Below are 71,582 nucleotides of genomic sequence, written 5' to 3' on the forward strand. Positions count from 1 at the left end.
TACTAGAAAAATATACAAAACAGCGTCCTGAGTAAGTTAATAGTAACTTACAGAAACGTTGTGTGCAATAGTCTACCTTCCACCTTCTCTTCCCCTCTCTCTGTCATTCTTTTTCACACAGACACAGACACACACATACACACATGCCACGGCTCACCTACCCTCATGCTATGTAGACACAAGTGGTTTAATCTGCTGAGGCTTTCAGATATCAGTCTCTGAGACTTCTGCCTCCAAATATTCATTCATGTTAACACTCATTAATATCCTGATACTGATGGGATCAGTTCTGTAGCTGCAAATAACGCTTGGAGATGACATCACACATCACTGAGATGAATCCATGTGAAGCCTTTGGTGATGTGAAGCTCAGCAGTCTGGTGAAACACCTCACATTTAACTTTCTTAATCCATTTCAAACAGACCTTGTACAAATGTTCTCTACTGTGTTCACCCACTGCCCCCACGCCTGCCCCCTCGGGTCCCTGCTAATGAAGTGGCCAAAGGTTTTGAACTGATGTTTGCTATATTTATGCCACATTGTACGAGGCACTGTCCCTTTGTCTGCCTGCTGTTCAGAGGCTCCAACAGCTAATTGGTGCAGTGACACATATGATATCTGGAGGCAACACACACACACACACACACACACACACACACATTAGCACCACCAACAATGTTGCTGCTAAATATTGCATTGAGTAGATAACATATTAGTGGTGATGGAGTGTAGAGTTTAAATACAACTGTAAGATACTTGTACTTTTCTTGACTATTTCCAGTTTATGCTACAACAGAACGAATGGTATTTAAACTGTAATGCATCAGTAATAATTTAATGCAATAATATATTATGTAACATAACATTAGGGCCCAAATTACAAGTACTTTCTTTTTTCCCATTTTCACAGACTGAGAATCATCCTGATGAGTAAACTACACTGAACTGATGTGTTTAAAATCTGTTGAGTGTCTCTATAAGATTTTAATACTCTTCCTCCACTGTACAATATAGTCTATCTGGGATGGGGTAAACAAAGTAATGCCACCTTAGAAATATTAAAAACATTTTAGTTCAGTTCACTTTTCCTTCACTGGTCATACATAGGTTAATACAGCGTCAACGATACTATGTAATATATTGGACAAGAGAGGGTCTAATGGCAAAAGCATGGTCACCCCCAGATTTAAGCCTCAGCGCTGGAATGGCAGGAAAGACCCCAGCTGAGGACCTAAGGTTCATATGGGATCAACATTTCTGTCATTTAGCCTGGGGTCAGGCCCAGATGAGCTTTAAGAGTAATCAGTTATATCTTAAAATCAATTCTGAAATGCACAGGGAGCCAATAGAGAGAAGTGAGGATATGGGTGATGTAATGTCTGTTAAAACAAACGAGAAGCCATAGGTGCTGTAGTCTGAATTAGTTGGAGTTGAAAGAGTGGATTTTGGTTGATGCCAGAAAGGAGGGAGTTGCAGTAGTCAAGTCTGGAGAAGATACAGTACATGTGTGAATAACTTTTTCCAGGTCTGAGTGAGAGAGTATTGGTTTAATTCCAAAGATGGTTCTTATTTGGAGGAAGCAGGGCTGAAATCTGAATCTGAATCTTCTGGCAGTGGGCTTCAGATTAGCAGACAGGGAACCAAAAGAATTCACAATGTGACTGCAGGGTTTGAGGGTGAGAACAGTATGACTTCTGATCTGGAGTTATTTTGTTTAAGAATATTTTGTGACACCCAACAGTTGACATCACAGAGACAATCTAAAGTCTCAGGTCATGAGGTATATCTGTCTGTCGTCTGGGTAGTGGATGCATGATTAGGCTGTGTGCGAGCATGTAGATAGAAATTAAAAGTGGACCTAAAACTGAACCTTGTGGCACACCACAGGTAATGTGAGTAGAGGAGGACAAGTGATTACCTACAGTATGGTGACTCAGTAGATTCTTTATAAAAGGTCAGAATTAAACCAACTCAGTGAAGGCCAACCCAGGTTTTGAAACAGCTGATTATAATAGCATGACCTAGCCTACTGTATGAGAAAAATAAATGAGATACGGGATACGAGAGAATAGAGTAAGCACTATATATATGCATAAGGATGGGGATTTTTGTATGGTTGACGGGTGTACAGCAGTATTGGATTTGTAGCAGCCCAGGTTCAACAGCAGCAGTTATGTTAATAGTTAATTCTTATGTAAAAGAGTAAAGTAAAAAAACTGAGAGCATGATGTTTATCGGCATGTGTTGTTTGTATTGACATTGAAACATCCTCTTTATTAAATCTCTCTCTTTGCATGTGGAGGACAAACAATAGACCCTGTAGCTACTGTGAATAAGCCGCTTTAGTTGCCATGGCAACAATAGCGTCAGTCATCTTCTTCTATTCTCACTCAGCCTCTGTCCTTGAAGCCAGATTTATTTATTTATTTTACAATTTGAGAGAATAATATAAGAAAAAATAATAGGCAAGTCTGGCAGCTAAGCAGCAACAAGCATCAGTAATTGAGTTATTGACTTATTGTGTACAAATTATATCATGTGCATTGAATAAGTCCACAGTGAGAGACACAAGAAGCCAGTATATGTAGGGTTTTTTTGGTGGTTATTGTTTTAGTTTTCATGTTGAGTGTGAGGTGTTAATCATAGGAAGCACACAAAGACAGATATTGTATGGAAAATAAACATTTATTGTGTTTATAGAGTTGTTTCTCTCTACTGACAAAATAGATGGATGATCTGTTTCACTGAAGAGTTGAGGGAATTATAGACTTTCCCAAAAAATATAATTTGACCTAATACACAACATAGACATCTGTGCCTTCAGCAGCCTTGAGAAGATGAGGTTGAAGGAGAGGAGAGTAGAGCATTAAAACATAACCATGACACCACAGTAACAAATATAAAACCCTCTTTCATATTTACAAAATATGAACTCCATTTCCTTTTTTTTTGTCTCTGTGGAAAGTGCAAGCTCAGGTCCAGAGCTGCTGACACCACTTGTCATGAAGACAATGGAGAATCGTTGGGAAGGCAGGGGGAGATAAAGTGCATGAGACAAGAGAGAGAACTGGATTTCTTTTTTTCCAGGTCAAACCTCTAAATAATCCAAAGCTGCCTCCTCTCTAGAGCACGCACACAAGGACAGGATCTTCAGCTGTTCAGCCAACAGTTGGAATACACGAGGGACAATAGTGGCAGTGGGGGTAAAGGCAGAGGGAAGACGGCTAAATAATTCCATATTTTGCCAGGTCACTGAGCTCCATGTCACCAAAGGCTTCCCATGGGCAAATCACTGTGATGTCAGTGCCAAGACCCTCCATGCCGGGGATGTCGTCTCCGAATCTGAGCACATAAGACAAAAAACATCTGATGAGTACAAACTGAGAGATACAAGTATTTGGTTTTGCTGTTCTTAAATGGCAAATAAAGAGAAGAAGTGTATATTTTGTGTGTTTGTGTGTGTGATCATAAGTCCATCTCACCCCTTCTGGCCTGGTTTAGGCGCCTTGCTCTTAAAGGTGCGTACAGTCCTCTGCTTAAATTTGGGAGGTGCTTTCTTGTCAGCAGGAGCTGCAACGGCGACGTCAGCCATTTTGATTGGTTGCTGAAAAAGAAGAATTAGATAATTAATTATATGAGATCATCCCACCTCTTTTAAACTTTTCTGCTTTTTATGAAAATGAACGTAGGACAATTTATTCATATCTTGCACTGTACCGTAACTTTGATTCAATTTCTTTTCTCTGAAATCCTATTTACATGTGTCTTTTTATATTGTCTTGTGTAATCTTAACTTGATACCTTTTTTGTCTAATGCACAACACTTTGAGTGGCCTTGCTGCTGGAAGGGACCATACAAATAAATTTCTCTGCAGATTCCTCTGCTACCAACCAATAATCTCCCCTACAGTGAAACAAAATACATTTAAAAAAACGTATAACCAGTGAACTCCTCTGGGTTCATGCAAATCCATCCAGTAAAAAGAGAACATTTTAAAGAAACAGAGACGAGGCCTCAGGCAGTACCACCAAGAAGGCCAGCACAGAGAGTTACTCTGTATGAAGTCTTCTCAGTAAAATCCTCAGATCTCATTTCAGCTCTGTTTCAGCCATGATATTCAAGAAAAACACCATAAAGCCATCACTCTGTCTGTCTTTCTCTCCTCTGGACCATTACGTGTTATCAGTGCAGTAGAAGCCTCCCTGTGCCAGAGCTGAGAAAATTGCAGTTACCTTTTTGCTGAAGTCTCAGTCTGTGTTTTTCTGATGCTGTCTGATGAGCCTCTCGTTTGTTGATTGTGGTATTCCTCTCTCTCTGTCTGAGTCTCCCCTTTTAAAGTCCTCCGAGTTGCTAATCCCCTCAGATGTCCTGCCATTGTTTAATGTGCCAACTGTGTTCTGTGCTCTTCTATGCCAGCTTAGCCACGAATAGACGAGATAAAGGAAAGCGAGATATAAATACAAGGTGTTTTTCAAGTAAGTGTAGACATATCTGTCACGCGTGAATTGAAGTGAATTATGGAGGTGTCATTTATTGGCAGGAGTGAGTGACAGTAATTACAATGGCTATCAAGCTGGAACCAAAAAATCTGATGAAAGATAGTCATTGTCTGTCTGTCTATCCGTCACAGCCCACAGGATTTTACCCACACATACTGAACCCCTCTGCATCAAATTCTACAAATTACAGTAAAAGGAACTGTTCATTTTGAATATAGTTTATTTACAGTATGTGTCATGAATTACGTGGGTCACCCCTGTATTTATTGTATATCCACAAAAACAGTGGGGAAAGGCTTCCCAAACAGGTCAGAGATAAGAAAAGCAAAACAAGAAGGAGATCAACTGTATTAACATGCTGAATGTGAAGAAATACAGACAATCAATAACTTGAAGAACTGAAAAAGATTAGAATCAGCAGCTGCTTTGAAGCCTTTTATAAATAATAAATTAATAAGACATTTTCTTGTTTTTCTGCATTTGACAGCTCCCATCCTTTTTCCTTTGTTTTTCCTGTGTAGCATCCCACTCCCAGGATGAAGTACATTTACGCATGTACTGTACTTAGGTACAGCTTTGACATACTTGTACTTTACTTAAGCGGTTTCTACCACTTTGTACTCCATTACAACTCAGAGGGTAATACTGGACTTTTGACTCCAATACATTTATTTAACTTGATATGATATGATGTGTGATATGTTGCTGTACTCAGACCCCTTAAAGACATGTCTAATTTTATGTCTATCCTACGGCTCTGGCTGTACTATACTGCCTCAACATCCAGTAGTATACAAAGTATCTAAAGTTGTCTCCACATTGACAAACTACAACAATAAAAATACACTTAAATTAGGGTTTCACAATGAACTGAAATATTATTAAAATCGCAACATGGCCACGTGCAATGTCCAAATTACAGGAGCTGCAATTTTTTTGATAAAGGTAAAATGTGTCACAGCACACCATTATAAATGAAGCACATTCCAGACGTAAATGGAACATGATTGTTTGGTAGACACTGCAGCACAATTACATCATTATCATTTTTATTTTTTTTCGGTGAAAATGAAATGCAAAAAGTATAATTTCCACAAATATCTAACTCATATCACAATCACAATTTCTGTCAGAATAATTGCAATATGATTTTTTTAGATTTATTTATTTTGCATATCATGCAGCCTTATGTTATATGCATTCATTAGGGGGGAAAATAGAATGGAGGCATCCTACATAATGAGTACTTTTACTTCAACACTTTATGTACATCTTGCTGTTGATACTTCTCTACTTTTACTTTCTTAATATTTTACAGTCAGGACTTTAACCTGCCCAGTTGCCAGAAGAACATTTTGGCACAGTATGTTTCTGCAAACCACAGACAAGTTACATTTGTACCTTTTATACATACAGTACAGGCCAAAAGTTTGGACACACCTTCTCATTCAATGCGTTTTCTTTATTTTCATGACTATTTACATTGTAGATTCTCACTGAAGGCATCAAAACTATGAATGAACACATGTGGAGTTATGTACTTAACAAAAAAAGGTGAAATAACTGAAAACATGTTTTATATTCTAGTTTCTTCAAAATAGCCACCCTTTGCTCTGATTACTGCTTTGCACACTCTTGGCATTCTCTCCATGAGCTTCAAGAGGTAGTCACTTGAAATGGTTTTCCAACAGTCTTGAAGGAGTTCCCAGAGGTGTTTAGCACTTGTTGGCCCCTTTGCCTTCACTCTGCGGTCCAGCTCACCCCAAACCATCTCGACTGGGCTCAGGTCCAGTGACTGTGGAGGCCAGGTCATCTGCCGCAGCACTCCATCACTCTCCTTCTTGGTCAAATAGCCCTTACACAGCCTGGAGGTGTGTTTGGGGTCATTGTCCTGTTGAAAAATAAATGATCGTCCAACTAAACGCAAACCGGATGGGATGGCATGTCGCTGCAGGATGCTGTGGTAGCCATGCTGGTTCAGTGTGCCTTCAATTTTGAATAAATCCCCAACAGTGTCACCAGCAAAACACCCCCACACCATCACACCTCCTCCTCCATGCTTCACAGTGGGAACCAGGCATGTGGAATCCATCCGTTCACCTTTTCTGCGTCTCACAAAGACACGGCGGTTGGAACCAAAGATCTCAAATTTGGACTCATCAGAACAAAGCACAGATTTCCACTGGTCTAATGTCCATTCCTTGTGTTTCTTGGCCCAAACAAATCTCTTCTGCTTGTTGCCTCTCCTTAGCAGTGGTTTCCTAGCAGCTATTTGACCATGAAGGCCTGATTGGCGCAGTCTCCTCTTAACAGTTGTTCTAGAGATGGGTCTGCTGCTAGAACTCTGTGTGGCATTCATCTGGTCTCTGATCTGAGCTGCTGTTAACTTGCGATTTCTGAGGCTGGTGACTCGGATGAACTTATCCTCAGAAGCAGAGGTGACTCTTGGTCTTCCTTTCCTGGGTCGGTCCTCATGTGTGCCAGTTTCGTTGTAGCGCTTGATGGTTTTTGCGACTCCACTTGGGGACACATTTAACGTTTTTGCAATTTTCCAGACTGACTGACCTTCATTTCTTAAAGTAATGATGGCCACTCGTTTTTCTTTAGTTAGCTGATTGGTTCTTGCCATAATATGAATTTTAACAGTTGTCCAATAGGGCTGTCGGCTGTGTATTAATCTGACTTCTGCACAACACAACTGATGGTCCCAACCCCATTGATAAAGCAAGAAATTCCACTAATTAACCCTGATAAGGCACACCTGTGAAGTGGAAACCATTTCAGGTGACTACCTCTTGAAGCTCATGGAGAGAATGCCAAGAGTGTGCAAAGCAGTAATCAGAGCAAAGGGTGGCTATTTTGAAGAAACTAGAATATAAAACATGTTTTCAGTTATTTCACCTTTTTTTGTTAAGTACATAACTCCACATGTGTTCATTCATAGTTTTGATGCCTTCAGTGAGAATCTACAATGTAAATAGTCATGAAAATAAAGAAAACGCATTGAATGAGAAGGTGTGTCCAAACTTTTGGCCTGTACTGTATATCATATCAACATTTCTAAGGTGACGTAGTGCAGATTACATGTATATGAGATGAGATTCTCATCAGGAGGAGAAGGGGATGGTGTGACACCTAAGTGAGAGCAGCAGACAGTGGCAGACCACTGTTAGAGACCAACAAACACCAAATCAGAGTAATTTTTAATGACAGGTTGGGACATTTCCAGTTTTATTTGTAGCAACCAAACCAGGCATTTTGAGCCAAAACACAATGTTTCCTAATAAAAATCGAGTTGTAGTTGTGCCTAAACCTAACCAGACATTATCCACAGCATTGTCACAAAATAAAACAAAATAAAATAAAACAAAATAAACATATCTGCTACATGTATAAATGTATTAATGTAACATATCCGGGATTTGCAGAAAGATATAATGCCAACATTTATTCTGGCAACTGGGTTGGTTTTACACATACTACTTTACTTACCTTTAGACTATAGTATTTACAATTACTTGAATAAAGGATCCAAGAACTTTTCCCCCTATTGAATTCTACATTTATTAAAAACGTATATGTCTGATGGTGTGGAATATCAGAAGAAGGATTAGGGCCATATGTGAAGTTATCTGAGTTCTGAGTTTAAAATCAGAATTCTGACTTTATTCTCAGAACTCAAATAAGATTTTCACATGTGGCCCCAGTCCTGCTTCGTAGAATCCTCCTGGAAAGAATGTAAAGGTTTGAGTTCCCAGTTTTATATGTGCAGTTTAATTACGCAGCAGTTTCCAAATATTGCATGAAGCCTCACAGTAGCTCCACTCATAATATGACAGTGCCCTGCAACACAGAAAACAGTGCAATTGTTTAATACTGAAGACTGGGATGTACTTTCACGTTTTTGTAAACAAACGTGTTGACAGAAGCAGCACGAGGATCTGGAACATGTGATGTAAGAGCACTGAGCCCAAGTGATCAATCACTTAGTGACAAATAAAGAACACTTCAGCTGTTAATCCCTTGCCTCATGGCATAGACTCAGGTCAAAGGGGGCCAATATTAAGACAATGTCTCCCACTTAACTGAACAATTATTTATGTGACATGAAAAGAAATTACTGAGAGTGGTAAAATATTAAGATACACTCAATTATTTTGTTATAGCCCCCACTTTAGCCCCCATATCTTCACTTTATGTTATTTAACTCAAAACGTCTACTGAAAGTCCCCTCTCTAGATTTGTCTCATTTTTTAATCAGCTGATCAAGACGTGGGACTTGATCAGCTGATTAAGGATGTGGGTGAAAGCTCTGGAGTAGTAAGTGGACCTTGAGTTCAGATTTTTCTTTCAAATTATCATTTTCAAGATCAAGAATGAGCTTAAAAATCCCCTCTTTATGTTTTAAAACCCAACTTGGAGCTGAATGTATTATTGTTGTAGAATAGAATTTTACAATTACATTAAATTATTTTTTTAAATGCACCAATACAGAAAAGATTATTCATACATCAGATCCCAAAACAACTCATATTGTCCAGTAAATCCTGTCAAGTTTTTTCAGAGATGCTTCATTATGTAATCCTGCAGACATCTTCACATGGTGCGACACACATTTTTGAGCCCCCTCCTAATCTAATAGAGCAGAGAGGTCAGAAAATTATAGAGGAGCATGTCAGGGGGATTAGGAGAGTGCAGTATATAAGAAGACCACAGGGCAGAGACGAGAAAGGCACAAACTGACCTGAGACATCAGCCAGAAGTCAACTGTGACTACGAACAACAAGGTAAGATCAAACTCTCATCCTTTCTTAGCTGCCAGTTTTGATTAACTTTCAAATCTGCCATAAGGACTAAGGTAAGTATGGAGAGCCCAATGGGTGACTGTGAGATTTTTGTTTCTCTCTGCCTTTCCTTGCAATACTTATACATTCTCTCGCAACAAATTTTGCATTAGTCACAATTTGCATTACCTAGCAAACCCTTTCTTTTTCCATTCCTTCTGAGCAACATGCCTATATTCACTCAGCTGCTCCCAGCACAACATCCCAGGATAGATCAGACCATTTGATTTTACTTTGAGTGGGGTATAAGTATTCTGAAATAATACTACTGCTCAGTAGGATGGTAAAGTATAGAAACAGGGCCACCTGTTCACAGCTTATATGAGTAACTTCATGCTAGAGCATGTAAGATGATATGACAATGCTGCATTGGAATGCAAAACTTTTGTGAGGTTACGCAAAAGTATTGCGAGAGAATGCAGAACCTACTGTGAGGAAACGCAGAAAAAAACCTCGCCGTGACACTCGTGGGACTCCGTAGCTTCGAGCTTAAACGAGAGTGCAGGAAAGTGCTGAGAAAGCAAGATCTCAGATAGATGCTGTGAGATACATGTCATGGATTTCTTTCGGTTGTCGAAGCAAAGTCTTTTTGTAGACACAAGTATCTGTGCTTTGGATGTGCTGTTGCTGCTGATCAGTTTAGAAAAAAAGTCTCCTAGGAGCCAAAAACATTGTTACTTTTTATTGCTGACATTTTTAGCTGAACATGTTTGAATATCAACACAGGACTTCTTGTACACATTTCTGTTAGTGTCTTTTAAAGAGCATTTATTATGTGTAAAAGACTGAGGATATTTTCTACAGCTCTCACTTTCAGTTTAGTTCAGTTCAGTCTTTGGTGTCCTGGAAGGGAAATTAGCTTGCAGCAACGTAAAAAGATCAGGTAAAAATTATGCAGTGTTTTCATGCCTTGTTGTTGTTCGCCTCTTTACCTCACTGTTCTTTAAATCAGTAAGTGTTGTAGCTCTGTTGGTTTATGCTAAAGAATTGGGCAGTCATTTTGGCAACAAAAGAGGTTTAGATTGCAAGAGTAATGAAGGAATCAACAATTAAACAGAGTTGTCTTTTGGTACTTTCATTGGTGTGTGCTGGAGATAACACAGATTCTACTGCATTAGCTGTGTTGACTAGAAGAACATTACACACACACACACATTATACACACTGTATATCTGCACACAGGGACTGTTTATATTGTGCTCTTCAAAAACAGTAGCCTACTGCAGCAGAACTAGGAAGTACAAGAGAAACTCTGTCGGAGTCTGAAGTTTAAGAACTTGCTGGTTAACTGAGACTTCATGACAGATTCCACAAAAGTTCCACAACTTGTTTGCGTGTTCAAAAAATTCTATCAGAGAGGTCAAAGTACACTTCTGGTAAATTCCACAGCCCTGCTGAGCTTTCCAGTAAGATAAGGCTTATAACTGCGGTCAGAGAAAGTTTAAAGATTAAAGCAGATTGAAAATAAACTGTTAGGAGAAAATCTCCTTAGACTCAAGGTTTATTATTCACAACATACAGTGTGTGTGTGCTGACTTCAGACCAATTATGGAATTAGGTGAACTTAGTATTGATCTGGTCTCACCATGTACAGTCTGTAACTTGGCCAAATGTAGTAATCTTTAAAGCCAAGGTGTAAAAATAGACAAAGCTGTTTGTGTAACAGGGTCTGAAGGAGCTTTATGACAGCAGCTTTAGCTTATATTTGACCTAACCTGGGGATGTTATATCATCCAAGCACGGAGCAGTGGGGATTAGAGGAGGAGGAAGAGTCTTGCAGATGAAGACTAGCAAACTAAATGTTAATGTTGTTTTTTCTCAGAGCATAAAGGATGGCAGACGCAGCCGTTGCAGCTCCCGCCGACAAGAAGGCACCTCCCAAGTTCAAGCAGAGGGCTGCTCGTACCTTCAAGAGCAAGGCCCCTAAACCAGGCCAGAAGGGGTAAGATGGACTTTTAAATCACCAGTGGTTAAGAGAACATTTATTCAAGCACAATGATTAAGTACAATGTTGAGGTACTTGTACTTGAATATTTCCATCTAGTACTGCTGTTTTATTATTCTACTCTACTACTACACTTTTCTGACAGCATACCTTACCAGTTGTTTTCTTTCACGAGTGAACATCACATATAAAAAACCCAGTGAAACAGGAAATTAAGACACATTTTTGTTTCTTCTTCAGATTCGGAGATGACATCCCCGGCATGGAGGGTCTTGGCACAGACATCACAGTGGTTTGCCCATGGGAAGCCTTTGGTGACATGGAGCTCAGCGACCTGGCGAAATATGGAATTGTCTAGAAACCCATTTGAACCCAAAATATTTCACCTCCCTGCACTGATTTTCCATCACCCAGTCCTCCCCTCTCGCCCTGTTCTCCCTCGCCCACCTAAATACCTGACCTGATGTCTGTTGTTGTGTTAGGGCCCACATGGCTTTTGGCAAAAGTTGCACAAAAAAATCAAAACCCAATGCTGATCTCAAAAAGTTGAAAAATTGGCAAATATAATTTATATATTATATTATTTATTTATATAGGCTTCACTGAGGCGCCCATGCTTTGAGCAATGACTCCAAACGCCCTGCCCCATACTTTGCACTTGGCTTGTGAAATTTCTGAGATACAGTGAGCTAAATCTGTTGTAAGCAGGTTTGATCACTGTTTTGCAGTATATCACCACCAAACCATCACTCCTATCTCCTGCCTTTTCTACTCCTCCTCCTCTTTGGAGCTAATCCTTTTTAATGTACAGATGTTTATGTTATAAATATATATATGAATATTTCTATTTTTATGAATTATGAATGTACATTTGTGCACACTATCAAGGGATAGTGAGTAGAGCTGTCAATAAATATTTTCCCCAGAGAAATGTTGTCTTCTTTACACACATATGATTTACTATGAGTTTCTACTTGATCCTGAATTTAATAATGGAGGACAAAACCTATAACGAATAATGTAATAATACCTGCATCATTAAAGTTGCTGTTACTGATATTTGTTTGTATCAATTGGTCCACCACTTTGGTCCAGGCTGAAATATCTCAACAACTACAGGATGGACTGCCATGAAATGTTGTACAGGGATTCATTGCTCCCAGATAATGACAATATCCTAATAACATTGGAGGTCTGTCACTTACAGTAGCGCCATCGTTGCCATGGTTAAAGAGACTCCGAAGCTCAGGACCACTGTTAGTGTGCTCACTGACCCACTGACTGACTGCTGCTTGATAAAGCTATGATATGAGATTTTCGCCTGTGTGTTTAAGTACTGAGCTTATGGATTTATAAAGCCCCACGTGCACTTGATTCTGTTTTACATGTCTCAGTCATTGTGGAGCTGGGCGCACATGGACAAGCTTTGTTTACTCTCCCACAATGAGACATAAATTGATGCAGAAACACCCTTTAATCAGTTTGCATATCGATATTTGCGCCCGCTACAACTCATTAAACCTGCCATTTAAAAATACGGCAGAGAAGAACTACAGTTTTACAGAGTGTCTGGCACCGGAGTCGTTCTCCAAAAGAACAGCTGACATTATGTGCCACCATCACACACGGCTGTGGCTATTAATAGCACCCGTACCACTAATTCATCCCATGTACCTGCAAACCATCACACGATGATGTATCAATCATCATTATAAACGTCAGACATATTATTGATGATTAAATTTATAGCTCTCATATTAAAACAGATCAAATCAAAAGATTAAAAACATGGAAATAATGTAAGCTAAGAGGTCTTAGAATGTAGGCTATGAGAAGTTTCTTGAAAAAGTTCTTATAAGGTTTAACTTCAGAATTCCTACATAAAGCCTCCCCTTTCTTGCTTCCTCCAAATTTACCAGTTTATCTTGACAGACCAAACATTTAGCCCATCTCTGTTATCTGATGTTTTCATCCTTAATGTAACTGTTTACTATAATTTACTCTTTTTTCCCCCTTTACATTCATATTGAGAGAAGCAAGGACTTTGAAAAGATACATAACAAACCACAAATTGGCGCATAAAACTAGCCAGAATGCAGGAAATGGAGTGTCTGAGACTCAATACCTCCTGGGGAAGTAGCCCCAGAATCCCGTCTTGGTTTCCTTTCCCTAGGCATGGGGCCACTACGAAGGTGTCCTTAATTTTTTACACATTGAAGGTTGCAACCCTACTTTTAAGATCAACATTGGAGTTTTCCTGTAGCACCACTACAAGGCTGCCATTTGTAGTTGGGATTAAGATCTCTCAACAACTATGGGATGGCTTGCTTTGAAATTTGTTGTCAAAAATTTTAGGACCTTGTTGTCTAGTACGATGGTTTATGACCATATACCTGCTAAACAAAGGGCATTCACTGCTTTGGCTTTAGCTTGCCTTTAGTGCTTATTAGCAAATGTGTTTGTGAACATTAAACCTATTGAACATTAGGATGTTCGTGTTGACATTCTGAGCATGTTAGGATGTAGTTCTGCTGTGCTTAAGTGCACCTTACCCAGCCATAATGCATAAAGAGAAGGATACAGGAACAGTGACAGTCTTTGAGGCCACTTTCACCTCATGGCCAAACCGTGGATTTACAACTTCCAGGTCCATACAGTGATGCCATTAGGTCCAGCTAAGACCTTTCCCCATAGACTTCAGTTGTGAAAGAGAAATTTTTTTTAGCGTCACAATGCCTGCAAAATGACTCGTTTCAATATCATATTTTGATCCATTAGGTAGGATAACATTTACAAGTCCAGAAGAGCCACATGCTAAAATCATCTCCATTCAGGTTAGTGGAGAACTGGACAGGAAGTTAGCCGCTCGGCCAAAAGTCCCTAGTGCAGTTACTGTGGGCCCATGGAATGCGAAAAATTCAAGTAATTTTTGATCCCATAAATCAAACTCTTTTGGCTTTGTGCACAATTGAGCAATGCTCATAGGAATGAACAGGGCCCCACCTCCAACTCTGTATCCAGTGCTCTTTATACATCTATACACACAGCTGCTAGCATATAACCTCTTACTCATGACTGTGTAATACGAAAGGGGGTCGGCTGTTTAACGTCTTGGTGATCATTGGAGTTCAATTGTCTGTGTGAACAATAATGTAAGAAAAAAAGCACTTATCCATTGAATTCAATAAATAGAAAAGAAAACAACCCGAAAGCTTGATCACAACAAAACATTTTTATATAAAACATTTTATATGGACATTCAATAACAAAAATAAAACCAAAACATAATGGCAGTCAAGGGGGATATAGACATGACAGAGGGAGAAGACTGTTCATTGAGAAACCATAGCAACTATGAAGAATGGCCACATAGTTTACTATAATACAGTGGCAAGAAAACCATGACAGGAAAATGAAGCTGCCACGTGTGATTTTTGTGCGGCAGCCATTTTGTTTGTCAGCCGGCGTTTTTGCCAAACAGCACTGTGCTCTTTGTTGTGTTAGCTAGCTTCAAACTGCTAGCTGCCTCATTCTTTATAGAGTTTAGTGGTAAAGAAGAACGCAACTGGGCTCGGCTGCTCAGGAGTCAAATATGAAAGACACAAGATTCATGCAAAACACTTTTTTTTTTCATCTTTTTTGTTTAACTTGACAAGTATCGCTCATGCTGGTTTGTCCATGCCTTCAGTGGCTTCGTAAGTCCATCTTTGTGTATTTTGTGTAGCACTTCTCAAGTTGAGAACCAGAACGTGCTGGGGACTGTTAGTTAGCATCTTTGGCTAGGTTTCTTTTTTTGTTTGTTTTTTGTTTTATGTTTTTTTTGTCCAGAGCACATTCTGCAGTAATTTGGAGATATTACAAAAGAAATGTTAAATGTCATGAGAAAATCCAACAGCAGCACATTTAATAGAAAAAAAACCCAAAACATCTTATTGACCTGTTTTCCCAAATTTGAGAGATGGAAAACACAATGGTAGTTTTGAAATTAGTTAATAGGAAAAAAAAATAAACAACAAACATAACAGCCCCATTTAACACACACAAATAAGATCATATCCCACAATGACATCTTGCTTTTTTTTTTTTAACATGTTGGAATATAAACCTGCTTTTGTATGAGAAATAACACTTTCAGACGTTTTACTGGATAGCTTCAAACAAACCTGGAGCGACCACATTGGCCGAGCTGACAGATTTAACCACTGAAATGTAAGGAGTTTATTAAAAAAAAGAAAAAAAAAAAACGAATATTAAAATAAATCAAAAACTCAAAAAGAACACAGTTGGTTTTAACCAAAGTGCTACACGCCTATGTTCATTCATTCCAAATGTCTCAGTCACCTGCAAAATATGGACACAAAAGGAAAGAAAAATGAAGCTGTTCCTGTAGATTTTGAAAATATAACCAAATATCACTTTAACGGATCCTATAATTAACCCAAAACAAAACAAAAGCAATCAGCAACCTGGACTGGCTGCACATTTAACCAAGAGGACAAAAGTTTGGTAGTGTTACGCGCATACCTTTAGTGCCACTTCTCGGGTACGCTTTCTGCTCAAGAACTTTACTCCAAAGAAAGAAAAAAAATTGAAATTAAACTTGCTCCTTACTGGAGAAGGAACAACACTTACAGATATTACAAAAAAGACAAACAAAAAGTGAAAAAAGTAAATAAAGACAGCCATAGGATTATCAAGGATTATGATAATAACAGTAACAAAGATAATATATTTATACATACGGCAGAAAAATGTGCTTTCTACAAATCTTTGGAACAAAAACAAAAGCCAAAAAAAGCCACGTTTTGGAAATATAGAATACAATGGTATAGAAATATGCACAATAGTAAGGTGTTTTGCATTTAAATATTTTCTATTAAATCACCCACAGAATCTCTCTCTTGCTCAGTAATCGCTGCTGGCAGCGTCTCGAACACATATGCCAACTAAAGTGTGTTTCAGGAAGACTCATTCAATGTTGGACTTTGCTCTATAAAAGATGGAGCATGAGGGGAAAATCCAAATAATAATTCTCTACATTAAAGGATCAACAAATACTTGAACCTCAGGGTCGTGGGTGGATGGTTTTGTTTTTTGGATCTAAAGCTAAAATCAATTGAAGACGACAATGTTTTAGTGTTAATTTTTTTTGTAGTGTTTCAGTGGTGGTTGCACACAGAGTGTAGTGAAATCCTGTGCATGAGAAGCATGATGTGAGACTATAGTTGTGTCATATAGTCGACAAGGTGGAATATTTGTATTATAGATGCTCATTTTCTGAATTTAACCCCAAGGTTCACTGTTGGATCTACATGTCCCATAACAGCAGCAGCTGCAGAGTCAAACAAAATAATGGTTTTATAAGAATAATAATGAGAATCATTACAATAATAATAATAATAATAATAATAATAATAATAATTTGGTAACTTTTTTCTCTAAACTAATTTCTTTGCATATCATAACAATTTTAAGTTTAAAGGTTCACCATTTCCACATACTAAGAAAACTTGAGGTAAGGAACAGCTCTAATAACCCTCCCTCCCTTCAGCTTTCGGACGTGATTTCTGTAGCGTTAAAAACTGTCACGCATCACCTCTCCAAGCCGCCATGTTCAGTCTCCCTCTACCAGAACACAGCAAGAATGGAAATCCTCTCTTATGACTATCCGCCCACGTTAAGGAGGAATTATAAAAATCCATCAGTGGGGGTTTATATCATTTTAGTGACTCGTCTTTCTGGTTCAAAAGGTTTTTTAGGTGCTCTTTCGATGCACCTTCCTGCCTCCTACCGCTCCGCCGTTTAGTGGACACTTTGATTCCCTCTCTTTTTTCCTTAAATGTTGAGTGTATGCAGGCCACACAGCACTCAGCTCTTTCTCACACATGGTTGACAGCTGTTTAAATGTCAGTTATCCACATACAGCCTTTTGGAAGAACATCTGGGCTCCATCACGAGTCTTGTGCTGCTGAGTGCCGAGGGATTAAGAAGGGGGGGGGGGGACTAAAATACAGCCGTGCAATAGGGAAGGTGGCCATTTAAAGTCTATTTTTTTTCTTCTTTTTCTTTCTTTTTTTTTTTAATGTAAAGGCCATCCGTCAGTCTTTAATTCAGCATTCCTCTATTTCTGTAGTAGCGTATATAAGAAAACGTGGGACTGCTCTGGGGTGGGATCTGAATTATCTTTGTTGTGGTCGACTCCACACTTAAAAACTGGGTGCAGTCCACCTCCACGACAACAGAGGGAGCTCTTTCAGAGTAATTCAATGGAAGAGAGGAGCTCCTGGGAAATGTAGTGTCTTTAGTAAGGGGCAAATCTACTGTAGCCTCCCCTGTACAGTGTGGCCTGAGAAACAACAAAAGACAGACATTTAGTAAAAATAATATTTTCAAAATGGCATTTTTCATGAAATGATCAGTCTAGTGATATTCCATTTTTTCCTTAGTGTCAATAAATTCCATAAAAAACCCCAAACCAACAATGAATTGATCCGACTAAGAAGTATTTTCTGTGTAGCCAGACCCTGATATGTCTCATGCCTCTGTGTCATAAAGCTCCACTGGTGTCCAAAAACTATTGCACTAGGCTACATGCTTCTTCATTACCATGAATGTGGGCACAGTAGTTTTATTGTAAAATCAATCCCATATAAAAAATCCTGCTCATAGCCACACTAACCTGCTAGGGGCTAGGAAAAATCCTCCTATTAATATATATCTATGCTGGAATACTAACTGACTTCAGATTTGCTGTGTCGTAATTTATTTAAACACACAGTTATATCGTCTTACAGCTACCTTAAACACCTTAAAGCCCCAATCAGGTCAGTTGATTGTATGTTTTAAAGGGAAACTATGCCCATTTTTCAAAATTCATACATTATTCCTATGATCAGAGGAAGTCCAAAAATTTAAGTTAACATAAACAACTCTCCCAAATCCAAAAAACTAGAGTGCTAAAACTCAAATGTGTGATGTCATTGGGTATAATGTCTGAAGCTGCTCCATAGACAATGAATTGAGAAAGGTGTTATAGAGGACACCAGGAGCACCCAGGGGAATGTTCTGACAATTTGGAGCTTTGTGAAATCGACTTGTGAAATTGGCAAACTTGTTTATTTCTGTTGTCATTTTCAGCCATGACTGTAACATTTAAAAATATGGCTTAAAACTAACCAACTGAGGCAGTATTTGCTCAGCGCCGTTTCATTTTATGTATGCAGCACAAAGGTTTTCTACCTAGAGGTTAGTGTAAATAAATATTGTGATTCTGTCTATATGAGTACATTTTCTGATTCAGAGCTGAGAACACTACAATAGAATAAAGCTCATTTGGATATAAAAAAGAAAACAAGCTTTCTGTTTGTCCACAAAACCAGGCTCTCATTCATTATCTATGGGTTCGAACGGAGACTTTTTCTCTGGTTTCTGGCTTTGAGAGAGAGTAGCTCCAGTTCACAAATATTGTTTGAACTTTTCTCAGCCATGGAAATATATTGGAATTTTTAATTTAGGTGGAGTTAAATGCTACACATTCCCAGACAAAATTATAATTAAGTTAATGAAAATCAGTTGGCAAAGAGAAAGCCTCGAGCTTTTCAGGGTCCTCCGGGCAGTTGCAGGCTATACCACTGTAATTCAGTCTTAGAACACTGAACACGATATATTATAATGAGCCACTAAAAACATTCTTCAAAAAAAGCACTATTCATTCATCTTGAGTAATGTTTTGCTCAAAACAGTGCCTGGCTGTTTATTGCGCCTTTTAAAAAAAATTGGATATATTTGTGAGCAGTTTTTAAAACTTAAGAAAAGGACAAACACATTGTTGGTTTTGCTCTTTCATGGGGATTGTGTCAATTAGAAAAAAACAGAATATCACAATTTGTATGCTTTGGAGACTTACCATGGCTCCAACACCGTAGGCAGCTGGAGCGAGCGCAGCATGGTAGGGGTCTGCCGTGTAAACTCGTCCATAGCTATTAAAAAAATAAATAAATAAACACATCAAATATGAGGTATAGTATAACTTTTTGAAGACAGAAAAAAAAAGAAAGAAAACTTGGCACATACGTGACTACTATACTGTAACTGCTGGAAGAAAGAGTTTTTTTACTGATAAAAATTCACCTCCTGGTCTATGGATTAGGGGTTAGGATCATTAAGAGTTAGGGTTAGGGTTGTCAGCCTGTCAGAGAAGGCTTCAGGATGTGCTGGAAAGCCCACTCACCTGTCACTGTAAGCTGCTGCTGCAGCTGCCGCTGCTGCAGGGGTTGCTACCGCAGCCGGCTGTGCGTAACGATACGCTGCGTAGCCGCCCTGTGATGAGGTAATGTAGGGGAGAGATGGAGGGATGGGGGATAGATACAATGAAAGGAGAGGTGGGACGAAATAGAAACAAGCGTAAAATTATTGTTAAATGTTTGCCTTACTTCCACTCCACACTAACAGACTAGTAGTTAATCTAAAGGGTTACATTGTGAGAAAAACTGCTGAGAAGAGAGCGAAAGATTAACAAGCAGACAGTCAGCAAAACTGGCTAATCTGGTGCAGTACGGCATTCACAAGGATGTAGCTCAGGCTCTGTGTGGGTCTCTCCTTCCATGGCTAACCCGGAAAAAACATCTTTAATAGTACATTACGTGCTTTACGGTTTGTAATGTTCCCCTGTGCAATATTAAATTGTATTATCATTCCCACTGTGCGTTGGACATGGAGGGAGAGAGAGTTCATACCCATAACTGTGCCCCACCCCAGTTCCCCGACCAAAAACACACAGTTAAAGAAAGGGGAAGGGGTGGCAAGATGATTGTGTCATTATTTATGTTTGGATGGACAGCTGATGAACAGACACAAAAAACTACAGGTGTAAGAGGACAGTCAGCCAGTCAGATTAAAAAGGGCACACACACACACACACACACGTACACACCCTCACATGGCCAGCGACCAATCACTGACAGACACAGCATGCTTTTCCCAAACTCAGAACGTACAGCGTATTAGGCCAAACATCCCTATGAAAACAAACACCGCTGCATTCTACCCTAAAGGATCAGTCACGACCAAGTCCCCGCATTCAGGACCACACAGTTGCTGCTATGGGAGGAAGGCTGGACTGGGGGGGGGGGGGGGGTGAAGGAAGGTGACATAAAGGGATAAAAAGAGAGGAGGTGATGTAGAAAATAGGTGAGGAAGGAATAGTCAGAGAACAACAAAAGAGAATAATAATAAAGGAACAGAACAAGGAGAAAGAGAAAGTGCTGATGCCAGATAGAGACAGAATAGGCTTCAATTACTGACTGAGGAAGCAAAGAAGACGGAGCGAACAGAGCGAGGAGGAGTGAAATAGAGAGACACAAAAGGGGGTTTACAGATGTGGAGAAAGGGGCAGGAATGGGGGGGGGGGGCTGGGGGAGGAGTCAGCCTTGTAAATATGTCTGCATGCCGACATTGATTCAGTTAGCATGCCACAGGTGAAACAGATAGGGAGATTCCTGGAAGGGGTCTGACTACTGGATGAGTGTCTGGTTTTAATGTCATTATTTATGTCTTATTTATTTTGTGTCCTGTTTGTTATTTCAAGCATGGCAATGCAGCTTGCTGAGACAAAAACAACACAAAGAAGGCATGTCCTGGCATGGAAAAACTGTCTTTTTTTTTACTTCAATTATCTCAGTTTCATACAATTACTTGTTAAATGTTTTTCTGATTTTGGAATTAAAGTGTGTGATGAAAATGTCAAATTATATAATCAAATGTATTTTACTGTACCTTGCAACAAAAACATGATGAAAGATAATAAATTCAAAGATGAATTTGCTGTGGGGTATACCCTAGGGATGATGCCAAAATAATAGGAATGCACCGATTTACTGGCCAAACATCAGTATCAGTCGATATTCGCCTTGTTGACTGCCACTGGCCTGTTGGCAGAAAAGATGGCATTTACTGGCGGCAGTGGCCGATGTTTTTCTGTTGTGTCACATCAATTTTGTGCCGGCTAAAAAGCAGGGACATCCATCCCAGGGACAACAGGAAACATGTTTGGGATGAACAGACATCTTCCCTGGGAGGCCTTCAGGACAGAGAGACGCAATAAACTCAGTATAGATGTGTCAGGGGATGCACACTATTTTATCCTGATGCTACATTGTGAACAACAAATCCATGTGGGAAAACAGCAGGAGGAAAGCTATTTAATGTTAGCTGCTAGCAGCTGCTGGCCAGAACTCACAGCTTACCAAGAGTGCATTAAGTAACACTGTGATACGTTCAAGCTCCATTCAGTAAAAATGAATATTTGGCGAAGGTAAACTGTTATCATTTTGTCGAGAAACTTAAATACAGTTGTTGATGTTTTCACAGCAATGTAAAATAGATATTAGAGAGGGAATTATGATTATTATATAAAGTAAAAAGGCTTTTAAAAAGTTATTTTTAAAAAAAGTTTTTAATGTAAAAAGTTCTGTTCAAGGTTGTTTCATAAATGTGTATGACTCAATTTGTGCTCATATAAAAGATAATGTAATGAGGGACTAAATGTCTTTAAAACACTTCAGTTATTTTTTTTTTTTATTTTTTTGTGATTTCTTTCCTTCCCTGGCACAAAAGAGGAATAAATAACCAAAAAACTGAGCTAAACAATAACAAAAAAAACATCAGTATCAGCTATCAGCCCAATGGTTACTTTAAACATCTTCATCGACCCAAAATTTCACAATCGGTGCATCCTTACAAAATAAGGCAAAATGTCTTTGTTGTTTTTCCACCGAGGAAAACAATAAGTTGGTGCACTGTTGGTGTATATTGTTAATTGGATGAATTGTCATGATGTAGACTTGAAAACTTTATTACAAGTACAGATTTTGAAAATAAATGACCCACTGTTCAAGTAAAGACCCATAATACTACACATAATTTACCCCAAAATGTACATCCATCCCTCCTGTAGATTATTTGTGAATTAAGTTTTATGTTTTATTAAATTTAGATTTAAACTTAAATTATTTTCTCCCCCTTCCGCAACTCCACCCATGTCAGAATCCAGTGAGTTAGTAGAAGAAGACAGAGAAGGCATTTCAATCTCAGATGGTCAATAATGTCTAGCAGCACGCAGTCATTGGAGACGAGGAGGATGCACACTGGCTCTCACACAGAGTGTGTAAACCCTACCTGGGGCAATCTGCCACTAATGTCCTGAAACACTAGTCTACAGAGAGAACAGAAACAGCTATTGTCAACCTGGTCACACACGCACACACACACAGACACACACTCATAATCACATTGGTACAAACTAAACTCACAAATGCACAGAGACAAACCCTAGAGGAGTCTACTCCTGAATGAACACTGATGAAAGTGTGTGTGTGTGCTGGGCTGCTCATATTTTTATATTTGTATGCATCATTAAACGAACATTATATATGAGGTTGGACAGAAACAAAAGTGATGAGTTCAACTGTAATTTTAAAAAAAAGAGACAACTCAAGATTAAGTCAGGGGAACAGAAAATGTCTCTAGCTGTGATGAATTTAAAACACCCAAAAGTACACGTCTCTATGGGTTTGGTCCGTGCCGTTTCACACTTGAAATCCCACAGGCAAGAGGGGAGAAACGTAGGTGAGGAGTGAGGCAGCAGAGGAGAGAGAGGTATACTTACATAGAGATCAGCTGCACCGTAAAAGCCATCCTGATAGGCCATCACACTGAGAGAGAGACGAGAAAGGAAGGAAGGAGGGAAGGAGGGAAGGAAGAGGAGAGAGGAGCGGTGGTGGAAAGTCGAAAACAAACAAACAGAAAGTAATGGTGTGATGCGCCACCATGTGGGCATTGCGGGAAACAAAAAAAAAAGTGACGATTGGGGGAGAGAGAGGTGAGAGAACGGTGCCAAACAGATTGTGAAAGAGAGAAAAGAAAGAAGGGTGAGATTATTACACACCGTGCAACATGCAAGACAAAATACCACCTCTTTGTTTTAAAAATGCACCAACTTCAGGGCGATACTACTGTTACTGCAGCCGATGAGACAAATTAATGTAAAGTATTTCTCAATCAAATTTCTCAAAATCATCTTACTATCACCTTTTAGGTACAAGGAAATGGTATTTTAGTCAGCAAACTGTCAATGTCAACATCTCCATAAAAATATATTCAAACGCACAACATGCACAATTATTATTATTATTTTTAACTCAGTGAAGACATGCATTTAAGAAGATATACATTACATTAATTCTAGTTTTTATTATCAATCACAGTTGTAGTTATTTATGTCTGTTTATGTTTGTGTGTTTACCCTGGGTAGGTAGGGATTGCAGGTTGTGGCACAGCTGCCCTGACTGCGCTGTAGACGGGCCGGGCACGACCCCGGAGGTGAGCGCCTCGAAAGGTTGCAGCGGTGGAGGCAGCTGCTGCTGCTGCTGGGTATGGAAACCCTGGTACTGAGAGACAGAGAAGGTAGAAAGAACAGCTCCTTAAATACCTTCAAGGTTACAATCTTATTTGTGCATCTTGTCTCCGTCAGTCTGGCTGAGTCTGAAGCTAATGCGTGCTGTCGTACCTGTGTAGAGTTCAGGGCTGTACATGGCTCCAACCATGGGACTCAACTTCCATCCAGCTGTAGCGGACAAAGAATGACAATGTCCGTTTAAAGCAAGATTTGACTGAGGCAAAGAGACATTTAATGATTTGTGCATTTGTTTAGAGTGATGTCTGTTGTTGGTTTTATTGCTCATTGTGAACAGAGGATGCATAAAGCTTCCAGACGGTCTGTCTGCACGGGTCACATCTGAGAGAGCTTTCACTCAAGACAAGAATAAGAATAAGAAGAATAAGAGATGAGATGAGATAAATGGTGGGGAGCAGACTAACATGTTATATGATTAAGCAAATGGCACTTAGTGTTTTTTCTGGATTTATAAAAAATAGTTAAAAAATAAAATGTGTATACTTCTATGTACTCCTTTTCTAACACATACATATTCAATAAAGTTCATTTATGTTGTTTATGAGAATCTGTACAGGTTGCTTTGGGATTACTGTTCATTTTGCTTGTTATTCTTATTTAGATTTTTATTATTTAAAATAAATCTAATCTAATCAAATCATTATACTGTTATACAATGCATGTTAATGTAATATATAATACAGTATAATATGGGACATTATGATATAGTAAAGGCCATGACACATAGTATGTGTGTTATTGGTTACTGTTATTACCACTTGTGATAGATAACAGTGATGTACCTGGATCAGATGTGCGACTAAAAAAAATATATATTTTTTTTTATTTCAAAAATGATGAACACTCCTTTTTGTTTACTACATTCATTTGCATTTGTTTAAAATTTAAATTGTTTTAAGAAAGTTTTAAGTAGGCTGCTGAAAATGTTGGGATCTTCCATATTCAGAACAGCCCAGGTGTATGATACAAAGATGGTAAAGCACTATTACAAGTACATAGTAAAACTTAATGTAAGACATATCAAAAGTAGTACAGCACAGCAATAGAACATAGAATACAGTATCAAATATAATATGTAAATCACTTGGTTTACTATAATATAGAACAAGAATATATGAACCCTAACCCTGACTATGGCGAGGTATATAATCAGCTCAGCAGAATGACAATGGAGAGGTGACATGAGCATCTCGAGTGAACCAGACACTGTGGAGGAATGGGTCTGTGTGTGTGTGTGTGTGTGTGTGTGTGTGGTGTTAAAGTCCGTGGTGCAAGCTGCTGTTTCACAATCTAATAGCAGCAGGTACAAAGAAGAGCCTGAAGCACTCAGTTCTGCAACGTTTATATAGATTTTTAGTGGAGTCACATCATTATGATTTAATATAATTGATGTTACTGTTAAACAAAATTTTACTGTCCAACTTTTAAAAAAGTACGAGGCTTTTTTTTGTGGGATAGTGTTGTCAACAATATCGATTTATCAATATATATATATTGATTCTGAATACTGGAAACAGTTTCAGCACTAATTTTCCAAGGTATTAACACACCAGTACCATCTGCGCTTTCTCACTCTCTCTAGCTGTTAATGTTTACTGCAGTCATTCTGCTGTTGCCTGCTACTAACCAAGAAAAGAAATGTCACTGTTGACATGCTATAGCCTTGACATATTAATATTATAATTAATTTCAAGCCCTCAGAGTCAATTTTTCCCTATGGCATTGAAAATGGTGTTACATACCAATAATTTTTAAGGTATTGTAACAAAGTTAGAAATTCCAGTATTGTGACCAGTAGACAGCACTATTATGGGATATAATTCATTACAATGGTAATTATCTATATGGTGATATCAGTTTTAACAACTTTGCCCAGTCTAGTCACTATGTATCAAAAGAAAAGGTAGAATCAGCTGTTAATTTTGAAGTGTTTTACCATATGGCAGCGTCGCGAGGCCCTCTCCGTTTGAATAAGGGGTGGTCATCTTCTTGTTCGTCATCACTCTGGCTGTGGCATTATTCACCTGGACACCAGAAGAAGTGGTCAGCGGCTAGGTCGAGCCAGTTTAAGGGACAAACAAGCACTGAGGAATTATCAGAATGATACGGAATCAAATCACATGTGAAGTTTGTGTCTTGTGTTCTTAAACTGAATGTAGTCTGTGACACATCAGGGAGATACTCTGCACGATGATCAGAGTTTAACACTGAACTTTAAGTGTGAGGTGTCGTTATACTTAAACTGTTTTCTTTTACTTATGATAGAGGTTAATTCTGTTGATGAGCAGCGATGGTATTTGATGCATGCGCTTCTTTTGAAGGAGAAAGACATAGAAAACAAGGATCCTGGTGAGTAAGTCAGGCAGTTTTGCACACAAACAATGCAACCATTGGCACACAGAACAAAGAAAAACAACAAAATATTTCAGAACAAAAGCATTCAAAAAGAAATCCAAGACCATTATATTGCTACCTTTAAAACAAAAAAAGAAGAGGGAAAAAGAAGGTGAATTAAGCGGCAGATTCATCAGTTGAACACAATGCAAAAAACATCAATCGAAGAGTTCATACACAAATTACACACAGCCAATCAAGAGCGCATCACATCACCAGAGGTGAGCAAAACTAGCCAATCAGCAAGCATCAGATGCAGCAAGAGACCAATCAAAAAAGGCTGGCAGCCCTCCCAGTCCAATACACATCATACAGAAAAAGAGGGAGGGGAGGGAGAGAGATAAGACAGAAATATAGAGGGATGCAGGAGGAGGAGCCAGTCCACATGAAAAGACACGGAAAAACACATACATGATGTGGAGAAGAGAGAGAGAGAGTGAACAATCCATCCAAATGTGCAATTCTTCTAATGAACAAACAGAAACAACAAGATGCGACACACACATACAAAAAATACATCCGACCATTTTGCCTACATTGGATCTAACTGTACAGGAGCAACAATGGAGAAAATGATGAATGGAGCAAGAACGAATACGGAGAGACGGAGGAGTCTAGATAAAGACAGAGAGGATGGGGGATGCAAATATCATTCCTCAAAAAAATCAAATCAAACCATGGTTGTGAAACACTGCCAGGCATTCCAGATCAGTGTCGCACACCAGAGAGACCTCGAAGCACACAACCACCAACACACACCATCCAGAACCAAACTGATCAAAAAGTAAAACAAGGACACCTCTTTACAGAAATCAGAACGAAGAGAAGCTGCCGTTACTCAATCAGTGGCAGAAATTTTTAAGTTTGCTTTGCTGGGGTCTGCGTATTAATTCAAGGCAGCTTTTTTTCTTTCTTAGAAAGGCTGCTAAAGGTTTACACATTACATATAAGGAGTAGATTTGCTTTGAAGTAAGCTTGCATCCTCTTTTGGGCGCACACTATTCATCCACATCTGTAATTTAAATGTTAAATCTAAACAGCCATACCTCTACAACTGTCTGCAGTCTACAAAGTGGTACAGAAAGGGATCATCAAGTACTACAATACACCATGATATACAGACAACTATTATCCTCTCTCCGGTAAAGCTAACATAGCACTCATGCTTCAGCATGCTGTCCCACTAAGGTGCAAAAATGCAGCTATTGGCTGACACATGACACAGAGAGATGACATAGTACTATATGGCGTCATACAGATGACGAGAAAGAGAGTAAACCATGCAGGATACAGCTCTGGAATTAAATGCTGAATGCAGTTAGAGAGGTGATTGGAATGAATGTATAAGAAGTGGTAGTCATAGTTGTTGCACTTGCAGATAGATGCAGTACATTCAGTTATACAAGTGGCCTTTATAATGCCATGCGATCAATGGCTAATCTCATAATCGTTTCATTCACCACCTCCCCAATCAATCACAGGATTAGCCAATCATGTTCTGTCAATACAATCAATCAATCAATCAATCAATCAATCAATCAAGCTCCCTTCAGTAGAGGAGCCCTTCATTTGGGTGTTGGGTGCATTTTATTTCAATTTTTTGACGGATGGGGTGGGGGGAGGGGTCATTCAAAGATGATGCCATGTGTACACAACTTACCGTTGCCAGGGAAACGGCGTGAGGACACGCGAGCAGTTACCGTGGAGACTGACAACAACAACAACATACAAAAATCATCAGGGAAATAGAGAAAATATATGTAAGAAAGAAATGATGATCCAAATAAAATCAAAATTAAAGGAAAAAAAAACATAAACAAAACGAGGTAATGAAAAGCAACCCCCACCCTGTGGCAGAGAGGAAGTGATGTAACAGGTCACGTGTCAACAGTCACCTACAAGTATCAGCCGTTTGACAACGATCTAGCCTCTAACTGGTTTAAACCCACTATAGACACAGATCATAAAAGATGATAAAAGGAGCAAACAAATGGAAACAGAAAAATAATTTTATCTACCTTAGTGAGGGGGGGGGGGGGGGGGTATCTACCTGTTATTACTGCCCAGATTATATTCAGATAACTGAGAAAATAATCACTCAAAATCAAACTTAATCTCGTTCTCCAATGTCTATGCTACCTGACTACATCACAGGACAGGGGAATGGACAGAGATATGGGGGGAGGGGTGGACAGCAGAAATGCAGGTGCATATGGGGACACACAAACTGGGAGAGACAGACAGACAGACTGGCCTGGTGAAAAAGAGTGGAGAGAGATGGAGGAGAACCAATCAAAATAAAAAAAGGAAAAAGGAAAAAGAAAGGAGAGGGAACGACAGCTATCTATTGCATTCTCTTCACATGTTCATTCTCTCTCCGCCCTCCGTATTTTTAATCCTGCACACCCACACACAGAGACAGAGAAGAGTGCAAGACATTCGAGACCATGCAGAGGAGCTTTAGTAGCAAGTACAAATAAAAAAGAAAGCGTGATTTCGAAATCAAGAGCCAGAGCAAATGGCGAAAGCATGGTGTATCTGATCTCCAAGGCCATTTGCAACTGAAATCCGAGCTCATGCTGACAAATTAAAAAAAAAAGATGTCACAACAAAATGCACTTCCATGAGATCTGGTGTTCTTTTTCAGGAGTGGTGGATGCAAGTGTGTGTGTAAATAAAACATGTTTTTTTTTTTTTACCATCCATCTCGCACGTCTGAAATTAAACAGTCAGCTTTTCTGAAGCATCAGAAATGACACCACGCTTCTCACAGCAGTCTCATTCCAGAAAAAACTGCCCCCTGAAAATGCTCCCCATCATGCATCAGTCCATTAACACATCAAACGAAAAAACCTGCTCCCCAGAGTCACCCATGTAATATTAACTGAAAAACTCAGTGACGATCTCTGACCTCATGATCCATCCATGCAACATACAGTAGCCTCTTACAGACACCAGCAAGCACTTTTTTTTCAGAGGAAAAATTCCTGAGAGGCCATTAACTGCCCTTCTGGTCATTAACACAACCATAAACCAAAAATGGCCACTCATCATGATCATGGAAGAAGTGATGATGGTGATGGAAAAGGTGCAGGAAAACTAAAAAAAACAAAAAACAAAAGAAAGAAAAGATCCTACATGCTGTGACAGAAGCGGACATCGTCAGCGACCCCGTGTAGCGACGTCTCACCGGCCATGCCTGTTGTGTAGCCACTCCACCCAGCATGCTTTGCAAACCACACAGCTTTAAGATCAAGGTGCAATGGACAGCCCACAACATCAACGACAACAACAATGACAGCATAAACATCAACAGGAAGTGCCGTCTAGAGAGACGTCTGTGCGCGTGGCACCACTGCACCATGCTATAGTGAAGCCAGAGGGGTTAGAGTCAAACACATACAGCCACCCGGAAACCTTCTCTGGGGCAGAAAACGACCAGAACAAATTCTCATTTTCGGACATGGAGGGGAAACGGAGGAGAAAATGGTCGCCGTTTCAAAAACAAAAAAAAAAGGGGAGCGAGGGTGGTGAGTTACCTCGATTTTACGTCCTTCCACCAGCGTACCGTGAAGCTTCTCTCTGGCTCTCTCTGCATCTGCACTCGTCTCGAATGTTACAAAGCCGAAACCCTGCAAGCAGAGGTGAAGGAGAAAATGGAAAAAGACAAGGAGGGGGAGAGCGACAGAAGGTTGAAAATGAAGCTTTTGCTGAGTTCATATTTGTTAACAAATTTTAAACGTTGCTCCAACTCCCTACCTTGGATCCCCTCTCGTTGAAAATGATCTCTACGTCGAGGATTTTGCCAAATTGCTGCAAAACAGAAAGAAGAAAAAGATGAGGAGGCTGAAGAGGCATGCAAGTCTTGTGCTGCGTCTTGCCACAGGGTGTCAGCACTGTTCAGGCATGATGAGCTGGCACCCAGCCAGCTCTGGCAGTCTTTTCTTCCACCATATCTTCCTCGCCTCTGCTCTTTTCTCTGCACCACATTTCAGAGACATTCCTCTGACAAAAAAGCCTGAGCACATGGCCAGATTTTTATACCTGGCTTTAAATAATCTTTCTACAAGATGACAGTCCAAGCAAAGGTTTTGTTTTTTTTAGTCTAACAGGACAAAAACGGATTCCTTTTAGATGAAAAGAGATATGACAGAGCCTTATTTTCATTTAAAATCCCACTGGAGGACAGGAAATAAACAGTAAAAAGAAATTGAGGACACAGTGCTGACGTCACTGGATCGGTCCTTTGAGTCATTATTTTTATTAACTGCATCCTTTTTAATCCAAAGCTACTTTTCTGGGTTGCTGTTATGTGATGATGCATAGTGGAAAAAAGGGGGAATGTTGCAGTCTACATACCCCAAACATCTGCCGTAGGTCCGGGTCTCGGAAGCGGAAAGGGATGTTGGACACGTGGAGGCGTTTGGGGGTCCCCTTGGTGTCTGAATCATCTCCAACAGTCCCGCCGCCACCTACTCCCCCCGAGCCAACAACTGACTGACCGTCAATCTGGGAGGACCCATCTGACTGCTGGGACAAAGAAACAGGATAAAAAGGAGACTTTTATTGTTTACACAGTAGCTGTGGGCCCGCAACATACAATTATTTCTAATCCATTAATGTGTCAGTTATTTTCCAGATTTATGAATTCATCTTTTTGTCCAGAAAATGTTAGAAAATAGTGAATAATGCCCACACTACTTCCCAGATCCCAAAGTAATGTCTTCAGATTGCTCCTTACATGAAATGTATTATACAGAGAGGTGTTTCTGCTATTTAACCTATCCTTAAATGCTTGGACAAAACACAGTTCCACAGCACCACAACATTATAGCCTTCATGAGAAGCAATTATTACAGGATTATTAAACTGTAGTAGTTTTAGCCAGAATTACATTTCTTTTAATAGTTTTTGGGGCAAATTTACACTCTTACTAACACTTATTCACACCCCCTATTACAGTGGTTCTTGACCAGGTATCCCAGGATCCCCAGGGGTCCTTGAGGGAGTTCCAGGAGGTCCACAGAAAACTGGGGAAGACCTTATTTGCACTATTTCATTCACTATAGAAATAAGCTGTGTGAGAAAGAATCTTAAGAGTGACTAATCTGATAATAAGTTTCACTTCCCCCACAATTAACATTAGCTGATAACAGCAGAGCTCTAGTCTTAAAGCTACAGATAGTAACTTCTATAAAAATAACTGTTTGTCATATTTGCTGAAACTGTCCCTATATTCTGAAAGAAGGACATGAGACAAAAAACGTGTTCCTCCTCCAACTTGTAGTGCTCCTAATGGCATTTGCTAGAATCTACCCCAGCTGAGGGAAAACAACCAATCAGAGCTGAGGAGTCTCTGACGCAGCTGTCAATCATGTCAATCTCTGCTCGTAAACAGCGCTGATCAAATATAATCAAGATTCTGTTACTACATTGCCTACAGTGTACTGTTAAGCTGTAAAAAGAGAACGTTTGCTCTGGCCGGTGGGCAGTGCTTCATTTTTGGCTTAACTGTTTCCAATAAGGCAGCCAGGTCACAAACTTTCTCATTTTACATCTAAACAGTACACTAAATACAGATATATAGTTTCTGAAAACATTTTAGGCGAGAAACAGACGATCTTGATTCACATTTGATCAACAGCTGCCTAGTTTTACAGTTTGACTGCAGTTCAAGAGAAGTGATTGACAGCTGCGTTAGAGACTTCTCTGTTGTGACTGGTTGTTTTCGCTCACAAGTGGTAATGCCAGCACTACAAGGCAATAAAATAGGCAGAGGAATAGGATTTTCTTCACAGATTATCTGTCTAATGTGGATGTAGTTACAGTTTCAGCAATTATGACAAAATATTTTTAATCATATCCAACAATCAAAATCTTTTCAGATGGAGGTCCCTAAAGCAAATTCGTATTTAATGGTGGTTTGTAGCCTAATGTGTGTCAATTTAAGGGTCCGTGACTGGAAAGGTTGCAAACCATCTGCTGAAGCCTCTCTGGGCTAATGCTAAGCTAGCAGTTCAAACAACTCTGAACAGTCTTGGGTTCATATGCATGTTTTGAATTTGCGAGGGAGGCTGTGTTGAAGCTATCATGGGGTGTGAAATTGCTCTTCAAGAATGAATGTGTAGTTACAGCTTCATGTTACCTCACACATAAATTAGGAAAGATCCTAATCGGTCTACTGCAAACAGAGGTTTACAGACTTTTAAGCGAAAAGGGTATTGGATCTGTAACTGGTACCATTCAAGTCAGGTCTCTGCATCCCAGTGACTTTCTACTATTTTTTAAATCTATAACATTCTTCCTCACTCTGGGCGCCCTCTCAAGGCAAAGCCCTGATGTGGGCTGCACACAGAGGAAGAAGCTGGCACTCACTTGGACACTGAGGCTGTTGGCAGCGTTGGCGGCACTGTTCGCTGCTCCACCGGCTTCCACAGGGCCTTGAACGGCCCCCGCTGCGTACAGGCTGCCCCCGTAATCCAGGGCCAGGCCGTTCTGGGGGGGCGGCGGTGGAGGTGGAGGGAATGCAGAGAAAGGTGGAGGTACAAGTCCCTCCTGACCACCAGCACTATCCTGAGAGCCCTGTTGGAAGGAAGAGAGAGGAGAATGAGCAAGGAGTGAAAGCTAAAGTAGATGGTTGGCTAACTTCCACAGTATCTTTTACCGAGAGCATCACCCGACCACACAGAGACCACTTTCCCGAGAGCTTCGGTGTAAAAGTCATACAAGCGTGGATATTATATTTCCATTTCCTCACGTATGTGTGTGTATGTGTGTGTGTGTGTGTGTGTGTGTGTGTGTGTGTGTGTGTGTGCGTGTAAATGCATGTATGCACACCCCCCACCCATTAAATATTCACTGCAGCCACATCTATTATTGAGGGTCAGATGCCTCCGTGCTCGGTGTTGTACAATGGTGAGTGTCTAACGCCTGCACACACACTCACAAACGCCTCTGCACACAAACCACCTTTGACACGCAAACACCCACACACCTAAATGCTCACACAAAGACCAACTGTTAGTAAGGAAGCCGGCCCAAGTATTTTGTGAACACTATTACCCCCAGAAAAGAAAAAATGGTACCGACGTTCGAGAGCGTAGGAGAACAATACAGGCACCCACAAACACATGATGGAATACAAACACAACATACACACACAGACACACACACACACACACACACACACACACACACAGACACATTCCTAGCTGTTGGCAGTGGGGCATGGATACCCTAAATGGTAATAGTTAGAGAGCGGAGGGAGACAGCAGGGACGGGAGAGAAAAGGGGGGATGGGACGATAAAAGGTGATGACTGATAGAAGAAGCATGGTCCTGGCTCTGAGCCATAGCTGCCAAAGATTAACCAACCATCGCTGTCTTTCTGGTCTTTTTATAACTTGCTAATAACTGCACTGGATGGCCGATCAATTCAAGCCTGCAACATGCTGACAAAATCTGTTAGTTTGGTTTACTGACATTATATTTATAACAAGATTAAGTCTACAGTTACACTAGTTACTGAGGCTGCTCACAGTGACAATGCTAACAAGCTGATGTTTAGTTAAGTTTAATATTGACCATGCTCACCATCTTACATTAGTGTGTTAGCACGCTAATTTTAAATTCAACTAGCAAACTAAGCTAATTACCAAACTTGATCGTAAAGTATGGATAAATTAGAAATTTTACTATTTCGATAGCATTATATGAAAAGTGAAATAATCACCAAAAAAAGTGTTGGCAAAATTATATTCACGTTGCAGGTGGAAGCACAATGCTTAAGCTTCTACTGGTAGTTGCAGCCACAAACATTATCTGTATATTGTAGGCTTAAGATAAAACAAAAGACATAATTTAACACAATTGGAAACAGTCATATAAACAGTGCATGTGAGTTAAAACCATTTTATGGCATAACGCTAGCATAGATAGATATATACTACACATTTGACTTTTCTGCCTCAAATGGAACTTGTGAGCTTGTGTTTACGACACGGGAAGTCATGTACACAAAGTCTGGAGCTCGGAGCTCTCCAACAAGGTCAAGAATACTACAACAAGGGGCTGTTCATATGGACTCTTCTTGTAAACATGCTGTACTTGACCCCCTTTAAACGCAGCATTTGACAGGGATAAAGTGATTAAATCCTGGACTTAATTCCATCGCTGACCCTGGTGTTTCAAGGCAGAATATGTTATTTTCAGAATATGTTATTTAAAATATATAGTAAAAAACAACCGAAAATGTACATTAAAAAATGTGGCTTAAAACTGGATAAAAGTCAATCCTTGACAACTTGACCAAATGACACAGATCATACCCTTGATTAAAATGAAGGATTTCTCTGATTTTGAACATTGTTTGAAATGTTTGGGATAATCTAAGTTCACAATTCAACAAAACATATAATAATATAACTAGACTATAATAATATAATCTAGTTGTTTTTAGACATTTTAAAGGGGAAGCACTGCATATTGTATCTTTAAATAGTTCAATAACCTTTATCAAGATGGAAGGTAGTCACTGCCTGTCATTAAGATAAAATAGAAAAAAGAACCAAGAATTAGAAAACAGAATAAATAGCTGATAAAATCTTGACAGAAAGTTAAAAAAAAGCAAAAAGGATCAAAAGACACCCAAAAAACAAAGTCAAATCATAAAAGACAACTGTTGTGAAACAAGTTTAAGATGCAAATCGAGGGAAATTGCATTAACAAGTAAAATATATTAAAAAATAAACAAAGATATGGCTGAACAATGGCTGCTGCATCTGGCAGCCTCTTCTTATTCTTTTTCTATCTTTTTAATCTCCTTGTTCTTGTTCGTCTTCCTGTTCGCCTCCTACATCTAATCATCATTATCATTTTCATTATTATTGTTATTATTATTTGCAGTGGTAGCAACAGCTGAACAGTAGCGCTAGAAACAGGCAGTTGTAATAATAATAATAATAATAATAATAATAATAATAATGATAATAATAATAATTCATTAGTAAAAGTCATATTTGGTGTATTTTTCTTCCACCACCAAAATGGATTTCACCACTAAAGAGACTACATGCTTACTAGACATCTGCTTGGCTACACTGACTGTGTGTGTGTGTGTGTGTGTGTGTGTTTGTGTGTGTGTGTGACAGAATGCAGCGATGCCCATCTGAGTTGCACAATAGATCTCTGTCCCTTTGGGAGTGTTATAAGTGTGTGGGAGTGTGTGTGTGTGTGTGTGTGTGTGTGTGTGTGTGTGTGTGAGCGTGCGCATGCCATCTGTCTCACAGCTTTTTGACCTTTCTCTGCGTCACACCTGTGACACGGTAGCCGGGCCCCTCGACTCAGTGACAAACCGGGGGATGCACGCGGTCGACACGGATCACATCGATATTGTGACTTGAGAGCAGCTACAGCGGAGCTTCACCGGGTCAACAGTGAGAGGGAAACTTTGTCTGGTAAATAACACAGGCACACACAAGTAAACACAACCGGACTTTCTGTATTATATTGGATATTCACAAGATTCAAAGTAACTAATCACTACATTATTAAGCTTTTTACAGGTAGCGAGGTAAGTCATACATATTTTAACACCTTGTCACTGGGACAAGCACGATAGACACCAAATCCATTATTTCTTTGCTTGAGGGTGCATCTATTTATCCTGAATCTCACCTTTTTCTTCCAAACACCTTTTTCTTCCAGAATCAATCTTGTAAATAACTGACTAAAATAATAAAATAATTTACTGACTTGAAAACCAAGTCTAATTAAGTAAAATAACAATAAACTGTTTGAAATCTATTTTTCACAGTTGCTTTAACAACTCTTTTGTTATTAGATGTTATTGTCAAGTTTCAAGAAAATGTCGCCTCTTGCTAGGCAAAACTCAACGACTCCACATAATCAACAGAACTGAAGGCATCCACATGGTAAAGGAAATACTGGTGTCATGTGGTAACTGCTTTTGTTGGATGATATATTCAGACATTGGAATTTTAAAAATATATTTTTTTTTATATATTTGAACATCTTTTGAAGAGTAATAAACACCTGTTAATATATACAAGAGAAAGTGTATATAAAACTATAGTACCCCTATAGGAGTGGCCCAAAATTACTCGGCTTGAGATTTTATACAACATATGGCCAACAAAAACAAAACCAAGTGATGCCCCTTAGACAAGCTTAGCAAAGCTGCGGTGAAACCATAGTTGCCTCCATAATTCAACTGGTGTGCTGCAGTCGCCTACCAGGGCTGGGCGGCCTTGGAGCCAGGCGGTTTGCTGGTGAATTTACGCAGCGAAGGATTAAGTTATTGGAGAAGAAAAACTACAAATGACAGACATTTTGGCTCATAACCAGGGGTTGGCAAGCTAATGGCTTTTAGGGCTGAGACTGTTCCACTCCAAAAGTGCAGCTGCAGGCTATCCGTAAGCTACGCTGTGCATTGTTTTACATGTCTTTGGACTAACGCAAGTAAAACAGCTGAACCCCAGTTACAATGGTCAGGAAAACCCTGCTGCTCATTCTGACATCATGTCGGCTAAAATATTGTTGATATTCTTCTGTATGTAAACACAACAGGCAACATCAGGGTTAGCAAAATGATCGAGGTCATGACCATATATCGCACGATAAATCGATAGTTATTGTGACAGGCCTAGTCACGTGTGTTTAACCATTTCATTAAACACCTTGATTTATGCACCAATCCTGGTTTCTTTTATAAAGCCATTACTACAAATTATATTTCCTCTGTGATGATAAAGTTAATATAAGATATTAAGTATAAGACCTTAATAATATTAATAAATACAACTGGCACATGAAACTAATAACACACTTTTACATACATGAACAATCTTTTAACATATTCTTGTTTGTGTTTTGTTTTACTACGGAAGGATGCAGCTGCAGTGCGACACTGCAAACAGCTCCAACCTCCACTTGTGTAATCAATTAAAAGAAATTTCCTTGTGCTGTAAGAAACTACTTTTCTTGGTGGCTAGTCCTCTTTTTACTGCCATTGTAAGAGCAAAGGAAACTGTATCAGATGCTTTGAACTCAACGTTTTATGACTGCGGCAATGGTCTGATTTCAGAAGAGTAATCACAACCAGCAATCCTGTTATCTCACTCCCTCCTCTCCCTGATAACATACAGTAAATATGTGTTCATCATTAATCGGTGCTGCCATCCTCCTCACTGCACGCATCTGCTTTTCATACCTAAACTGCTGAATCTCCTGCCAGGTGAGGAGTCTTCACCTCCGCCAGAATAGAAACCATGTTCTCCATCTTCAGAGCTCAGCACTCGAGCCAGATTACTGACCACAGAGTCCAAGTTTAACTTCGAATAGAAACCATGTTCTCCATCTTCAGAGCTCAGCACTCGAGCCAGATTACTGACCACAGAGTCCAAGTTTAACTTCATTCACATTTTGAAACGGCAGCTGTGTCCGCTCCTTCTAAACCCTGCAGCTGTATGAACCTCTTCCAATCTTGTCCACAAGCCTCCAAATGAAGGTTTTGATAAGTGATAACATCCCTCACATCCTCGCCTTCCTGTCCTGCCTCAGTTTCACACAGCAGCACTGCAGTCTTACTGTATACCTTGTTTTTTTTTAGAAAATGTTTGCTCATTATTTGCACAGACTGTTACAGTCATTAGGCCCTGTGAATGTTTTGATTATATAATATCAATATGTAAGTAAATACTCATCTAGGTTTACAAAATGTCAGACTCTTTCTGAGTTTTCTGCATAAACAACTTTCATTTAATCTCATTGTATTGGATAGATATTTATTCTAAGGTGTTTCCATACATTACTCCACCCATCCTTTTATATTAGTCATAATTCTATGCTCTAATTAATGAACAAAGGCTTAAAAATAGACCAGAAAGTTGTTAATATGTGAAGAATTTTCTCTCTGTAACACTGTTACATCACTGATGGTAATAATGTGAACATGAGCTGAAATCCTCTGATGAGACATCCTGAATTCATTATGTTTGAGAGAGACAGAAAAGGAGAGCAGAGACGATGGAAATTAGTCAGTTTAGATCAGGCTTTTAACTGCAGGAGACAAAATACATTATGTGCTAAATGATACACTGGTTGGCTTCGCCTTGCATCAGCTCACCCTGGATGATCTGCATTAGCAGAGGTAAAAATGATAGCGGGTGGAGCGAGTCATCCTGGGTCACCAGGTAAGAGCTAACCTGGATGACAGACAGAAATAGGGAAACTGGACCCACCGCTGTGGCGTACTAGAAAGGGAAAGCTGATCACCCAGGCTGGGTCAAGTGGTGAAATGGGAAAAGCAGAAAGGGGACGATACACTGAGACTGAACCTGCGTACAGGAAGTTTTACCTCCTTGCTGCAAAATGTTGGCAAACAGTTTATTATGGAAATGAAAAACCTTTCAGCCACACAAACAGCTCTGTGGAAGACAATGTTGGTGTGTCCAACACTGAAGCAACTTTGGTGAGGCCTTCCAACGCCATCAGCAGGTCAGAATTTCATGTAGTCCAGACTTTTATGACAAAAGCCTGCAAAACTTGCGATATTACCATCAGCCTTGGCTGAACTTTGTGTTTAGTGCTAAGTAGCAAATGTTAGCACACTAGCATTGTCACTATGAACATATTATTAGTATGCTGACCTGAGCTGCAACTAATGACTATGTATGAATCATTTGGTCTACAAGAAAACAATGAGAAAAGCTTGTTATAAATATCCCAGAGGGTAAAGTGACTTTATCAAATGTCTTGTTTTGTCCAACCAACATTTCCACACCCACAAATTTACTATATGTAAGACCAAGGAAAGCAGCAGATCATGACATGTGAAAACTTGAAAATGTCACATTTTTTTTGCATTTTTTTCTTGGGGGGTGGGGGGGGGGATTCGGGGATTTCGTGGCATCTAGTGGTGAGGTTGCAAATAGCAGCCAACTGAAATTTATCCCATGTGCCAGTGATGGCTGGTGTGAAAAAATGACTGGCTCTATTTAGAAGCAGTGTTTGGTTTGTCTGTTCTAGGCTACTGTAGAACAACATAGCGGACTCCATGGAAAAGGATCCGCTGCATGTGTAGATGTAAACGGCTCATTCTGAGGTAACAAAAACACAACGATTCTTAATTTTAAGGTGACTACACACTAATGAAAAGACATCAATATTAGTTATTAATATTATATTACATTTCTGAATGGTTGCCTGCTCTGTGTGTCAGCCCTGTGATAGTCTGGCGACCTGTCCAGGGTGTACCCTACCTCTCGCCCAATGTCAGCTGGGATAGGCTCCAGCTCCCCTGGTGACCCCTAACAGGATAAGTGGTTATGGAAAATGAATGAATGAATGAATGAATGAATGAATTTCTACCAATATATTCCCCAAAATCCTACACACTGGACCTTTAAACTATGAATTGATAATTAAAATAGTTGCAGATTTATTTTCTGTCGATCGTATAATCAGTTGACTAATTTTTGCAGCTCTAATGCTGACATTTAACTCAAAGCTCTGCTGTGCCAAGTGTCGGGCCATGCTTGGAAAGATGTCTTTTTTTCAAAATGCAAAAGTGTGTCTAGCTGATTCGTACGGTGGAGTAAAAAGCTAGCAGTCATAGAGAGGGGTAAGAAGCAATACAGAGTGAATATGGGACATGCACATTTCTAAACAGCTGCTCCTGGTTCGCGTCAAGTGTTACACTATAATGTTCAAATGAAAAGTGACAGAAATAGTTGTGTTACACATGAAAAATTTGATTCATAGAGAGAAGTTTAAACCCATCTTAGTTTCTCACCTCTGCACAGCTGGCCAGTCACAGCGTGAAGAGGGTGTAAATGACAGATTATCGGTTATGGAAAGTTACAGAAATGGTGGTAAACTACTGTCTAAAATTTTTGGGGGGAGGGGGTTTGTAAAGCTATTTGACCATTTGACACGGAAGTCTGGTTGTGCAGTATAATTCAAGTCTCATTTATCCAGTAATATGTTCAGTACTTCCCAAACACATGCATTTTAGCTAAAACGTTACAATATTAAACACTTAACGTCTACAAGCAGTATGCCTTCAGCATGAGTGTTTGTACTAAAATGTTTTAAATCTTAAAGTTTTAATGTAAATGTGTGTTTGGGAAGTGCTGAGCATACGACTGAATAAATAGGACTTGGATTATACTGCAGAAGTTGTATGGAAGTTTGTAAACGGATTAATAACCTTAAATATGGGCCCTGTTTACTTTAATTTACCAAGAATTTTGCCTTTTTTGGATTTCCCATTCACCATGGAGGCATGCGAGAAAAACAGTTTTCCACATGAATTCAAGGTAACACACGGTGATAAATTAATATAGAAAAGGTCATTTTGTGGGTGAAGTGTTTCTTTTTAAGTACTGCCTTCCAGAAGCTTAGTCCCGTTTAAAACCTGAAGCTGCCGTGTGTATTATGTGTGCTACTTGCTGCAAAATTAATTGCCTTTCATGGGACAATAAGTCTGGAACTTGAACAATAACCAAAAATAGAGGAAGGAAAACATTTGAAGAAACTCTGGGAAACTTGACTCAGGGATCTCCCTGCCATAACGGTTGCTGCAGAGAATACAGTTGGTTACAAAACAGAGGAAGGAAAAAGAGTAGGCTATTAAAAAAAACTACCTTTTGTCAAATCTGTTGGGAAAACTACCCTCCTACTCTGCATTAGAATGTTCATCACGGCTCCAGTGTTGTCGTACTCGAGTCCCAACATTGATGACTCATGACACAACTCACTCATCTACTGATGAGTCAGTCTTGGACTTGACAAGTTGTGATGCAACTCAGACAGAATGATAGTGACTTGAATTTTTTAATACTGCACACTTAGGACGTGAGGTTTTGATATCTTGGCTGCGGCACTATATATTATTCCCGCAGTCCATATCGCTGATCAGATTATTTCCCTATCAATCATAACATCCTCCTCATTGTTGTTGCTCATGCACAGAAACAGACTACAGCCTAGCGGGAGAATGGACAACCCCGGCTGTTGCTGTTCCTTCTGCCAGACCAAAATAGAAGCGGGAATACGAGCCAAAAACAACCTTGTATTTGTGTTCGACGATTGGCCTTTTCAGAGGAGATCCATTTTAGCCGCATCTCAACAGCCCTCTCTCTACCTGATACACTGTGTCAACAGCCCGCTATCTGCAAAAATAGCGTGTGCCTGCGTGCTGCTTGTTTTCTTTTTTTTTCTTTCTCCGCTCTTTAAAACCGTCAAGTTATGGGTCTTTTGCTGACTGCGAGTGGCCTTTGTGCTTGACATCAGGATAAAAGCATCTGCTGAATAAATGCACATAGATAGCAGGATAAGAGGAGGAACACAAATACAAGGAGGGAGGGCATTCCTGGTCAATTTGAAGAAAAGTGCTGCCCTGTAGACAGGCAAACTGTAAGCTGTGCATTTGTGCCAGCACTCAGGTCTGTGTACGTTTTGTTTGTGTGCATGTTGTGTGCATATCAGCGTGTGTGTGTTTGTGCTTCCGCTCCCCTGGCGTTGGGGCGTTAAGGCATTAAGGGTTGTGTAAGTGTATGCGTTGGCCAGGCAAAGCCAGTGACTCAGAGCGGTAGCTGTAGCTGGCTTACTTTCGGGTCAGTTAGCAGCAGCAAGTGTGTCTGAGGAGGCATGTTATAAAATGTGCTCGTCTGCAGCAGTCTCACTACGCTACAGGAGGAGTCGAGGAGGAGGAGGACAAGAGGAGAAGAAGAGAAAGCAGAGGAACATGGCTAAAAGCTAACTAGGGCAACACTGGGTCATTTCACATGAATAATGACATTTCACTATCTTACTTTCTCGGGCCTCCAGCCATTAGTCTATAGCCTAATTCAACAAAGTTGATGCTGGAAAATGTGATTCATGCTGTTAGCAGCAGCTCACATTTTGGCTCAATAATCATATTAACTGGGGAAGTTGTGCTCAGCTCAGATCTTGGCTTCTGACTCTGCGCTGATGCTACTCGAGCTGCAAACAGCTGGAGAAACGTTTAACAGCGTGTCTGTGGCATACCGATGAGCCAGGAGACACCCTCTTGTTAAATTATTCCATCCCACGTCAACCCCTCCTCCTCCTCCTCCTCCTCCTCCCCTTCTTCTTCTTCTTCTTCTTCTTCTTCTTCTTCTTCTTCTTCTTCTTCTTCTTCTTCTTCTTCTTCTTCTTCTTCTTCTTCTTCTTCTTCTTCTTCTTCGCTTCTCTTGCTGCTGTTCTCCCTTTCCTCCCACTCTCTCTGCTGTGCGCTTCGCTTCTTTACGCTTCATAAAATCCAGACGGGACCCTTGCATACGTCCCGCCCCCACGCATGTCAATCAAGCCCATTTGCTTCATAGCAACAAGATATCAGCAATGCCTGGGCTCCTCCTCCCACACGCTCCTCCATTTCCTTATAGGGTAACATGTCTGCTTGTCAAACAAAACCCTCCCAACACACCCCCGTCCTCTTCCTTGTAGGGTCTCACGTACGACTCCCCTTCCTCACACGCCATTTCTGGGAGACCCCCTTTAACATACATGTGAGCAGGGATACACACATGCCTGTCCCTGTCATCCCTCCACAAGCTGTGTCAATGCTCCGCTCGGCTCCACTGCAGCATTTTATGAAAGGTAAACACTCCAAAACAAAAAGATGATGACATTATTTGTCCACATTTATTCCATGTTAAAAGCCACACGCCTCCTCCGAAACAATCACATGTGCAGGTGAACACACAGACTTGCAGATGGACGCGTATTTACCCAAAATGGTCACGCCTCTTTCAATGCATTTGGTACAGCCATGGAACGAGTTAGTCTTGTTTAGAGCTCAAGTAGGGCTCTGTAATAATAAAGCACTCATCTGGTTGTCGAGTGTGGTTTTACAAATGTACACAAGGCAGCCGTAGGACAGTGTTGTCACTGTCAACCGCACCATCCAAAGAGTCAGTGAGGGCAACCCCTATCCATTTCAAAGGCAGGTCCTTTTGAATCAACGCAGATGCCTCGCAGCGAGTGCTTTTAGAGCCATTAGACATGTAAATAGCTGCTAAAGAGGCATAACCGCTACAGCAACTACAGGTTTGGGCAATTTCATAACCATCTCTCTCTCTCTCTTTTTCTTTTTTTTTTTTTAGAAGCATAGTGCAAAAGGTGTTTACCTCACATGGCTCTCCTGTCGACATTTTCCTCACTCCTCGAACCATTTAACAATCCGTACAAAATGAATGACTCATGCAAGTTGCCACGGCAACACGGCTCATTGGGATCATTTACCGACCATCACTGTTAACCCTGCAAAGAATCAATAACAAGATTTGTGGAGGGTGGGAGGTGGAGGAGGTTGGGTGGAGGGCAGAGGGTGGGGGTGAAACCTCATGACCCCTTTACAGTTTTTGAAAGCGTGGAAGTGTGTGTGTGTAGTTTTGCAGCAGGTAGGCGTCTCTCCCTCGCCTTAGGGCGCACGCTTAGGTGGGGCTTGAGAAAATATTTCAGTCTTTAGCACCTGATCTGCTACTCCAGCTCTCTTACAGCAAGGGGCCAAAAAATATAAGCATGCAGCAACACTATAAAAGAGCTAATAAATTACCACCGTCACAAGACAACTCTGAACGCTTCTAAACACACACACACACACACACACACACACGTAACTGCATAGTCAGCTCTACAGTCTGCAATTGCGTCACAGAGCCAACTAGCTCTCTCCAGTTGACCTAATATTGTTGCTCTTCATCTCTTTAAACTACTCTTATTTGTCCGTCTCTGCATAATTTCATCTCCCTCATCCACGGGCTTCCCTGGCAACTGCCCGGGGGTGTCCCATCACCTTAAAAATCAATTTTCTATTCTCCTGCTCCCATTCTCTCACTCTTTTCCCAACCCATCCCCCTCTTCCAGGGGCTCTTAGAGGAAAACATTGAGATAACAGCTGCCAGGGCCCCAGGGAGAGCAAGAGGAGGGAGAAAAAGAGGTCAAACAGTAAAGAGAGCAGGAATCCAAGGTACAGCTGAAAGAGAAGCACATGCACGAGCAAAGACAGGAAGAAGAAACACACACATACACAGAGAGAGCCTGACTCACACCGAATGAAATGTAATGATATGAACGAGACACTTCACGCACCAACTTTGCAGCCCACTGTGTGCTTCAGCTTCTGTGTGTTTGTGAAATGTGTGACACAGAAATTACAGTGAGGAGGTGTTGTTAGCTGAATAGAAGAGATGCAGAAGGGAGGAGGAGAAAGAAAGAGGGAGTAAGGAGAAGGGGAAAAAAAGGACAGAGACAACTGTGCTGGGGACACCTGTCCCTTTCGCTCACAGGGCTTGAGCGATGTACAGAGACAGCTGCAGAGGCAATAAAGAAGAAAGACTTTTTTACGTACCTCTCCTCCCCCTATTCCTTCACTGTTTCCACTCAGAAATGTCTAAAGAGTTTACTGCAGAAACAGCATCCAGCTGCACATACTAACATGCTGCACTCTATGTATCTTCTGAGCATACATAATACATGGCAGTTTTCTGGCAGTGGCAGCTCTTGATGTTCAGATTGCATGCGCTTCTAGCTCAGGGCAGAACAGATGCCACAACAACGGCGTACAATAATACATCGCAGCTCGTGCATTTCACCGTGGCGAATCATAATTGTAGCGATACAATCTCCAAGCCTGTATCTCGCTGTCATCTACGCCTACTACGCCAGTTCTCAGTGTTTATATCCCTCATAGCGACTGGGCGCCGAGTCCTAACGAGAGTCTGAAATGCCCTGACTGGACCACTCTAGTAAAGGGGGTCAAGAAGAGTCCTCATCTGTTAGCAGTTAATTAACATTTCATGCTCAATGACAGTGCTGCCTGCTCTGATGCCGTTCCACGTACAGTGGAGCCTGAGCTTCGGCACAGAGATACAGCAGACGCAGAGGAGGATATGAGAAAGATATCGAGATAAACACTCACCGACAACACGGAAGGATAGTACAGTCCCATCATCGTATTCTGTGCAACAACTCAAACTGTCGTCGCTCCTCTCTCCTCTCCTCTCCTCTCTCTCTCTCTCCTTTCCTCTTCTCACGCTGCCTCGCTTTCCTCTCCCTCTCCGAGCCTGTGTCACCTCACCAGCTCAGTCTCTCTTGTCTGTCTCACAGATTCAAAATCTCCCTCTCTCTGCCCCCGCTTGCTCTGTCTGCCATGCCAACCCCCCCCCCCCCACACACACACACACACCCCTCCCCTCCCCTCCTCCTCCTCCTCCTCCTCTGCTGGCCTCTGTCCCTGTCACTCTCCCTCGCTTGCTTACTTGCTTTCTTTCTTTTCCTTTCCCCTCTCTCTCTCTCTCTGTCTCTCTGTCTCCCACTCACTCTTTTCTTTCCCTCTCCCACTCGCTCCTTGCTTTCCCTCTACCCCCAGCCTTCTGTTTTGCTGCTGTGCCCCTTGCCTGCTCATCTCTTCTGTCTCCTCTCCAGTCCTCCTACTCCTCCTCTCCTCCTCCTCCTCTCTCACCCAGATAGCCTGACGCCTCCCCCTCCTACTCTTCTGCCCCTGTCACACCTGCAAACTTTCCCCTCCCCTCTGCTTCCCTCTCATGTCGCAGTCCCTCCTCTCTCTCTCCCTCTCTTCTTCTTCTTCTTCTTCTTCTTCTTCTTCTTCTTCTTCTTCTTCTTCTTCTTCTTCTGTTCTCTTTCTCCATGTAGGTGAGTTAACTGGGGCTGTTGGCACCACTGGGAGAGGAAGCAAAGTCTCTCTCTCTCTCTCTCTCTCTCTCTCTCTCTCTCTCTCTCTCTCTCTCTCTCTCTCTCTCTCTCTCTCTCTCTCTCTCTCTCTCTCTCTCTCTCTCTCCTCTCTCTCTCTCTCTCTCTCTCTCTCTCTCTCTCTCTCTCTCTCTCTCTCTCTCTCTCTCTCTCTCTCTCTCTCTCTCTCTCTCTCTCTCTCTCTCTCTCTCCAACCCCTTTCAGAGATGCACCTTGTTACATAAATGTGCTGATTTACATGTTTGTCTCATATTTGAAGAGCGCCCGAGCCACTTTTCTGTTAGAGTCCGTTTACATTCTGAATACGCTCAACCCAAAAAATGTTTTCATAACACCTCCAACACAAATCACATTAAAGTTAGAATCCTTACAGCTGCCTAAATCAGTATTATTCACTTACAAAGTAACAGTGGGTAACTATTAGCCCTTTTCAATACACATGTGTTGGTATGGCTTGACTCGATGCGTCAGCCCAGCATGGCAGGAATTATCATCTCCATACAACAGGGCTACCCGCTTGTGTGTCTTCAATTGATGACGCGCTTGTCATGAGTCGATGAGGTTTAAAAGCAGCGTCCCCTTCAGCGCTGTTTACTATTGCTCTGTGTGACGCGTGTTGGTCGGCAGCTACTTATCATCTTACAGTTTTGCTTGGCATCTACTGCTTACCACAGCGGGGGCTATTTGAACATGTCACTGAGCTGTAAACTGAATGTTGAGGTTGAATCGTCCCTAAATAACGTCAAAACCAGAGTCCTGTCTCGGGTCGGGAAACCTGCAAGTACTAAGCAGGTATCCCGCAAAATACGTGGTTTTCAGGTCGGATTTTGTCTGAATTTTATTTCTGGGTTTGGTTCTGGGTGAAGAGAAGAACATACAACTTTGATTGCAGGTGTTGGATAATAAATGTATCAAGATAAAATAATAATTCAATTTAATGTTTTACTCCTAAGACTGCCTACTCTATGTGTCAGCTCTGTCTCATGCGTCAGCAGGAATACGAAAACCACTTCAATCAGTCGCGTTACTAACAGGCACATTAATTACAGAGATGTGCTGCTCAATATTATGAAGATAACAAAAAAATTAATTTTAATTTTTTTTCTTGATTTACCTTTGCTTTAACATATAATGTTTTAGTTTCACATATAAGAAATAGTCCAAAATTATCACTTTAAATGTGCTGCCAAATTATTTGAACAGTGCATGGTTATTACCGGATTTGTGGTTTTGGGTTGGTGCTGTCACAGTTCCAGTTTGGGAGCGGGACTTGAGAATCAGACCCTTTCAGGACCCTAGCCCACGTGGAGGCAGTTGAGCCCACTTTGGCCCGACTCCGGAGATGGTCAATCTTGGGTGCGACGTGGCACAACTCAGTGCATTTAAACCGGAAACGGAAACACATATCAACGCGGCATGGTTTGACCAGCGGGGCCAAAGGTGCTAATGGAAAAGCCTGTAAAGCAGGGTCTATTCCTCTCACCTATATGGAGAGTTTTAGCATCTTTCAGCTCATTGTTTTGGCTTTACAGCCCACAACTTTACTCTACTGGTTCACTCTCACTGCTCCTATAAACCTCATTTCCAGCAGCCTTAGACAGCTGATTTCAGTAATAAAGCTTTAAAAAACTACTACACACTACCTGCCCCGCACCAAACCACACACATGGTTAGCAGCTAGCTGGTGAACATAGTGCAGTGGAGCATCTAGCAACTAAAGAACCAGATATCTTTCTTAGACACATCTAATGAGATGTGAATCGACCACTGGAGATGGGAAAACATGCCTCGAGCAGCCACTCTATCAGAAACGCAACAGAGGAACGACGTGCTGAAAAATCAAACGAACCTCGGTATAAGAGAATTCATCATGTTACACTATTTAAAAAAAAAAAAAAAAGACAGTCAACAATGTCCTTCAACATGATAATAACTCATGCACAGTATTTGTCTTCAGTACAACATCCAACAGATGCAGCCATCGTTGAATCCCTTGTGCGTGGGTAGGCAATTTAAATCTTGCACGGCAAAGGCGGACTCTGCCAGTAACAATGAAAACTACTATAACTACTAGACAGAAAATTGCAGAATGTAAATAATAAAATATAAATACTAAAAGTTGGCCATAAACGGGGTTTGATGTGAGGTTTAAATACAGCAAGTAAACATGTACCTTATTCCACCTCCTTAAAATCCAGTCTTAATTTTAACACACACAGAGAAAAACAAGTTTGACATATATCGCTGATGCAGACGATGCTTGTCGTCCTTTAAATCATTTTATTTAAGCAACTCACCCCAACCTCTCACTCTCCAGGTGACAAATATCACATGAGCCTTGGCTCTTTTTCTTGCCCTGTCATGTTTGATTACAACCATTACTAAATAATCACCTATGTATAAAAAGTCCCCAGAAGTATAGTTTATCAGATAGGAAAAAGTGAGGGAAGTCTCATATCTTGTGTCTGAAAAGGGCTCGTCCCTCTCCTCACACATCAGGCTTCTGCTGCTCTCCAGGCTCTTCCTTTCAAAAGCCTTTGATCACATCATTCTCACACTGCTATTGACAGTTTAGCACCTCAGTGTTGTGGGAGCCTCTGCTGCCCGGCATTGTTTTTCTTCCTTCTCTGACTTTTTTTCTTCTCCTAGTCAGAGGCCAGTTCACACTTCCAAATCCCTCAAGTAGCCGTTGACTGACTCCTTTACAACCCAATAAGAAATCGCTCGCACAAGGTAACACTTTAGCCTTTAGGACGATTCTTCGAACATCGTCATTAGTGAGGAAATGGTTCAAAGCTGTAACATCTTACAGTGACATAAAAACTGGCTAACTGGCTTCCAGGCTTCCACAATATCCGCTAAACAGTACAACACACTGCCAGGAAAAAAATCTCTCATACTGAAGCAAATAAGAGCATACAAGTGAGGCCTTAAGACAGATAAAGCGCAGATAAGCAGCCAGAGGTTGTTGGGCATCACGGAGAGCAAGGGATGAGGGGATTATGGGCAGAGCATGAGAGGATGAGTGGATGAACAGAGGATGATCTAAGGATTAACCACACAAACTGAACAGTCTAATAACACAATCAACAGGCTAATACAAACACCAGTAAACAGATTGTATCCTTGCACACACACACACACACACACACACACACACACACACACACACACAATACAGTTGGTTCCTTTTACATGGGTGTGTATTAGTGTTTGTTTCAGGGGGGAAAAACAAGAATATCTGCATGTTTAACGGCGCAAACAGAAAAATAAGTTGGATTTAAAAGCTCAAAGATGATTAATAATATTGCCGATTGTTGAGAATAGAAAGAAAAGTAGTGGGAGGGCAGGACTGGAAGAGTGAAGGGTGTGGAGGCATGTCTTCTTCTACACGACAGATAAATTATAATCTACACCCCCACCTTGTGGTTTACAGAGCTTCGCTGAACCATGTTAATGCTTCATGAATACGAAAGAAATATCAGAAGATAAGATGGTGGGATATTACCAAACATGGAGTTTGAGAATGTTTGAGATGAAATCATATCCTTACCTGGCTATGAGATGGGTAGCCATGGTAACCAAGGGTCAAAGGGTCGTTGTTCTGAAAGAGAAGAGAGCAGATTTTTGGACACATGGTCAGTAATTTTGCAAAGCCAAAAGACACTTGATGTAGTTTTTTTATTATTTATTCTTTCACACTTCTTTCACACTTTGCTTTTGACTCTACAGTTCCATGGTGTTACTGACTTCTAATCAAATTAACTCGCCCGGTGACACACTCCTGCTATCTCCTCCAGAGTTTTCCACCCAGCGGATCTTTTGTCTGCTTGTAAAGACGTGATAACGGGGGCGAGTGAGATCATGCGAGCAGTAGATGAAAGACGGGCAGAGAGAACGAGCTCTCACCACGGCTCTTAAATCGTAAATAGGTCAGGGGTGTCAGCGAGCATGAAGCCCTGTCGGTGTGAAATGGCATCATGAGCCCTGATGCAATCTCCGACACATTCCTCTCAAACGCTCTGGCTGTGTATAGAAAAGACGGATACATCAGACATCTGGTGAGTAATTACAGTTTAACAAGACGCATTAAGAAAAAAACTCATTTTGTTTGGAGCCAAATATTAAACAGAAATCATGTCCCCCATTCCCGAAAATAGTTTGTAACTCACTTTATTTGTACTCATAACACTGTGTTCCAGCTTTTATGCTAATGTACGCCATTAAAAAGGCAGCTTTACGCAGCAATTACAACACGCTTTGAAGGGGGAAAACAGATTTGCCTGTCTCTGGCTTCATATCACTAGATTAGAAAACAACTCAGCTCCTCCCTCCTCTCTCACTCTCTCTTTCTGTCCTCCTCCCCCCATGATCTTCCTTTCATCTGGAACCAATGTCCCTCATCTGCTCTGTCCCCAGGGGGAACACTTTGCTCTGCGCGCTTTACAGCTTCAGTTCACCTGATTAATACTGTAGCCATCTAACTTTGGACCCTGTGGGGCCTTTTCGCTAAAACTAAGCACAATGTTTCCAAATGCAAGAGGATTGTTCGGGGAGAGAAGTCTTTGTCTTCGATCGAAAAATGCAGTTTGTGTGAGTCTATCTCAGAGCCAAAAATGTACTTAGTGAACTGGCTTTGGGAGGCAGAAGCTCTAAATAATGAATCACCTCTTAGAGGCTTGAATAACATGAATAACGTATAAACCTTATTTCACAGCGAGGCCAAACTCTAAACACAACGCACTGGAGGTATTGAGCAGAGGAGGATCAAAACAAAATCCCCCACCAAAAAGAGGGGGCAAATAGAGCCTCGTGGGGCGGTACGCTGCGTCAAAGTGATGGGGAACACATCTGGGGACATCTGGAATTCATATTATGAGAGGCTGAGGGAGGAACCAGAGCTGGAAATACAACGGGAAATGGACAGCAAAGAGGAAAAAAAAAAAAACGAAAAGAGATGGAGGGAGCAAAGACAATGACTCATACATGAGCGGAGTCATGTGCTTAATTTCCTTAAGGAACTGGGAGGAATGAGAGAGGGAGGGCTGCATGGAAGCAAGTCGAGTGTGTATCAGTCTTACTCTCCACACCACAGTCGCTAGCACAGCACATGAGAAGCAAGAAGATTTTGTACGATAGTTAACAGGCCTGTTTTTTGTTTTTTGTTGTTGGCGGTGAAAAATGAAGTAGTTGATTCTCGACTGGGAGCAGCAGTGGCGGTGGTTTTTGGGGGGTGGGGAGGCTAAAACAAGAGAGGAGACTGCAGGGGAAGACCGGGTGAGCAATCAGGAGAAAGTAACAAAATGACTTGAAGTCAACAGATGGCGAAGAGGGGAGGAGGGGGAGGAAAGGGGAGCTCAGGAGGGGGCAGGGAACAGGGCCGACCCTGTAATAATAAAATCTGAAATGAAGCGACGGACGAGAGGCTCTGTTACCTCAAACTTTCTCCTTCACAGCATCTTAGCACAAGGTGACAGTAATCCCTTTTACACATGAACCCTGCTACTCCTCTCCAAAAAACTACAGGTGGTGGTAGGTGTCTGTGTGATTGTTTTGAGTGTGTGATGTCTAATTTAGTCACAAGACTCGTGTCTATTCCTATCGTGCCTTGGGACCGCTGCTCTTCTGAGGAGGAGGTGGAAGAGGAACTACATTTCACCGCTCTGAGAGTCATCCTACCTAACTGCAAAGCAGGGCACTCCATACACTCAGGAGGATGTGAATCCATTTCATCCACAGAGCACTTATGTGCTAAGCCTCCAAACAGTCGGCCAGATGATCTGAAGTTTATTTTCCCTCAATGTACTTCACATCCCTCCGACTTTCCACAGTAAACCTACACACGCTTTTTCAGGGGGATGTTGGCTGCAGGCAAAGTGGATTTTGGAAGCCGGCTCGAACACTTCTGGCGTAATAATAATCATACAGCAGCTGTATCTGCCAGCGAATCACATGCAACATAATCAAACCGGTATCCACTGCTCTGATCTGCATCTCAAGATAAAACTGTTATTTTTATCCCCCAATTTATTTCACATCTGATTGGAGGAGATTAGTATTCTCATGTAATTATTTACTGCACAACATAATTGCCCATCATGATTATGCTCCATGATTATTTCATTGCAACATCATTCCACTGAAACTAGAGCCTGATACTGGACTTTTGGGACTGTGTTGATGCCCATTTTATATAAGACACATTTGGCTGCTGTTCATTTTTAACATTTTAGCAGGGATTCATTAAATTTGATGAGCACAGGGGGCACTGCTAACACCTGGTCAAACCATGTAATAATTAACATAATATCATCTGAAGCACTTCTATGTGCATTATGTCTATGGCTGCTATGAATAATAATTCTGAGTCTACAGAGTATTTTCTTTTTCTTTAGAATTGAGGGTGGGCAAATGTGAAAACTCATCTCCTACTATATTATATAATGTTTTATATGCAAGTGCAACTATACAGTATACTATACAAATATGCAATAAATACTAGCTACTGCTGTGTACATAAATTACACCCATAGCGCAACATGAATGATTGACACTCTACTTAGACTGCATGTGAGCTATTTGACCAATGTAACGTGATAAAGACATTGATTATGCCTGTAAGCAGTTTTTTACTGGGGTACAGCAACACAACTTGGACAAACCATAGGCAGAACTGGAGTACATCATAATACTAGAACGAGTGAAACAATAAAGGCAACTTAAAAAATTAATTTATGATTTTTTATTTTATTTTATTATTTTTTTTGAGTATGGGGATTTGTGACTGACTTGAGCCAACTAACATCACAAAATGGTGAAAATGTCCACCACAATTGCAACCTTTTTTTGTCTGATGAACAGCCCAAATCTCAAATGTGTTCAAATTACTTTTGTTGAAAAAACATCAAATCTTCACATTGGAGAGACTGGAAAAATCTAAAATTATTTGAACAATCAGTCCATTATCAATATGGTTGGATATTGATTATCTGATTTATATCAATTCATTATTTTAGTTCTTAAAATGTCCTGTAATTCAGTATTTTAAAAAAATATATATAATTAGTGTTCGCCAGCATACATATTGGGGAGGGAACACATCCAAATGTGCTAAAAATGTCCCCCACAGTATATTGCTATAAAATCTGCTATTCTACAATAGGGAAAAACACACACCGCTGTCTCAAACAATTATTTGTAAATGTAATCATAATCATAAATAAACTTGCTAGGGCTGCCACCTGAAAGTTAGAGATTCCAATCATCAGTCGAGAGAACTCAGTCGCCTCAGATTCCTTCAAGCAGTCGTCTTTTTTTGTTTTTGTTGTTTGTTTTTTTGGCAGTCAGTGTGCAGTGTACTTCTGCGGACACTTCAGTCCCCAGATTTAACTGCGGAGTGAGCACTTCTCATTTTCACACAGCTCTTCAGTACAGGCAGCTGCGGACACAGAGGCAGCTGCCCCAATTAGGAGAGGCCTTGCCTCACCGGGCTCCAAGTCAGATAATGTTATGTTCTGCCTTCTGCTTAGAAGTGGTGAAAATACAGCTCACAGCAACTTAATACGACACAGTCTCTGGCTTTTGTTTTGTTTATCTTTTAAAAAATGTTCTTGCACATTTCCAATCCTTTGTTAGTGTAGTTAGCTTGTCACTGTCACACTGAACGTCTCAAACCCTATTCAAACTCTCAAACACTATATGGGGGGAAAAAAATAATAGTCAAATATTGGTATTTAACAGCCAAATCTGATTCAACTGGCATAACTCTTGAGTTGGGAACAGCCCTAACACTGCCATTATTATTAGTATGGGTTCTAGTATTACGTTGGTACGTACTGCAGTTCAGATAACCAAGGTGAAGTCTGAGTAAAGTGTCAATTATTTATGCTGTGTGTACTTTATGTAGAAAGTAGTAGCTTTCATTCATTGCATACCGGTATTTGTATTTATACCGTATAGCTGCACTTGCTTATGATAAATGATGAAATACAGTATGAAATCAATTTTCAAATTTTGAATTTTTTTATCTGGAAGTATACCCCCAGACCCCTCTGCAAATAACAGCATCCAAATCAACACTATAAATACTGTGGGAGTAACAAATCACTTGTCTGCAATGGATACGTGAGTATAACTACAGTTTAAGGACATCAAATCTGCCCGAGAGCAGAGCACCAAAACCTGCAGGCTCCTATCTCAAACATAATTCAGTCAACAGACCTCTGCTGGCAATCTATCACAGAAAAACAGGGGCCAAAAAACTAAATAAATATTCTCAACTCGCAGCAAGAGTTCATTTTTCTTGCTGACGTTTTCTTTCTATTTCAATGGCGGAGCTGAGATGAAAGTACAGAGGGGTGATCCACCTACATTAATGTCCGAATCAAGTCATTTGTCCTCGGCGCTGTCACCCCGGGCAAGACCTTATTAGGTTAGAGAGAGCCCTGGTTCCTACGCAGAGTGACAACAAAACATGAGCCGCTCAGCAGCATGCCGGATGGATATTGAAGCCGACAACCTCCTCTCAACATTTCCCAAAATCTGACTTGGGCTGGAGATGCAGGGTGTTGTTATGAATCCCCTGTCATCCGGAAAAATGCAGGACTTCCCCAGTGCAGCAGAGGAATGCAAAATAGGCTGAAAATGTGCCACTATTTTTCAATGGGGACTCTCTGGCAGGTGGTCTGTGCAGCAGATAACTTCATATTCATTTAATATCCATACTATTGGATAAGCGCAGCGTCAGCAGCAGGAGGTCAGAAGCTAATTTCTATGAGCAGCCATGAACCTTTGAACTCACACTGTTGTATGGATGCACTCAGTGAGCTTTATTCGCCCGTGTTAGCTGAGCATTCAGTCATGTACTGCATGCTGCACTGATTTATATATGCATTGCTGCTCTGCTTAAACTTTGCAGATTTGATTCGACAGTGCATTTCCACCCCCGCACTGTGATGACATCATGCCCTAATGAGAAAAACAGCAGTTTCAATGGCCAAATGGGAAAAATCCCATTATTGAGCTACAGTGGTACAAATGGATTGCTCTTTACCACAACCACGCCCCATCGTGTTGGCTTCAGTTACAGGTCAGAGTTCAACTCCTGCCGTGATGCAGGGTGTAAATGCTTTTTAAAAAGACATAAAGGATGGAAAAGATGGAGGACGGGAGACACAGTACTTTATGAAAGTCAGGATACTGCTTGCTGTAACATTTTCCATCCTTTACCCTTCTGAAGATTAGCTTCACAGAAGTGCTAGTGTGCATTTTTATAGAAGTTGCTCTGAAAGCCAAGTGCCCCGATTTAAAAAGTAGGAAAACTGAACGTCACTCGGCCCAATTTGTTTCTGGAATATTGATGGTGTCAGCACGTTAGGGGAATAAAAATACGTCAGTGTTTTACTGTACACTGGTATATTTTAAACTCTGAAGGCTGAGCTCACAAACTGACAGTCAGTATTGTTTTTGGAGGCGTAAAACAGAAATGTAAGGTGTTTTTTTTTTTTTTTTCCCCAGGTATTTTCATTACATCATCTTAACAAATTGATTGGGAGGATTTAGGCTATGCAATGTCCATCACAGTTTCTCAAAGTCCAAGGTGATATCTACCATCACTAAAACACCAGTAAACAGAGAAAAATGCCTATCACTATTTTCTTAGGCCCCAAGTGATGTTGTCAGATGTCTTATTTTGTCCGATCAACAGCCAAGAACTGAAATACTTATTCAGTTTTCCATAAAATAAAACAGAAAACAGGAAATCTTTGTATCTGAGAAGCTGGAAACAGCATTCTGCGGGGCATTTTTGCTTGAAAATAAGTTTAATTAGTTGATTATAAAAAATAATCATCTTGATCATACCGATGTATGTGTGTGCCTCTGTGCATGTGTGTTGCATAAACCCTTCTGCCTTAGATAAGGATCTCAGGATCAGTGTGGTTATAATGCCCCCTCCAGTATGAGATGTGATCCCATTAGCTGGAAACAAAGCCTCTTTACTGCCAGTGATAGGGCAAATCTGTTCCTGCACCAACTGGGAGAGAGAGGGAGCGAGGGAGGGGAGGGGGCATCTCTCTCACTCTCGTTTCCGGACTGTCCAGGCAGCTCACGTTCGATACATTTTAGGGGCTGAAGCTATTGATCTGCACGCCCCCCCCCCCCCCCCCCCCCCCCACACACACACACACACATGCACACTCTTCCACTCACATCTGTTTTTAAGTGCATTACGTTCCTAAGCCTGTCTGTCAGCACTCACGGCCGGCATGACGATGTAAAGCCAGCCATTTAGTTTTCCAAACAGGAGCAAACAGGCCACTTCACCTCCATTACTGCCGCTTTCAGTGGCGGAGAAATGGGTTTCTGTTTTCCAATGGAGTGCTTCACCCTACATAATATACCATAATGACGTCCAGAGCATCCTCCTGCCCTCCTGCGAAGCTCTATTAAGAAATATTTGAACATTTCTGGGTCACTGAGGAGAGGGGAAACAGCAAATTGATTTCACTGACATTGGAAGACGACAGGTTAAGAGAGTCTTTCACATTTGCTGATTCAAGCACAGAATGAGAAGCCAAACACTGCAGCAATGGTGTTGGTAAAAGCAGGGATCTGAGAATCAAGGTAATTAGATTGATTGGGTTTGGGCTGATTGCCCCCTAATAAAACTGGAGGCCTTTGTTTACCTCAAATACCCCCTCCTGTGCGCCCCTGCTTCCTCAAAGATCACACAGGCAAACACTGACATCAATCTCCATTCTAAACCAAATGTTGTCTACACAATTATGCCACATGGCAGAGGGTTTTTCCTGCATAATAAAGGTCAAGTTTGTTTACATTACCCACCCTCAGTTGAGATGCTGTCTGGGCTTTACTGATATACATAAATCTGGAGATGCTCTTTGGAGAATTTGGAAGCATCTGGATGTCTAAGCAGCAATGTAACAACCCAAAATGGACTGATTAAAACAAACTGCACTATTACAACCCCCTCTTAAACCTAAGTGAAATGCCTTGGCTGAAATGTAGCAGCTGCAATGCTATTTCGTAGCCAAACAGTGAGCACCATGGGTTACATGCTTACTACTGCAACCCCTTGTGAAACTGAATTAACAGCATGTAGAGTCATTTACAGCTGTGAAATGTGGTGGTATGTCCTGCAGTGCTGGTAATGGACTGAGCAGAGTCTACGGTGGGCCATTGGAGGCTCTTCTGTTGCAGCTGTAATGGCAACTACTGTATCTGCGACTGTGACTTCGACATGTGAACAGAACAGAATAACTATGTATAAGGTAAATGTACTTAAATAATGCCACCATGTACCAAATCACCAGGAGATCCTTGCACCATGAGAGGTCGTGCCTACTGTATTTGACAAAAGAGACCCCCCCTCACCTGCCCAACCTCGCCGATCCCTCCTGAGCCGTCGATCCGGGGACGCTTGCACTCAGCCCCGGTGGAGTCCACCAGAGCGGCCGCTGTCTGTCCGTCGGGCTCCGGGTCTCCGCGCTTCATGCCCCGGACAGCCGCAGGAGCGCCGCCGGCGTTGGGATGCACCCCGGCCATGGTGTCCAGCTCTCTATCCCGGTCCATGAGACCCCGGGACACAGGCAGCATGATGGATGCAACGTCGGTCGACATTAACATTTAAAAATCTTCTTTTGTCCCCTGTCTTGAGCTAAACTGGGGTGGAAATAGACTACCAACTCCTGTGCACCTTTGTGCTTAAAGCCAGCCTGTGGACGATTCCCCTCTTTTAATGCTGCAAAGAAGCCTTCACTGTGTTTGGTACTGGGCCTTTGTATGAGCCCCCCTGAAGAGTTGATGTATCTGGAAATGTTTTGGCTCCCTGGCTTAAGAAATGTAACCTAACCACCGCGGTTGTTGAAAAATCAAATAGCTCATAAACGCTCCCTTTACCTTACAAAACACAGCAGCTCAGATCACCAAAATGTCCCCTGAAACACACGCAGGTTTGTCGGGTTAATTTCCAGCTATGTAGCCCCTGTTTGCTGACCGTGTATTTATTTACTGCGGGGCTGCCTAAGAGGCCTACGTTATTTCAGATCATAACAAACCAATTAAATAAACACCGATCACAACAATGGCTCCTGAGCATAACCTACCGCCCAATTCCCATTTGCCCTCGTTTTGTTCTCTCTGCGAGGAGCCGTCTGTCTTGTTTTAAGAGCACAACATCAACATCCTACCGCAACCTCAAGACGAAAAGCCCCTCAACATGTCTTCCCTGTCGCCTTTTTTTCCTCCCTGTCTATTAGCCACAGAGCAGAGGTTCACTGAAAGTCAATCCGCGTCAGGAGCTCTCTCTTCCCCCCATGTTAGTCCGCAAGTCTGCGTTAAAACAAAACACGATTTCTGCCCCCCTTTAAAAAAACAACAAGCAAACGGACGGAGGGGCTGCGGTGTTTCCTTCCCTCCTCTCTCTCTCTCTCGCCTATACTTTTCTTTCCTCTCTCCGTTTTCCCGGTGTGATCTTGTAGCGTGTGTTACAGAAAGGAAATTGTCCTCCCTCCCTCCCTCCTCCTCCTACTCTCTTGGTGTAGTCATTCCCCTCCTCCTATCTTCCGCTCTCCCTTTGAACGCTGAGCCAGGCAGCCATGCAGCCTGCAGAATACACGCAGTGTGCCGCAGTGCTTCCATACATTTCACCGAGGGGAGGTGTGTGTATGTATCTGTGTCTTATGGCTCCACAGAGACTACCACGCTCCTACAGCACAAACCCCAACCTTTAAATCGAGCCTTCATTTTGCGCGTTACATCTACCGGTGCACAGTTTAGAAAAATGTATTTTCAATACAGGCCGCACTGAGTGTGACCTCTTTTTGAGTCCTGTTTTAAATGTTTGATTTTCCTGTTTAATCTACATTACCAATACCAGCTCTACAGTATTTAACTTCTAACTCATTACACAACCAAGGCCAAGGTCTTCACACTCGCCCAGCTGTGAGTCATGCAGCATGGAGTGCCTTATGTTCCTCTGGCATTTTTATTGCTTGGATGACACCCAGTGGTCAAAGGCTACCATGAGAGGCAAATACTTCAAAGGCAATTTGCTGTAGCAAATTACAGCCTATTACAAGCAAAAGCCGATTTCAAAAGTCTCCCTCTGACTTGCAGGGCTTTAAATGAGTGAGCTCCCCACTGCTGTACATGCTCCAATGATGGTTATTCAACTGTTTCTAAATGACAAAAAAACCCTACTTTTAACTACTTTGACATAGTTACCTTAAAACAATAGTTTCTAAATTTTTTTGGCTGAGAAGATCAATACATCTCTCATACAGTGGAGAGCACATGCAGGTATAGGGAGTATACCCACCACCTCTGGCCGTTAACAGTATACTCATCTATAAGCCAAAAAGCCATTTGAGTAGCCTATATCCACTTTCTCCTCAGTAACCTACCCAGTGGTGTAGTGGTAGCTGATAAGGTGGGTGTACTACTGGGTAGATAGGTAGGTCACCAAGATGGAAGTGGGCACACTGTACCATATAGTCCAAAGGCGTTTTGGCTGATTGGTGGGTATACTGTAAATGGCCAGGAAAATAGGTGGGTATAATCCATATAGCCTACTCGTGTATACCCTCCACTACATCACTGCTCTCATGTTGATCTGTGAAATAGGAAGATATAGCCAGGAGATAATTACCTTAGCTTAGCATTATGACTGGACACAAGGGGAGACAGCTAGCCAGGTTTGTCCAAAATTGAAAAAATCCACTTACCAGCACCTCTAAAGTGTAAAAAAATGACAAGTTGTGGTTTAGTGGCGCTGTGTGCGGGACTACTTCTTGGCCAGGAGCTGTGGCGACTTCAAATTTTCACTGCTTGCCACCCTGTAAATCACCGAAACCACAACTTGTGCTTTAAACACATTGGTTTTTATACAGATGAAAGAAGATACACATGCAAATTAACCAGCTTTAGAGGTGCTGGTGCTGATAACCCCGAGCCAGGCTAGCTTTTTCCCAGTTTTCAGTCTTCATGCTAAGCTATGCTAACTGGCTATTATTTAGAGCCTTAAGGGGCCAGTATACTCCATCAGAACTGCTTGTCATGGGGTTGAATATCTTCAGAAACCCTAACCTCTCCGATATAACAGTTGAGGGGTTCTTTGTTTGACCCTAGGAGGTTAAAAAGAGGAGAAGTCACGTCATATTGCATTGTATTATTGGGGTACAACACATACACAGAAAATTCTGGTCTGCATTTTTTGAACATCTCAATATCTGGCACACTATCATAGAACAATGGGATGTTTCTTTCACTGAGGCGTCCACAGTCCGAAATATATTTAGAAAGATATAAGTAAGAATTATGATTTTGCAATTACTTTTCAGTAATTGTATAATAACCTACGAAAAAGAAATGCTTTCTATATAAAAATGTTCTTGTATATCAGCCGCCATCAATTTAAATGTACCCAAAAGGTTCTGTCAGGTCAAGCAAATCCATGAAAGCTAAAAAGAGCACACCTGAGGAGCACCTTTATTCATTGCGACTCCAGGTACATTGCATGTGTCTGCCCCATAGTTCCCATGGGCTCACACTGTGTCCCAACCTCTTTTAAATAGCCTTGGTTTGACCATTTCTATAACTTTCCAAAACTCTCATGCCATGATTGGCCAGCTGTGTGGAGGTGAGAAAGGAGCCAGGGTTTGAACATTTTTCATTTGTTACACAACTTTTTCTGTCACTTTTCATGTAAACAAGAGTGCAACACAATGAATGCTTTCCAGTAAAGACTGTCTGAAAATGTGCACCATCATCCCCACATTTAAAAGATGCGACGTTTAGCCGTCCTCTACGACCACTGGGTTTTCACCCCTCAAACAAGTTTTGATCATGCAGGACCTTATATTTACTGAACAGAAATGAGAACAGTATCAGTATCATCTAACTCTCAGCAAGAAAGTGAATAAGTGTATAACTTCAAATGTCAAACTATTTCTTTAATTCTGTTAATGTTTTTATGTGTTTGTATGTTTGGGTTTCTGCTTGTGTGTATGCATACATGTGAGTTTCTTATAACCGTTTGTACATTTTGCAGATTTAAAATCAGACAGACTCTTTGGGTAATGTGCACTATAAATAAACTACAGTTGAAGTTGCTGTACGCATGGCTGGATTACCAACCAGGCAAAGTGGGCAACTGCCTCAGAGCACCAAAAGCCCCTACTTCACTGTACTGTGTGGCTGGCAAGGGGTCTGTGGCAATTTGATTAACTGTAAATTTAACTGGGGGAAAAAGTCTAAAGCACACCTAAAGATGTCATCTCACAGAGAGACCCAATGTGTTTACACAGTGTGTAATCCTTGTATTTAATGAAATAACCGCACACTGCAGCAAATCCTCTGTCTCAGGGGCCCCTCTGGCCATGTCTGAGCGATCAAACTTGGGTGGAAATATGCTGAAGATCCCTTTCGGACGTCATCCCCCTACTGATGTGTTGCAGCTCTCTAATGGAACACTGGTTACATGCAAAACCTCCAGTTATCTCAAACATTTATTGCTGTATGTTCCACATGAAGGGCAGCAAAGCAAGTCAGTCTGAGTCTCAACCATGCTCAGTCCACAAGAGCCAAGCGGTCATGTAAACAATGCTGCCTCCCACTTTTTCATGGAGTGCCACTTCCTGCTTTAAAACCTAGTGGAACAAACACACACGCGCACACACACACACGCGCACACACACGCGCACATACACGCACACACACATGCACACACACACACGCACACACTCGAGTCCTTTAAGAGCTTTTATTGGTGGTTGAACATGTGATCTCTGAGGCCTGAAAAGGAGAACAAAAGAGGAGATATGTCAGTATGGAAAAGTAACATTGGTGTATTGTTACATGGGCTAAACACATTAAGTGCTGTTTACCAGATCATCATCATCTCAACCAACTTCAAACGTCTCCCATGTCGTAACTGGAAAACAGGAAATGGATCAGCCTTGATAAATAATTCAAAACTCTCCTCATTACTAAAACATTGTCCTGCTGTCATATGGAAGTGCAGCTACTACTGGCTCTCAGACTGTGCTCAGTCAGGAGTGTTGTAATGGGGCTCATTCATGGGTGTTTTCATGCGATCCTCCAGAGTTCATAAGGGTGTGGTGGGTGATTTGAGGACAGAGTGCTCATTTTCCTCACCATCACTGGCCAAAGCATCCCTCCACACAGGGCCCATCACGTGGCGAGCAGATTTCAGTTGAACACATGAAGTAAATCTGAGAGGGAGGGCAAAAGTAGAGCAGGAATTGATGTAGTGTCCAGTCTCGAGAGTGTGCAGCGTACTATGACTCGCAGCTGCTGCCAATTGAGATTTGGCCAGAATTTGCAGTTAACAAAATGGCCTCTCCACATGTCCTCGTAATGAATGCTGACTTAAGAGATTTAGAGATACAGCTGTCAATGGTTTCATTTTCCATGGACTATATGCCCATGCTAAATTAAAAAAAAAGAAAAAAAAAGTTTAAAGTGACACTGAGGGGACAGTCGATTTTTTGTTTGTTTTTTTTTTTTAAACACAAAATCGAGACAGGAGTTTAAAGAATAAGATCCAACGCCAACAGTCACTCCAAGATAAGACTTCACTGATTCCCAGGGGGCCAATTCAGAGGCGCTCCAGGCAAACAGCTGCATGTTGTAAAAAATTTTCCCTTGCTGCCGCACATGAAAACAATAGGCAAAGCATGCTTAAAGCAATAGTGAGACATTTTGGGTAATGTGCTTATTCATTTTCTTGCCAAAAGTTATATGGGAAGATGGATACCACACTCCTATCTGTCCATTAAATATGTAGCTTGGGCCAACAGCTAATTAACTAAGCATAGCATAAAGAATGCTTGGCTCCCGCACCAGCACTTCATTACCAAAGCACAGCTTTTCATTTTTACAATTAAACAAACAAGGTATAACAGGTAATTGGTGAGCTTTAGAGGTGCTGGTAGTCAGATTTGTTTTTACCTTTGGACTAAAGATGGACATGAGTACTTTAATAGTACTCACTTTGTAAATCAGCACTCATTAAAGATATAAAGTAATCGCCACCCAACCTCCCACAACTCTCATATGAACATGATTAAATATATTCTTTTACTATTTAACATGGGTAAAATCTTATTTTATGTAGAGCTGTGTGCAGTGTATTGCTTCGCTCAGCACCTCCTTGCCCTGCTGTTGCCGTTTCTCGTTATCATGGGACCAGTGCTGCAAGTATGAGCTCAGCACAGAGGGACAGTCAGTGAGAGGCAGTCCAAACCTAGCGTTATTTAACAGTTATTAATAGGGTTTAACAACAGAGTCGATTTGTTTAAATGTCCATGTGAGTTTGTCGGGATCATTGAACGGCACTATGTTGAATATTAGCCCTTACTGCTGGGTTAGCCTGTGCCAGCTGGGCAGACCTTGAACTGACAAGGAGGAGAGCAGATTGGGACTCCGGACACGATAATTAAGCGCTGCATCTAATCTATGTAATGGCAGCAACAGAAAGTTTGCTGATTTTTTTATATTAACTTTAAATTTATAGTTTAATAGCCTAATTGAAGCCTAGCTCGAAAAATGAATTAAAAATTGTTTTCTGTTGTTGGCCAATTTAGATTCTTATTGAGATACTCTTGTACTCTACAATTATCTAATGCAAGTTCTCGAATATGGGTATTACTTAAGATGTCCATCCCCGCTTTACATGGAGCCAGGCTAGCTGTTCACCCTGTTTCCAGTCTCAGTGCTAAGCTAAAATAACTATCTGCTCGCTGTCGCTTTGTATGTATTCTCCGAATATGATAGTGGTACAGATCCACTCATCTAACTCTCAGTAAGAAAGCAATTCAGTGTATTTTCCAAAATATCAAACTATTCCTATAAATATTGCCATAAATAATTCTTAATGTGATATGCTGATAGAACACCTCAACCTGACTTCTAAATTAAAGTCTGGACACCAAGAAGGAAATACTGCAAGATGCCTCAAAAAATAATGAAAAGAACACAATAAATACAGTTAGATGTTTTTTTTGCCCCCCACTGTTATTCACAAAACTAGAGGGTCTCTGCATATACTTACCTCTTCATTCGGGTCCTTAAACTCCCCATCAGGAAGAAACTGAAAGGTGCTGATGGTGAAGCGGCGGGTCTGAGCCTGGGGAGAGGGCGGTCGAGGATCGTACAGCACAGCCTGCTGCAGGGCTGGGTCCAAGGGGTTGGGACATCTGGGGAGTAACATTAGTAAGTCAATTTGATACCCGGGCAATAGGCATCAAAAATGTACTTTTGATTTTTCTTGTTATCTCCTTCCAGTAAAAAACACTTAAAAAATTATTATTATGTGCAGTCGATCTCTTGTTCCTTCCCGAGTACCTCCCTCCTAAATATTTACTGTAGATGTCTCAGCGTACCCATTGTACAGCAGCAGCCACACAGCCTTTCCGGAGCGCGGGTAGGCCACACAGTAGTGCACCAACAGCACCAAATTGGGGTCCGGGGCGTTGAGAAGACGCACTTCCAGGTAGAGGGGTTTCCCCAGCAGCATTTGCAGGGGCTGGTGATACTGAGGGTAGTAGCTGCTGTACTGGGCATCTAGAACAAAAAAGGAGGTGTGTTGGAATAGGAGGTGGTTATTTCTTGAACCACATTTCACCCACTCAGTGCTAGTTCTCCGACAGTTGATCACAATGTGTGTGAAGCATTCATACAGCGCTGATACAATGAGTACAGTAAGATCTGTTATTTTGATTGTCATCAGCTTCCATCCAACTTGACTGGCATATACTTGTGCACAACAACACAAAATCATAAGGTGTATAAGTAATATTATGCAACGCAGTTGTTAGCATGGAAATGAAGACCATCTACCTTTGGCAATCCTGAGCTGCACTCCAAGCATCCCCTGGGTCTTGACTTCAGGTCCCAGGGTGGGAGTTTTGACCAAGTAACTCACACTTAGAACTGTGCCCGGCAGAAACCTGCACTCTACTAACAACCTGAGAATGAGACAGAAAACATGGTAATGGAAATACACACTAAGCATTTGGCTTTATTTATTTATCTATTTTTGGCATTTTTGTCTTCATTTGATGGACGAATGTGAAAATGGTGAAACAGAATGCAGGGAGGATTCCCTGAGCCGAAATCAAATTTTGAACATTGCAATCACATAGTAGACCACTGGCCTAGCTGGTGAGCATAGTGGAGCATTTAGCTACTGAAGAGCCAGATATTTCCATCAGGAGTTGGTAGAGGCTAAGGCCACATCCACATTAATCCATTTTAGAGCACTGTTTTATAATCGTTTCAAAATAAATCTCCATCTTTACGGACATGCCGGAAAACACACATCACATGATCATTCACGTACACTGAGCTTGCACGTTTCACCTGAGTATAAGGTGGGAAACACAGTCATTACAAAGCAAATACGACAACATATCAGAGTAGTAGTAGACACATTATCAAATACCAGAGGAAGCCATGGCAATGGGAAAGGAGTACCGACACGAACAGGATTAAAATCACAAACGGTATGTACACCTTGCTATAATGCTTTGGGGCTTGACATGTAGTGACTTATATGACCCAGTCAAGAGGTGAACTTGGGCTTCTGCGTCATTGTTTCCAAAAGTCTCCAGATCAAAACCCAACTCTGAACTTTTCAAACTAAAACAGGGTCAGCGGCTTTGTCAAAAGGTCTCCCTTTAAGGGATTCCAAAACGCTTAAGTATTGTGGATGCTAGGCGTAAACACAGCAATAGTTGTGAATTTTACAACAAAAATATATTAGTGAGGATGTAGACTAAAATAGAGCTAGAAAGAGTACCTACTGGAATTTGATTCATCATGTGGACACAAACACAACAACATAAATAATAATGTTCCATTGCAGCTGAATGTGTAAATAAGCAACTGTTTGCGAACAAATTTGCCCCCTACACAAGATGATGATGATGTCAATATCTTTATAACTTGTTTCCGCTTCCCCCAAGCGGCCAAAACAGAAGTCATTGCAGGATTAACTGATTTTACTTTGGACTTTAACTAAACTTACAACAGCTTTAACAGTTAAATAAACATATTCAGTATTTGGTCAAAATGAAACCCTTAATCCTCTCTGAACAGGTAACTTTCACTCTAATAATAAATAGCAACATGCTCTGACCTGACAGGAGAATCCCTTGTGATGGTGCCAAAGTTGAGGCTGATCGCCTGAACCTTGTTGATGACCTCCACCATGTAGATCACTGTTTTCCCCGCTGTCTGTCAGGACAGAATCAGACATGCTATTTATTATGTGGACACTTGTAAATACTGAATGGTTCAGGATCTGTGGTTGACTGATGATGAATTAAAGCTGGGGTTGGCAGTTTAATTTTGACGTCACTGGGCAAAAATCCCATCATAAACATATTGTAATTTAAGTGGTCTGAGAGAACACTAGACTCCTGTGCCTCCTTTTGGCTCTGTTTTCAGGCATTGAAAAATCGAGGCTGTGACAGAAAACTCTGGCAAATCACAGGTCATAAGGTGTTCGGGGAAAGCCTGATTCAATGGCAAAGAATTCTGCAGAGAAGTTAAAGTTCTAGCATTTAACAACTGCCTACACTGCAAAGCAACCCAAAAAGGATGGTGGACTTTTCAGAAGGAGTCCAAAAGAGAGTCTGACAATAAATTAAATGTTTCAATATTGGTGTGTTTCATAGATGGAGAGAAAACATTGCTAATAATTTAGCCTTCTACAAACCTCAGCGAAAAGCTCGCAGCTTCGGCTATTTCATGTTCATGCTAACGTTAACTAGAGCCTAGAATAAGTGTGTCCTTTGCCTCACTCCCCGCCACTACAGATGAACTTGCCCTGAGGAGAGCGGGCAGCAGCTCTGGAGACGGACCACCTGTCAGCCTTTGTGCAGCCCAAATCCAGCCAGCTCAGCCCCCAGCAACTGGATAGCCCCGACTCCCTGCTGGATCAGCAAACTTTCTGTTACTGCCATTACACAGGTTAGACCTGGCTGCTGACCACCAGCCTGCAATGACACTCGGGGCTGGGGGATGTGTGCTGATGTGTGCCAACCAAAGCTCCGTCTCCTGAGCTCCATTAGCAGTGTCCCGGTACATAGCATTAGCAGCCGGCTCCTCCTCAGCTGTATCCCGGCAGCAGCATTAGCAGTGTCCCGGTACATAGCATTAGCAGCCGGCTCCTCCTCAGCTGTATTCCGGCAGCAGCGTTAGCAGCAGAGAAGCCGGACTTGCTTGAGCTGGAAAACCGAAGATCAAGGACGCGGCGATGCAGCCCTGCCACGGCAGCCGCCCGTGGGCAAACAAATCAGTCTCCAGCGTGCCGCTGTCCAGCAACCTCGAATCTGTAGAGGAGGGGGGGGCAGACACGACTCGCGGCAGTATTTTGAATTTGAGTGCAGTTTTGGCCACATTCTTACATACAGCGCCTTTAAATAAATCCATGTATGGGAAACTCTGGGTTACAATATGAAGCCCCGTCTGTGGTGGGAGGGACATAGGACATATGAATTCTGCAGTTGTTTTTTTTCCCGCTTTACCACATTTCTGCCGACTCCAGCTTTTACGGCAGTTAGGAAACACAGGAAATACTCACATAATCAGTTCATTGTTTAATTTGGCATAATAACTAATATTTTGGGAAACGTTCATTCATTAAATTTTACCAATCTGCGTGTCCCACAGCCATCCATCGGGATCTTGAACAAGGCGTAGTCAGACGTCACTCTCTGAGGTGTGCAGGTGGAGTTGCTGGCAGCGACAAGCAGAGCAGGGTTAAGAGGGGGGTCTGTGAGGGAGGCCGGCACAGAGAAGACAAAGTGGCGGTCGATAGTGCACTCTGGAGGAGGACACAAACACGCACACACAGTTATGTAAAGGTCAGATTAACAAAAGGTCAGAAATCTCAGGAGGCAATTGATAATGAGACCCAAGGTATCTTATACCCTTTTCCTGTTCTGTGTCACTGCCAGCTTGAATCATGCTATGCTGGCCCTCAATGTGCCTCTTCACACACATCCAGCAGCTGTAGCGCTTATATTTCCGTATCCAAAACAGTTCAACTGTACTCAGCTAAGTGGCGTGAAAATGCCAGTGGGAATGCAAACTGCAGCTTACCATCCATGGGGTAGTAGCAGGCGGAGGGGTGCTTGATAAAGCAGCAGCCCATAGAGAGACACTGTGGCTGGGATAGAGAGCCGCGTCCGCAGGGGAGACGCTGTTCGCTGGGAAGGTTGCACTCTAAGGGACAGCACGACAAATGTCAGCCGCATCAGTTAAAATAACTCTGAATGGCCGGGAGAAAACACCCTTTGGCAAATTGAATAGCCTTTCAGAGGTGTAAACATAAAAACCATTTACCTTGTCCAGGCCCTGGGACAACAACTGGACAGGAAAACTGAGCCTCCTGTCTCCCATTTGCTGTCATGAAGATGACGACGATGATGTACATTTTACCCTTTTAGAGAAAAATGTTTATACAAGAGTTAATGGGTACAGCAAATGGTCAATTATACAAAAGGTCATGTGCTCAGTGTGAAATCTGAGTCAATACTTGCCTGCACACTCATGTGGCAGCGCGAGTGTAACTGGAGACTCAAGCGGATTTTGCCATCTTTGCCTTTTCTTGCAGAATACCCACAGTGCTTTGGGGCATCCTGGAGGTTCATTTTGTTCCCTTTTATGTCTGAAAAAAGTACATGTAGAAAACATACAATAAGCTATTTTTGTGTAGACTTTAAATGGCACAATTATAGCCCTCAGCATGGCAAGGCACAGAGCCTAAGTGCAGCCCAGTCAAAACAAAAACCAAGCCTACCTTTCCCCCACCCCCATTCCACTGTACACCAGAGAGGCCCCCCTGAACCCTGCTAAAATTCAACTCATGCAGAGCTGATGGCAACCATATGCACCTGGAACATACACACCAACATACATGAGCACACACACACACACACACACACACCTTTAACAACAATTCCAGAGATGGGACCAGAGGCGAGCTCCACAATCATCTGATCGGAGGAGCAGATGACTCTAGGCTTTGGGACAACAGGCGGGTTGGCATTGCCCTTGGTGGTACTGGGTGGAGTAGGGGGCACAGATGGGGTAACTGGTGCAGGAGTTTCAGGAGTCATTTGATACGAACATTGCAGGTCCAGAATCCTATACTGCGCCATGGAAAGGTCCCAAAATCTCAGAGGTAAGGAAATGGTCGTGGGAGTCTGAAGAGAACGAGAGATCAATAAAGTCAGTATGAACCACCACGCATGGTTTCCAACTGAGCTGCTTAAAAATAGAGACTGCAAAAAAAACAGAGTTCTCACCAGTTGGGTTACACAGAACATAAAAAAACTCCACCCAGAACACATGCATGCAGAGCAAATGCAGCATTGAGTCCATATGGGATTAATCGTAAATATGAGCTGGTGACTGAGAAAAACTGCTCCTCTGTTCTATATACAAGCAGGAGGGTGTCAAAAATCACTACAACCCAAGTGGTGCAAACCACCAGTATTGTAAATCCAGTATATTTTGTTCTTTGTGGTGAAACTGTATTGCATTAATGCATATTGAATATTTAATTACAGATTTAAGAAACACTTTAGTAAAATGGAAGGAATCTGTCAGTCCTTCAATTTTCTCAACAACCATTCCATCTAATCGACTCACACTTGGTCGGTGAATTGCAAAGAACCCAATGAAGTGTAGTGACAACTGCGAGCTCTTCAAATCTATAGTACATATCCATTAGTAGTGCTTCATGTACACACTGTGTAGTGTATTGAGAGGGGACCCCTATTATTTGTAGCCTCTTTTACACTGCCTCTTCAAGGCCGGAATTTCACACCGTTATGTGGCCTCACTGTCCTGTATAAAAGGTACAATCATGGAATGGGGGAACAGAGCTGTCTCGTCTTTGAGTTGCCATCAGATGTCGTTAACAGTGCCAGAACAATGCCTGTATTAACGGAACAGCTGGCAGGTGCAACGTTTTTGATGATGTGTTATGCATGCGATCCAACGCGGGAGATTTAAAAAGTACCTGGTAGCAGCTAGCAGCTAACTCAAAGAAGAAAAAACAGCGGCCTAAAATGTCTGGGAAAATAATGAGGTCCAAGAGCTTCTTAGCCTCTGAGCAGAGGATGAAATCGGCCACCATATTAACAGGAGGCAGTAAATGGTTGTTAATGCCATGTTTTGCCATTGCTTTATTGAGAAAGCTTTGCCGTCACATTTGTTACATGTCACACTAGAGGCCGACGCTGTTGTGTTACATGTCATGCCTGTCACACCTCTTTTGATTCTGCAATGCCGGCATGCTGTCTAAAATCACACACTGAAACAACACGATGCCGCCGTCATTTGGTTCTGTGTGAAAATGGAAAGTGGGCATGAAGAGGGGACCTCGTGGCAGCACTATAGTGCAATCTCTGTGTAAAAGGGCTTGTTACACTGCTGAACGTCATGCTGTGTACAGCTCACTCACCGTCGCTCATTACAGTACACTCGGCACCAGATGAAGGAAGAGAGATTGGAGAGTTTACATGTTTACATTGTCATTATTATAGTACTGATTAGCTGCTGTAATTACAGGTCTACCGATACTGACAACGTGCATATTTTTTTTACATGGACCAAACTCCCTAAACTTCAGTACTCAGACCCTCATCAAAGGGCAGACACATTGTCAATAAAGTGATTACACATGACAGATAAGGTGCAGGATTCTGTCTTTTCCTTCCAAGTCAAGAGCTTTTGATCATACACACCTGTCACCCAGACTTCATGGTGTCCAAGAACCTCTATGTTACTGTATATCATGATTTAAAAGGCTTACACAACGCAATTTCATGGGGGCTTTAAATTTAAGAGTGTTCCAACAAGTTCATCCAGTCATCAGATAAATAAACTACGTCAAAGAGATACAATCTCATAATTTCTTTACAAACAGGGGCACTAGTAAAATAGAGCAATTACATAAAGATGACACATTTGCAGGCAGTGACGAGGCATTATTGAAGTTCTCACCCGTTGTTGGCTGTGGCAGGCAGGCAGAGGAGAGTGAAGAATTACCCCAGAGCCCTCAGCCATCTGCAGCATGTACCCACACAGTGGAGATACAGCGGAGACAAACAGCCATGTCTTCATTTGGTCTGATGTTAGAAACAAGGATTGTTTGATCTTCGATATCATTAAAAGAATCAATACTCTTCAATTTTAGAAGTAAAAATAGATCTAGGTACACTGATGGTGTGTCTCTGAGACAATTACCATATTGTGGATATCAGTATTGTTCTTCATCTGGGACTGGCAACAATATACTGTTTAAACATTAATGCACTTTTACTTTAAGATGCTTGGATAAAGTAAAATTAAAAGAACCAACAAGTAAAATAGTCATCATCAGAACGTCTAGGTTCTGAGTTTGCAATTAGAAGTCTGTTAAAAGACAAAATACAGTTTACCCGGAGGAATTAAAACAGTTTCTACACTTCATTACAGAATACAAATGTATAAAAATACGTATATGCACACTACACTGTTTTCAAGCAGGAAAAATGGCTCTCTGGTCAACGTTCTCAAACTACAGCTAAACAGTACATTAAAATATGTTTCTGAAAACATCTGAGGC

At 41.3% G+C, this 71,582-nt stretch overlaps 4 protein-coding genes across 11 annotated transcripts in view; 1 reads left to right on the forward strand and 3 right to left on the reverse strand.

Annotated features, from left to right (window-relative positions):
• Positions 1-2,679: 2,679 nt before the first annotated feature.
• Positions 2,680-4,375, reverse strand: LOC117255974 (retinal cone rhodopsin-sensitive cGMP 3',5'-cyclic phosphodiesterase subunit gamma-like). The gene is made up of 3 exons (XM_033625246.2): positions 4,235-4,375; positions 3,484-3,605; positions 2,680-3,343 (listed from the first exon to the last, which is right to left on the reverse strand). The coding sequence occupies exons 2-3, from the start codon at positions 3,591-3,593 to the stop codon at positions 3,226-3,228; spliced, it is 228 nt and encodes a 75-aa protein (XP_033481137.1). The 5' UTR covers positions 3,594-3,605; positions 4,235-4,375; the 3' UTR covers positions 2,680-3,225.
• Positions 4,376-9,200: 4,825 nt separating this feature from the next.
• LOC117255386 (retinal cone rhodopsin-sensitive cGMP 3',5'-cyclic phosphodiesterase subunit gamma-like) lies at positions 9,201-11,844 on the forward strand. Its single transcript, XM_033624238.2, has 3 exons — positions 9,201-9,288; positions 11,168-11,287; positions 11,531-11,844. The coding sequence occupies exons 2-3, from the start codon at positions 11,178-11,180 to the stop codon at positions 11,646-11,648; spliced, it is 228 nt and encodes a 75-aa protein (XP_033480129.1). The 5' UTR covers positions 9,201-9,288; positions 11,168-11,177; the 3' UTR covers positions 11,649-11,844.
• Positions 11,845-17,338: 5,494 nt separating this feature from the next.
• rbfox2 (RNA binding fox-1 homolog 2) lies at positions 17,339-58,448 on the reverse strand. 7 transcript variants are annotated; one of them, XR_013489043.1, is made up of 14 exons: positions 57,308-58,435; positions 49,467-49,517; positions 32,532-32,738; positions 30,516-30,686; positions 29,916-29,969; positions 29,696-29,788; positions 25,699-25,786; positions 23,856-23,912; positions 23,592-23,736; positions 22,956-23,001; positions 22,466-22,502; positions 19,521-19,609; positions 19,197-19,269; positions 17,339-17,636 (listed from the first exon to the last, which is right to left on the reverse strand). XR_013489043.1 is itself a non-coding variant. In XM_033624234.2 (13 exons), the coding sequence occupies exons 1-13, from the start codon at positions 57,557-57,559 to the stop codon at positions 17,592-17,594; spliced, it is 1,371 nt and encodes a 456-aa protein (XP_033480125.1). In that variant the 5' UTR covers positions 57,560-58,448; the 3' UTR covers positions 17,339-17,591. The 7 variants fall into 7 exon arrangements, 5 of the variants coding, with proteins under 5 accessions (XP_033480125.1, XP_033480126.1, XP_033480127.1 ...); XM_033624234.2 differs by lacking the exon at positions 22,466-22,502 and having other exon boundaries at positions 57,308-58,448; XM_033624235.2 differs by lacking the exon at positions 22,466-22,502 and having other exon boundaries at positions 30,516-30,683.
• A 2,978-nt stretch (positions 58,449-61,426) lies between these two features.
• Positions 61,427-71,582, reverse strand: part of LOC117255135 (uncharacterized) — a 22,843-nt gene continuing 12,687 nt past the window's right edge. For both annotated transcript variants that reach the window (XM_033623749.2, XM_078164881.1), the window contains 13 exons: positions 70,979-71,103; positions 68,913-69,171; positions 68,506-68,633; positions 68,309-68,405; positions 68,066-68,188; positions 67,615-67,787; positions 66,096-66,193; positions 64,796-64,923; positions 64,339-64,519; positions 64,008-64,152; positions 62,090-62,166; positions 61,819-61,865; positions 61,427-61,726 (listed from right to left, as the gene is read on the reverse strand). In XM_033623749.2, coding sequence (XP_033479640.2) covers positions 62,092-62,166; positions 64,008-64,152; positions 64,339-64,519; positions 64,796-64,923; positions 66,096-66,193; positions 67,615-67,787; positions 68,066-68,188; positions 68,309-68,405; positions 68,506-68,633; positions 68,913-69,171; positions 70,979-71,103 — 1,532 coding nt within the window. In that variant the 3' untranslated portion in view covers positions 61,427-61,726; positions 61,819-61,865; positions 62,090-62,091. The remainder of the gene's footprint in view (positions 61,727-61,818; positions 61,866-62,089; positions 62,167-64,007; positions 64,153-64,338; positions 64,520-64,795; positions 64,924-66,095; positions 66,194-67,614; positions 67,788-68,065; positions 68,189-68,308; positions 68,406-68,505; positions 68,634-68,912; positions 69,172-70,978; positions 71,104-71,582) is intronic.

Source organism: Epinephelus lanceolatus, chromosome 3 (assembly GCF_041903045.1).
Source record: "Epinephelus lanceolatus isolate andai-2023 chromosome 3, ASM4190304v1, whole genome shotgun sequence".
In the NCBI taxonomy this organism is placed as follows: Eukaryota; Metazoa; Chordata; class Actinopteri; order Perciformes; family Serranidae; genus Epinephelus; species Epinephelus lanceolatus.

Excerpts from the sequence above, each read along its gene's own strand:
- LOC117255386 (XM_033624238.2), top strand. The coding sequence starts at position 11,178 with ATGGCAGACGCAGCCGTTGCAGCTCCCGCCGACAAGAAGGCACCTCCC. Across the intron at positions 11,288-11,530 it reads CCTAAACCAGGCCAGAAGGG|ATTCGGAGATGACATCCCCG; the intron begins GTAAGATGGACT and ends TTTCTTCTTCAG.
- LOC117255974 (XM_033625246.2), bottom strand. The coding sequence starts at position 3,593 with ATGGCTGACGTCGCCGTTGCAGCTCCTGCTGACAAGAAAGCACCTCCC. Across the intron at positions 3,344-3,483 it reads CCTAAACCAGGCCAGAAGGG|ATTCGGAGACGACATCCCCG; the intron begins GTGAGATGGACT and ends TTATGTGCTCAG.
- rbfox2 (XM_033624234.2), bottom strand. The coding sequence starts at position 57,559 with ATGTTAATGTCGACCGACGTTGCATCCATCATGCTGCCTGTGTCCCGG. Across the intron at positions 23,913-25,698 it reads CCTCGCGACGCTGCCATATG|CTGGATGGAAGTTGAGTCCC; the intron begins GTAAAACACTTC and ends TGTCCGCTACAG. Across the intron at positions 17,637-19,196 it reads CCTACGGTGTTGGAGCCATG|GCCACACTGTACAGGGGAGG; the intron begins GTAAGTCTCCAA and ends GTTGTTTCTCAG.